General features: G+C 43.7%; 1 protein-coding gene across 1 annotated transcript; it reads right to left on the reverse strand.

The window, feature by feature from the left end:
- Window positions 1–14,055: 14,055 nt before the first annotated feature.
- On the reverse strand, window positions 14,056–60,300 carry abch1 (ATP-binding cassette, sub-family H, member 1). Its single transcript, XM_056292291.1, has 20 exons — window positions 60,274–60,300; window positions 58,342–58,490; window positions 54,184–54,343; window positions 50,102–50,256; window positions 46,693–46,800; window positions 45,702–45,795; window positions 39,021–39,095; window positions 34,367–34,550; window positions 33,090–33,186; window positions 30,682–30,850; window positions 28,936–29,036; window positions 24,325–24,395; window positions 22,271–22,320; window positions 21,628–21,684; window positions 21,242–21,312; window positions 20,406–20,494; window positions 19,009–19,112; window positions 17,237–17,396; window positions 15,671–15,775; window positions 14,056–14,162 (listed from the first exon to the last, which is right to left on the reverse strand). Exons 1-20 carry the CDS (start codon window positions 60,283–60,285, stop codon window positions 14,056–14,058), a joined length of 2,118 nt encoding a protein of 705 aa, XP_056148266.1. The 5' UTR covers window positions 60,286–60,300.
- Window positions 60,301–60,948: the final 648 nt, after the last annotated feature.

Consider the following 60,948-nt stretch of genomic DNA (forward strand, 5'->3'; position numbering starts at 1 on the left):
AAGCAGACATAAGACACTATAAATGTCCTGCAGTGTCACACATGACATGAAATAACACAGTGTAGACTATGAAATATTATTTTTCTTTTACCAGCAGTTGTAGGACAAACTTGAGTAGGACTTGGGTCAGGGTCCCATTGAGTAGAAGGACCTGGGTCAGGGTCCTTTTGATTAGAAGGACCTGGCTCAGGGTCCCTTTGAGTAGAAGGACCTGGCTCAGGGTCCCCTTGAGTAGAAGGATGTGGGTCAGGGTCCCTTTGAGTAGAAGGACCTTCAAGCAGACATACAGTATGAGATAATATATAATTACAGTTGTCACATTAGCTGGGGATGGGGGCCCACTAAGAAATTTCAACAACACTCCAACAGGAATACAGAAGCCAGGGTTAAAAATGAACCCTATTTACTTGCCAGTGGCAGGTAAATTTAGTCATTGGCGAGTAAATTGAAGCACTAGGTAACATTTTTATCTTAAAATAACAGCTTCGAAATTATTTTGATGGAACACTGCCTTGTAATAGGGAGAATCGAGCCCCTTTCCTTCCCACTCACTATCCCCAATGCCTGGTTCTAGGACTACAGTATGTAACTTTCAGTCAATGTTCGCGAGTGAATGGAAGTCAATGGAATGTAGTTTCACAAGCATCCACTGAGTGGCGCCAGTCCCCCAAAAACTAGCTGTTCTGTAGCGCTGTTTTAAGACCACCCGGGGCCCTAGGCGACTGCCCATTTCGCGTATAGGACGGGCCGGCTATGCAGACAGAAGTACTAACCCTAACATGCATGTCTTTTTGATGGTGGGGGAAAGCGGAGCACCCGGAGAAAACCTACGCAGACACGGGGAGCACATGCAAACTCCACACAGAGCATGACCTGGGATGACCCCCAAGGTTGGACGACCCCGGGATTCGAACTCAGGACCTTCTTGCTGTGAGGTGACAGTGCTAACTACTGCACCACCGTGCCACCCAATAGCTAATAGCTATTAGCCTATACATCCTTCATCCACCCCTAATGACAAGATGAACATAGCAATTATCTTTCTTGCTAGTCAGGATATTGTCCACTTAACATCTTATCAACAACTTTTACACTTTGTCATCCACTAAAATTGCCAGACTTTTATTATCCTGTTTGTACCAATTATGTCAAACTAAACTCTGGTTTGCTTTGATTTTGGGCTATTTCTTATCCAGAAAATCCTTTTAATTGCAGCGGAGATGGAAATTCCCATTATCAAGTTTCATGGTGGAATCGTTGGACTGTAAATGCATTTGAGATTGGGTGGTTGTCTTGTGTATTTAAGTTTAGATTCATAAAGATGAAAAATTAAACCGTTTATCTATATCATTATCTGTCTTGGCTAAGCAGTTTCCATCAGAGACATGTCTGTGAATGTTCTCATTCATCCAGGTCATGGTTATCCAAAGGAATTGAATCGAGTGCAACTGGACTTGGTATAGATCCGTGAAAATTAGAGACCTCCATTAGAGACCTTTATCATTCCAGTGCTTTCTGTGAACAAAAAATTGGATCCGGTTTGAATGGTACCGGGAAGCCAGGCTGAAACCCACACTGTGATCCCTTCAGGACATGTGCCTTGCCTTGCTTGTGACCCACTGCACATATTCTCTCTATCATTTTTTTTTGGTCAAAGTTCATTTAATTGCACTGATGCCTATTTGTGATAGTGTGGACAGTTTCAAATGAACCATTTGGTGGCTTTCTTGGAAGCAGAGGAAGCTAAATTTAAACATGTATGAGCGTTAAGAGATATAAAACTTGTTTTTTTTATCTGCTCACAATAAGTGAATTTTTTTAATGAAAATATCTGCTAGTACTGCAAGTCCAGTAAGTTTTAATAATGGTAAATCTGTCATTTTGATATTGTTGCATTCTACTTTGTATTGAAAGGATGTTAAGGAAAACTACCTGACCAGATATAAGCTGCCAGATTTTTTTTTTGCACAAAATTACTTGGGTTTGAGGGCGTCCGGGTAGTGTAGTGGTCTATTCCATTGCCTACCAATATGGGATCGCCGGTTCAAATCCCCGTGTTACCTCCGGCTTGGTCGTGCGTCCCTACAGACACAATTGGCCGTGTCTACGGGTGGGAAGCTGGATGTGGGTATGTGTTCTGGTTGCTGCACTACCGCCTCCCCTGGTTGGTTGGGGCGCCTGTTCAGGGGGGGAGGGGGAACTGGGGGGAAATAGTGTGATTCTCCTACACGCTGCGTCCCCCCTGGTGAATCTCCTCACTGTCAGGTGAAAAGAAGTGGCTGGCGACTCCACATGTATTGGAGGAGGCATGTGGTAGTTTGCAGCCCTCCCCGGATCAGCAGAGACGGTGGAGCAGATATCGGGATGGCTCGGAAGAGAAGGGTAATTGGCCAAGGTGTTACTGACAATGTGTTTGTCTGTTCTGGTGGTTTACATCCATATAGGACTATGGCCCACTTGCTGAGTGATTGCAAGACATGGGGCTGCTGGACCATCGAAATAACCATTTAGCTTTCTGATGGTTCTCAGTGGAAGTTAATCTTCCTCCAGGAGAAAGGGATAATATATACCTATACAATTTAAAGCAGAGGACTAAGACATTTACTGGTGAAAAGGAAGAATTAAATTAAGTTACAAGTAAATTAAGAATAGAAAAAAGGCTGTGTTGTAGTTCAGAGCAGTTGAGCACATGCATGGATGTGTATGTATGTGTGTGTACATAGAGGGGAGCTAAGCCATGAGTTTGTCTTTAAGGGCCATTAGTGTAGAGAAGGAATCTTTCCAATTTCAAATAATACTGTTCTGCCCTGCCCAGCAGAGAGAAGGATACCCTTTCATATGCCACCACCCTAGCAAGGAGATTAATGACTAATGGTGCATGGACTGACTTCCATTGTGGGATGAGCAGTCTCCTACCAAACATGATAACAGCATGGATCCATTTAGTATGGATAGAAGGAATTGTGCCTTTCAGGATGGATGGGTCTCCCAACAGGGACAGGTGAATGCAGAAGGGGAGCTCCTGACTGATAATTTCTCCAGACATTATTTGTGAGGATGGAGAATTCTTTGAAGTTAATTCCATTTTTCAGGCCCACATGATCATGTAAAAAACATTGGTTCCCTGCAGGGTGTCTGATGGTGCGTACATGTACGCAACTATGCATTCACAGACACACAAATACGTGACAGCGAGGGATGTGGTAGTGTGTGTGTGTGTGTGTGTGTGTGTGTGTGTGTGTGTGTGCGCGCGCGCACGTGTTTAGTAGAGAAATAGAGTTTGCTTCAGAAGCTAGAGAAAAAGTTCTGTTGACTGCGAACAACATGTGACACTAGAGCTCTCCACTGAGAGCAATACTGCTAGCCACAGGCACTTTGGTTGACGCTGCAGACAAGTTTAATTCTGATGAAGATAAAGATTTAACAGTCTTAACAAGTTTCAAAGAGATAAGGCTTTTTACCCAAATACTTTGTGACAGTGATGGCCTATCACTCTCTCTCTCTCGCTCGCTCTCTCTCTCTCTCTCTCTCTCTCTCTCTCTCTCTCTCTCTCTCTCTCTCTCTCTCTCTCTCTCTCTCTCTCTCTCTCTCTCTCTCTCTCTCTCTTCTCTCTCTCTCTCTCTCTCTCTCTCTCTCTCTCTCTCTCTCTCTCTCTCTCTCTCTATATATATATATATAACATCCAGCCAAGGGCAGGAATGTGGAAGGACAGATGGTGGTGGAGGATTTTGTGATGTATAAGAGTGGAGGAAGGTGCACACAGGTGGACTATATCTTATGCAGAAGGTGTGATCTGAAAGAGATTGGCGACTTCAAGGTGTTGACAGGGGAGAACATAGCAAGACAACATCAGATGGTGACTTTGGAGATCAAGAAGAGGAAGAGAGTGAGGGCAGAGCCAAGGCCAAATGGTGGAAGTTGAAGAAGGAAGGCTGTTGTGTGGAGTTCAGAGAGGAGTTATGACAGGCACTGGGTGGTAGTGAAGAGTTGACAGATGGCAGGGTAACTACTGCAGAAATAGTGCCTTTTTGCTGTGAGGCGACCGCGCTAACCACTGCGCCACCATGCTGCCATATGTATGTGTGTGTGTGTGTGTGTGTGTGTGTGTGTATAGTATATATATATAAGCAGTGGTTAGCGCGGTCGCCTCACACAAGGTCCTGGGTTCGAGCCCCGGGGTAGTCCAACCTTGGTGGGTTGTCCTCTCTGTAGAGTTTGCATGTTCTCCCTGTGTCTGCATAGGCTTCCTCCGGGGCTGCAGTTTCCTCCACAGTTCAAAGATGTGGTTAGGTGAATTGGCCATACTAAATTGTCCCTTGGTATGAATGGGTTGTGTGTGTGTGGGGGGGGGGGGCTGTGATGGCCTGGCAGCCTGTCCAGGGTGTCTCCCTGCCTGCCGTCCAATGACTGCTGGAATAGGCTCCAGCATCCCCACGACCCTGAGAGCAGGATAAGCTGTTCAGATAACGGATGGATGGATGGATGGATGGATATATATACATATATAACCGTCAATGGTGTTGATAAAAGTGCTCAACAGATGTCTTGTAACTTCTTTATGAGACAGTGCAAGCCTGTTTCATGCCATAAGCAATCACACACACACACACACACACACATATATATATATATATATATATATATATATATATATACGTATATACACTATGACAAATATTTTTCACCATCAAACTATGTAAAAAGAGGGAAAGTCAAAAAGAGATATGGACACAGTCACAAAGACAGTGACATTGGCACATGGATGGGAGCAAGAGTTGATAAGAGTGTATGGTGTATCAAAATGGAGTGTGAGCAGACGTCTAATCCCTTTCAGCATCCACTTTTCTTCCCTCACAGGCTGTATAAGAGAAGATGTGTGTGTCTACGCATGTGTGTGTGTGTGTGCGCGCGCGCGCGTGTGTGTGTGCGTGTGTGAATATTTCAATGTGTCTGTGAGTGTCTGTGTCACCTCTGTTATCATTTTGCACAAGATCATGAGAAGGGTGATAACATACCTTCCCTTAAATGAGCACCCCCCCTACACGCACACACACATGCTGGCACACCTGTATATGAACTAGCTGACTTATTCAGTCTATATTTAGGGAGTGTTCCATTGGTGTCAGAGCACACACCAGGAGGGTTGATTTATCTGCCCCCACCACGTCCTTTGACACAAGACTGACAAATCACACCACGGAAGAGAGAGCGAGAGAGACACCGAGAGAGAGAAAAGATAGAGGGAGAGGTTGTGCACAGGCTTGGTGCCTAACCTAATGGAAACCTTCACATAGTAGAACCAGTAGAAAATCATCTCATGTTGATATGAACCATCAAATGAATGGTGATTTTGCTGTATTTATTTTGTGGTTGGTTTCCTCTTTTTCATACCCATGGTGACATCTCACAATCGGTTCTTTTGAGAGTAGTTTAAAGGACAGGATTACTGTTGGGCAAAGGGGAAGGCATGCCCAGAGACAGCAAGAGAGGAGGAAGGGTAGAAGTGTGGAGGTGAGAGTCAGAACTTTGAATGTTGGCACTATGACCAGTAAAGGGAGAGAGCTGGCTGATATGATGGAAAGAAGAAAGGTAGGAATACTGTGTGTGCAAGAGCCCATGTGGAAAGGGAGTAAGGCCAGGTGCATCGGAGGTGGGTTCAAACTCTTCTACCATGGTGTGGATAGGAGGAGAAATGGAGTAAGGGTAATTCTGAAGGAAGAGTATGTCAAGAGTGTTTTGGAGGTGAGAGTGTCAGACAGAGTGATAAGTATGAAGCTGGACATCGAAGGTGTGATAATGAATGTTATCAGCACATATGCCCCGCAAATTGAGTGTGAGATGGAAGGAAAAAAAATAATTCTGGAGTGAGTTGGATGAAGTGGTGGAGTGGGTACCCAAAAGGAGGAGAGAGTGGTGATTGGAGCAGACTTCAATGGGCATGTTGGTGAAGGGAACAGAGGTGATGAGGAAGTGATGGGTAGGTATGGTGCCAAGGGGAGGAATGTGGAAGGACAGATGGTGGTGGTGGATTTTGTGAAATGGATGGAAATGGCTGTGGTGAATACATATTTCAAGAAGAGGGAGGAACACAGAGTGATGTATAAGAGTGGAGGAAGGTGCACACAGGTGGACTATATCTTATGCAGGAGGTGTGATCTGAAAGAGATTGGCGACTTCAAGGTGTTGACAGGGGAGAACATAGCTAGACAACATCAGATGTTGACTTTGGAGATCAAGAAGAGGAAGAGAGTGAGGGCAGAGCCAAGGCCAAATGGTGGAAGTTGAAGAAGGAAGGCTGTTGTGTGGAGTTCAGAGAGGAGTTATGACAGGCACTGGGTGGTAGTGAAGAGTTGACAGATGGCTGGGTAACTACTGCAGAAATAGTGAGGGAGACAGCTAAGAAGGTACTTGGTATGTCATCAGGACAGAGGAAGGAAGACAAGGATACGTTTTGGTGGAATGAGGAAGTACAGGAAAGTATACAGAGGAAGAGTTTAGCAAAAAAAGAAGAAGGAAGAAGTGGGATTGTCAGAGAGATCAAGAAAGTAGACATGAGTACAAAGGAGATGCAGTGTAAAGTGAAGAGAGAGGTGGCAAAGGCAAAGGAAAAGGCGTATGGTGAGTTGTATGAGAGGTTGGACACTAAGGAAAGAGAAAAGAACTTGTACCGATTGGTTAGACAGAGGGACCCGAGCTGGGAAGGATGTGCAGCAGGTTAGGGTAATGAAGGATAGAGATGGAAATGTGCTGACAAATGTGTTGACAAGGTGGAAGGAGTACTTTGAGGGGCTGATGAATGAAGAAAAGGAGAGAAAAAGAAGGTAGTATGATGTGGGGGATAGTGAATCAGGATATACGGTGAATTAGCAAGGAGGAAATGAAGGCATCTATGAAGAGGAGGAAAAGTTGAAAGATGGTTGGTCCTGAGGACATACCTGTGGACGCATGGAGATGTTTAGGAGAGGTGGCAGTGGAGTTTTTAACTAGATTGTTTAACACAATCTTGGAAAGTGAGAAAATGCCAGAGGAGTTGAGAAGAAGCATACTGGTACCGATTGTCAAGAATAAGGGTGATGTGCAGCGCTGTAGTAACTACAGCGGTATAAAGTTGATCAGCCACAGCATGAAGATATGTGAAAGAGTAGTGGAAGCTAGGTTAAGAGGAGAGGTGATGATTAGCGAGGAGCAGTATGTTTTCATGCCAGGAAAGAGCACCACAGATGTGATGTTTGCTTTAAGAATGTTGATTAAGTATAGAGAAAGTCAGAAGGAGTTACACTGTGTCTTCGTGGATTTAGAGGAAGCATATGACAGAGTGCCAAGAGAGAAGGTGTGGTATGAGGAAGTCAGGAGTGCCTGATTAGTATTTAAGAGTGGTGCAGGATATGTATGAGGGCAATGTGACAGTGGTGAGGTGTCTGGTCAGAATGGCAGATGGGTTCAAGGTAGAGGTGGGATTATATCAAATATTGGCTCTGAGCTCTTTCTTGTTTGCAATGGTGAAAGACAGACAGGTTGATGGACGAGATCAGGCAGGAGTCTCCGTGGACTAGGATATTCGCGGATGACATTGTGATCTGTAGCGAGAGTAAGGAGCACTGGAGAGAAGAGGAATGAAAGTCAGTAGGAGCAAGACGGAATACATATGCATGAATGAGAGGGAGGACAGCAGAATGGTGATGATGCAAGCAGTAGAGGTGGCGAAGGTGGATGAGTTTAAATACTTGGGGTCAACTGTTCAAAGTAATGGGGAGTGTAGAAGAGAGGTGAAGAAGAGAGGGTGGACTGGGTGGAGAAGAGTGTCAGGAATGATTTGTGATAGAAGCATTAAATGGGAGGTTTACAAGATGGTAGTGAGACCAGCTATGTTATATGGTTTGGAGACAGTAGCACTGACCCAAAGACAGGAGGTGGAGCTGGAGGTGGCAGAGTTGAAGATAAGATGCTAAGATTTTCATTGGGAATGACAAAGAAGGATGGGATTAGGAATGAGTATATTAGAACAACAGCTCAGGTTGGATGGTTTGGAGACAAATCAAGAGAGGCAAGTTGAGATGGTTTGGACATGTGCGGAGGAGACATGCTGGATATATTGGGAGAAGGACGCTGAATATGTTGCTGCCAGGCAAGAGGAAAAGAGGAAGACCAAAGAGGAGGTTTATGGCTGTGGTGAGGGAGAACATGCAGGTGGTTAGCATGACAGAGGACAGGAAGAGATGGAAATGGATGATCTGCTGTTGCGACCCCTAATGGGAGCAGCCGGAAGTAGTAGTAGTAGTAGTAGTAGTAGTGGTGGTTAAAGGACAGGATTACTGATACTGTAAGAGAATAGCTGGATATCTGCCATTTTATGTAAAGCCATCTTTTAATTAATTCATTAAGTTTTCTTTATTAATCCCCTTGGGGAAATTCAGTTACTGCAAATTAATCCATCCTAGCTGTGATCTGTGTAGCTTGGAGCAGTGGGCTGCCGCCTTCATGCTGCACTTGGGGACCAACTCCAGTTCTTTTCCAATTGCCTTGGTCAGGGGCACAGACATGCGTATAAACCCTAACATGCATGTTTCTTTTGATGGTGGGGGAGACTGGAGCACCTGGAGAAAACCCACTGCAGACACAGGGAGAACATACAAACTTCACACAGAGGACGACCTGGGATGACCCCCAAGGTTGGACAACCCCAAGGTTCGAACCCAGGACCTTCTTGCTGTGAGGTGACAGAGCTAACCACTGGGCCACTGTGCTGCCCATCTTAGTGACTTTTCTCCATAAAATCAAAAGAGTCAAAATTTGACTAAAAGCTATATGGGTTTGCCAGAGCAGAGAGTGATTGAAAATCTGAATAGACTGAAGCAAAGATGGCAGCATCACAAGCAGTTCAGGAATTGAGTTCCTAAACTTTTAAAATAGTTTTTTCAAAAGAAGTCAAACATGTCAATAGATAGAACATCGGTTCTCAGGCAGATGGTCTTTAGCCTGGTGTTCACAGAGAGGTCCTCTCATTTTCTCAGGGGACTGGAAATAAAAACCTGCTTCCCCAAACCTCTTTATTGCCACTGATAAATCAATAAAATCTTTAAAATCTTATTTGATATATTCTTCACTTGTGCCGGATATCATTTGAGCCTACATCAATGACAAGGTTTTGTTTTTGGGAACTGCCTGTCGAGGATTGATGAATGTACTGTAAACATTTTCAGGCTAACCATCTCGTGGTAAACAAATGCAAAGCTGCAGAAATTTGTGAGCGATCATGTTTTCAAATGTGGTTCAATTTTGCATGATTGTGAGGTTGCCAAAATATATATTCATTCCTTTGCTGAATTAAAACGCCTTTGAATTGCTTTATGTAAAGCTTCATGTACTCACCTGACGAATTCTTATGGGTGAAGCATAAAAAATGTAAATGCCCAGGTGAGTGTGTACCCATGCATATGAGCATGGGACACGTGTAAGAATACCTCCAACACAATCTCATCCAACATTACTACTCTGTCATCTGCTGGCCCTGCTGCCACACTACAACAGATGAATCCCCAGGCTGAGATTTATAAATGGGTTTTATAGTTATGTTGTGATTATTATGATTATTATTTACATTTTTACTAACATTTTTTGATGCAATGAGCTTGTCCTACTGCACATGTTAAACAATGCATTTACCTATGGCAAAGATTAAGAATTGATGGCCTGTTTTGAACTCGCTAGTTAAAACAACTGGATCTAAATGCACTGTTTGAAGGCTGGTTTATATTAGTAGTAGTAGGAGGAGTAATAGTATAACAGTAATAGGAGTAGTAATAGTACCAGTATTTGCTGCTCCTGCATCTCTCCTCTCCTCTTCTCACATCCTTTGGGTCAATTGTTTGACATTTGTCTAAAACAAAGAATAGGGCTTCTTGTCGTAAAAGTATGCTCCTTAATTCCTCTCATCAATTTTTGATATGTACTTAAATCTGGCACTGTACTAAAAAAAAGAAAGAAAAAAAAGAAGACACAAATCAAGCCAAAAGGCACTTTTACCAACAAGGTTTATTGCCTCAAAAGATAGTACTTCATCAAAGTATATATATGCCATCTCGGTGCATACATATCACAACACAGGAGTGTATATGCTCTACACATGCCCTTTGGGGAGAAAACAGGAGGTAGTCGAGTGGTGTTCGAAACCTGGAAGTTGAGAGGCGATGAAACATCCCGGTTACACAGGCCTTCCCAACACTCTCATTACAATATCATAATACATTCATAACAAAGGGGTTTCCATCCAAAGCAGGTGATGCCCACCTTTTGTGAAAAAGTAACCACTTTATCTCTTACATAGTGGCTGGTAGCACAAACTTGAAACAAATAACAGTACTAATCCTAGCACTACATAGGGACAATAAATAGATTTCCTCCTTGGTTGGCAAAAAGTGGTGATTTCATTTACTAGATAAGATTCTTGAGATGTATTTAGATGACCAACACCAGAAAATGATCATTCTCTCAAAATGGATAAATAGCATATAAAGAGCAAAACTTTGTGTGAAATTATGTAATCCTACACTGTTTCTGACAATAGGATTAAAGGCTATCCAGAAACTCCACAAAACCAAAGTCTTTCCTACACTATTTACCGATTACAGACAACTGTCCATCCTGTTCAGGAGCTGTTATCTTCTTTGTCATCCACCATTTAAAACGTGTAACAGTTGGTACAGTTGAACCAATAATGTCCTTTAAAGTTGATGGAGGAAACAAATCTACTTCCAACAGGATGTGGATATTTATTCCAGCTGTTTATCAACCTCAGAGTGCAGGAGACACAGAGGGGCAAATTGTGTGACGCTTCAGTGATAAAGTAAAGATTGTGAAGGGCAGCCCGTTAGCATTCGCAATCATCTGCTGCAATGCTGTTTCTATAGGGAACTGGCCATGTGTGTCCAACTCCAGGATTATGTACTGTAGCACTTATAGGAATCTTATGTGTATCCAGTTAGTGCCAAGTCCTCCCCCGGAGCAATCACATTTCTCCCAGGTTTAGAAAACCTTCTCAAGTATGTGCGATAGGAATGACAACAATTGGTACAACAGCAACACAGGATACATCATAGGGAACTCTGCTGGAATAAATTAACTCCCAAAGCTAGAGTAATACCCAACATTTCAAACCATACTAGTAATAAGAATGCATAATGCTCATTTGGGGTATTACTTTTTCTCATGGCATATGTTCACACAACAAGTATTGTCTCTATAAAAGCTCAGTGGCTACGTTTATAGGTCTATCTAGCAAGGGGAGTTCCCCTTGTTAGATAGTACCTACTTGGGTCTCGGGATTCTGCTGTTTCTGAGATGCTTGAAGCAAGCCACCTGGCACTAACATTCATACTGCATTCAGAGTTGTTGAGATCAAGTATAGCGTCTGGCCTATTTCGATATTTGGTTGAACAGCTACTGAATCAGTGGCTGCTGAATGTAAGTTGCGTTAAAAAAAAAAGTAGGTGTGTTGTCCCAAAATAGGCAAAACAGTGAGTTGAAACTGACGTTTTCTGTGCATATGCCACCATTCTGATCTAACCCAATCAACTCGTGTTGATTATGCACCCATCCTTTAAACTGTGACATAACTGCCTCGTCAAACAAACACTCCATTACACAGACACCGCCAAAAGAGTTACCTCTTACAATGTGTAGCATCAATGTAGGTACCACACAGCACAAAAGGAGTAATTGTCAAAATAATCCCCAAGTGTCTTCCATTTAACCCACCATGTGCTGGTATATGGATAAGATCTGCTGCTAAAAAAAATCTGTTCTTCTCGATATTGAACATGTTTTCCTGTAAACATTACTCAGTTTTGTTGTAACTGAATGGCACCATGTAACATATAAACAGGTTCTAAGTCATATATCCTGTACATGCTAAAATACTGGTGAGCTTGAGAATTTGTTTGACTTAAGAGCTCACTTGGTTGGACATAAATATATCGCGCCTTTGCTAGAAATCCACCTCACTGTACCATTAGACTGCCATAAAAGAAAAGTCAAAGTAACTCTTCCCGTTAAGAAAGTGGGTTTATAAAATAAAATAAAACAAAACAAAAAACAAATGCCAACAACAACAAAATAAACCTATGACATTTTCTGAAGTGATAGGTCTTTTGACTTCTCAGGCCATGTCGTAGGTCGTGGGCTTCCTGTATGCTATCAGCTGCCAAACATCCCTATAGGCACAATCAAACCCTGACACCAGGGCAGTCTGTCCAAGATGAATAGTTTCCCACTCCCCCATGAGTTCTGTGAGAATCTGGCTTTTCGACCATTCTTATCTTTTCCTCCAAGATGGACAAGAGGCACCTCTCCAATCACATGTTGAAGCCAAAGGCAATATTACTCCTCCATACTCCCCCCCCCCTTTTTTGGTGGTACTACTGTTGAAAGGGTCTTTTTGAACAATGTAACATGGTAGGAGGAGTTTTTCAGAAATGACAGTTGATAGGGGCTTATTTAAGCAGCGTAAGACTGCAGTAGGAGTTTTTCAGAAACCAGTGCATGTCAATACAGCCGTTTGGGGATAACACCATGTCGGGTAACATTACACTATGGATCCGCCCCATGAATGTCCACAGAGACCCCACTTTGTCCAGCAAAGCGGGTTGATGAAGTAAACAAAAACAAAATCAACTTCCTTCGGAAACACAGTCGCTGACAACAAATACAACCCATTGCAGATAATGATGCCATGCAACCTCTCTCAACCGAGTCAAAAATCTCCCTTTTTTTCTTCTTTTTTCCCCCATGGGACTTGCAGGCACAGGCACAGGCACACAAACACCAATAATAGAGAATACCAGCGACAAGAAGGAACAGCTAATATGGTTGGATTAGAGCACATGGTGACCCAGTATGACACAGATATCACGCCCTGCGATACAGGAAACAGGAAGTGACGTTACACATGTACTATAACGAGCAAGCAACTAGAAAAAGTAACATGTAGGCACTGCTGCTGTGAGGAGCCAGAGGTGGTGTGATAGGCTCGCATGCACACACATTCACTCGCACGCACACACATTAAGAATATTTCCACAGTCTGGTTCATTAAAAAAAACAAAAAAAAAACATCGTTCAGCATTTTAACACCTTTGCTGAGTTCCCACAATTCTCCGGTGACCACAGTGTCAGCTCATTGTTTTCTTCTTCTGGTAAAACATTAGGACTAGGCGCATATTGAAAAGCTTTCAATTTTCTCACCAACGGAAACACATTTTGTGCTGATATACTTAGACTCTTGACTTTGAAACTTTTACATGAATTTCACAGTTGGGGAAAAAATATATTTACTTCATGCTTTCTATAATGTCAATATATGTAAGGTAAAAAAACAAATAAGACGTTACTCACAAAACCATAGTGCCAATATCCGACACAATAATTACCATCAGTATTGTATATTCAGTATATTTGCCTCAAGTTGTTGGTATATTTGCCACAAGTTCTTTCTTTTGTTTTCAAAATGGAGAAAAAAAGGTTAAAAGTATCACAGAGAACCGTCTCTGCCACCTTGACTGTAGAGAAACTGATCGGGAGAGCGACCCTGAGTTGGTGTTAGGCCCATTCAGAGGGTCAAACATTTTAAAACACTGCAGATAGAAAAGGAAGCTGCTCGACGATCAGACAAGATTTCTTCAATATTCAGTGTTAGAGCAATAGTTTCCAGGGATATAAGTGTGTTTTCTATCCTGTGTACTCTATGTGCAACGTTTTTGATAGCAAAGCCACACTGAATAGGCCAACGCAACTGTCAGAGTTACATAGCCGGGGGATGGGAGGACTGTGTGTGTGCATGTGTGTGTGTGTGTGTGTGTGTGTGTGCATGTTAACGTGTAAAAGATAATTCTATGGAGAGAATCTGACACATCAGTCTATACTCTCGTTAAAATACAGTGCCCCCCTCCCCATTTCCACAGCACATTTAAAGACAAAAGGCCCAGGTCAGTCCATGGATGGGCCAAGGCCCGACCTGGCGGCGCTCCCTCAGTTTCAAGCGTCTCCTATGGTGTGAATTTCTCACGTCCTTAGCTTCAGGATGACAGTAGCAAGGATGAGGAAGAAGGTGTTCCAGCCAAGGGTGACAGCAAAGCCTCGCCACACCATCATACGAGACAGATCCCAACCTGTCAAATTCAGATTCACATTTACATTTCGGCCTTTTGTAACGATGGAATCATGTGATCCTTAATGGATCCATGTCCGTTTTTTTTCCCCTTTTCTCTCTTTTCTCATGCCAGGTACGACTTTGGATGATGAAAATGAAATAGGTCTGTCAACAAGTTGTATTTTTTTATTTTTTTTTTACGTGAGAAAATGAGGTGGTGATAATTTGATAAAAATTCTTTTCTCCCCTTTTTTCTCCCCAATTGTACTTGGCCAATTACCCCACTCTTCCAATCCGTCCCGGTCGCTGCTCCACCTCCTCTGCCGATCCAGGGAGGGCTGCAGACTACCACATGCTTCCTCCGATACATGTGGAGTCGCCAGCCGCCTCTTTTCACCTGACAGTGAGGAGTTTCACCAGGGGGATGTAGCACATGGGAGGATCACGCTATTCCCCCTAGTTCCCCCTCCCACCCGAACAGACACCCCAACCAACCAGAGGAGGTGCTACTGCAGCGACCAGGACACATATCCACATCTGGCTTCCCACCCGCAGACACGGACAATTGTGCCTGTAGGCACGCTCAACCAAGCCGGCGGTAACACAGAGATTCGAACGGGGATCCCCATGTTGGTAGACAATGGACTATGCTGCTGCGCTACCCAGATGCCCATCTTTTATCATCTTTCAGTGGTATTGGATCAGGAGGAAATTCAGACATTGTCATATCTTGATCGAGATACACAGTTTTGTTGTCTCAGTTAATGATAACGAGAATATTTTACCTTAAATTTCAGAAAGAATGGGGTCTGAAATATTTGAGGGCAGTATTATTTGAAAACTGGGTCTGGTCTGATATTATACTTCACATTACCAAACAGTTCCATGTGATGAGCCCCACTTGGCTTCTTAGGTGTTTTGGCATATATAAGTAGATATTGCGATAGAAAGGGGTCAAGTGTCAAGTCTATATAAGTGTGAATCTATATTTCCTTAAGCATACGTTTCTTGACAAAAATATCTCGTCTCATCCATGAGACACTGCATACAGCCAAACTGTCTCATCTTCAACTGTGCCTCTGCAGGACTTCCTGTCTTAAACATCCATCCATCTATCCATTGATTATCCAAACCGCTTATCCTGCTCTCAGGGTCACGGGGATGCTGGAGCCTATCCCAGCAGTCACTGGGCGGCAGGTAGGGAGACACCCTGGACAGACCACCAGGCCATCACAGGGACGTTTTCCTGTCTTAAATATGTATCACCTAACATGGGTTGAGCTTAGGCTCTGTGTGTGTGTGTGTGTGTGTGTGTGTGTGTGTGTGTGTGTGTCCAGGTTTACTCACTGATTTGGCCCCATGGGTTTCAGAGAGTGGGCTGTCTACAGAATATGTATAGTTGTGCACGAGCGCCCATGCAAGTGTGTGTTCATGCGACATGTGTGTTATTTCAGCACACACTGACTGCAGCCAAGACAGAATATACAATCTATTTGTGTTGTGTAACATGGCAGGGGTGTGTGTTACCTCTGTACATGATGCAGCGCAGGGCGTCTGAGGCGTATGTCTGAGGAAGCACCAGGCTGAGGTAGCGTAGAGGATAGGGAATACACTCCACAGGCCATATGATGCCTAACGGAGGGAAGAAGATACTACATCATTATCGCAAGAAGTTATTGAGTGTATTCAAAGCCCCACGCAGCCAATGTTGGGGGTTTCGAGTCCTGCCTAAACAGAACTGTGTTAAGGATCCCGGAACCGGGGGTTTGATTCCCACTGAAGAAGAACTGGGTTCATGTCCCAGGGGTAGTAGAATCACTGACTCCATATGAGCCAATGACCTACTAAGAGCACCTTGCTTGGCCATATGTTTTAACAACTTCTATGTGTTTTCTACTTTTTATCATTATCTTCTTTTTATCCATGCACTTTCATGTAAAGAGCACTACATTGTATTTCAATGTAAGAAATGTGCTGTATCAAAGAAAGAAAGTTGAATCAGTTCATCTGGACACATCGTTTATTGAGAGAAATTTGTCATCACTCATCTAAGCGACTTCTTCAGTCTAAACTGACTGCATCTATCCCCACTCTTATAAACAATACAGTGGCATAACGAGCAAAAGCAACCATCTGTTTCATATGCAAATTGCCGTGACTATTAATTAGAGTTTCAATGGCCATGTGTACTATTCACAGAGGATTGGGGAACTGTTGCAATCACAGTATTGTAAGATGGTGACAGATGACTCCTAGTTTGTGCTCCAGTGGATGATGAGAGTCAAACCTTAAGTACTGATCAGTATGTGTTGGTTTATGGTTAACATCAACAATCATATGTCCCCCATCACCAGTTGCAATTTCACAGTCTAAGAAGGCTAACCTGTCATTTCTCACATCCTCTCTGGTGAACTTGATGTGGTTGTTCACAGAGTTAATGTGGTCGGTGAAATGTGGTACATCCTGAGATTAAATTTTAACCCAGGTGTTGTCCACAAATCTGAACCAATGGCTAGGTGGTGCCCCTGGATAAGACATCAGAGTCCTCTTTTCCACTTCCTCTACATATGAACGGGAAGTTAAAGAGGCCATGTATGTGAAGAGGGAGCGACCATCCCTGAACTGAGAGGGGGCTAAGAGTACATCTGTCACCATCTTACAATGCTGTGACTGCAACTATTCCCCAATCCTCTGTGAATAGTACACATGGCTATTGAAACTCTAGTTAATGGCCACGGTAATTTGCATATGAAACTGATTGTTTTCCGTCGTTATGCCACTGTATTGTTTATAAGGGTGGGGATACCTGCAGTCAGCTGAGATTGAAGAGGTCACTTAGTTGAGTGACGAAAAGTTTGTCTCAATAAAGGTTGTGTCCAGATGAGCTGATTCAACCTTCTTTGATTTTCTTACAGGGATTATCGAGCATGCATAAAGACAGAATGTGCTGTATACATTAATTTTGATCAGTTGACTGATTGAACAGCACATGAAAGAGCTTGCGAGTCTCTTTGCCAGCAATGCAAGGATTGTAGTACAGATAGTATTGACTGACAAACATTTGCACACACACACAGACACACAGGGGCGTACCACTAATGATGAGGTTGGGGTAAAAGATTCCTAGAGCAGCTTGGTTGGCGTTCTGTTCGTCGTCGATAGCAGCAGAAATGACCAGGCCGAAGGAGATGCCCGTCACGCCCTGCAGCACGATCAGAGCTATGACCAATAGGAGGGATCCCTCATTAGGGATCTAGAGAGAGAGAGAGGGTGAGGGAGAGATATACAATGAGTGGGACGGAGAAGGGAGTACAAATGAGAAGAGAATCAAAGAGATGGTGATAACGGACTGAGAAATATGACAGCTTAATATGATGTGTAACAATCTGTTTCGACTATTTCCGTACTTAAAACTGCAGCAGCTCTTATAGCACCAGAGCAACATGTGCTAGTATAGAAGAAGTAGGACTAAATAGGACCAACAGAATCCATATGAAAAATACCAAATTGTGTTTATTGTTCATGGAAGTTTGTAAATACACTCCAGAAGCAAGATGTGTGAACCATTAACGCAGGATCCTATATGCTGTAATGTGATTTGAAAATGATAAAATAATGTCATATAACTGTTAGCATTATGCATAAATCTGAGCATTGGTCTGTGTTTGCTTGTAGCCATTTTTTCAAGTGTGATTTCTCAGCCTTTTGATTGCATTGCTAACATCTATCACTGTATCTAGACAGTCTGTCTTGCTTGACAATGTGCAAAACGTAAACATGCATTAAAAAGCCAATTCATTATAAATATAAGACATCGAGATTTTATGCTTTCATTCAGTGATACTGAAGGGTTTCAATTATATTTTCAATGCACCTAAAAGCCCTCATGTGTTCCCCTCCTTTTTCTCCTCAATTGTATCAGGCCAATTATCCCACTCTTCTGAGCCATCCCGGTCGCTGCTCCACTCCCTCTGCCGAGCTGGGGAGGGCTGCAGACTACCATATTCCTCCTCCAATACATGTGGTAGACTGCAGCCTCCATCTCCTCCGATACCCGCTTCTTTTCACCTGAAAGTGAGGAGTTTCACCAGGGGGACGTAGTGTGTGGGAGGATCACGCTTTTCACCCCAGTTCTCCCTCCCCCCCGAGCAGGCGCCCCAACCAACTGGAGGAGGTGCTAGTGCAGCGACCAGGAAAAATATCCACATCCTGCTTTCCACTCGCAGACATGGCCAATTGTGTCGGTAGGGATGCCCGACCAAGCTGGAGGTAACACGGGGATTCGAACTGGCGATCCTTGTAGTGGTAGGCAGCGAAATAGACCGCTACGCTACCCGGACCAGATTATAATTTTTGACAATCCTGCAGCTCTAGAAGTCATTTCTTATTTAGTTGCCAAAGTCATAAAGGGTTGTTGCCATTGCAATCTTAAAATGATCCTTGGATATGATCAAATCAGGAAATGGTTTCTGGAGCAGTGGTCTCTTAACTTTGTCACCTTAATAAAGGTACATACAAAAAATACACACACTCACACACAAACAGAACCAGAACAAAAACCATACTCATACAGACATGTAATATCCATACAGCCGCACTTTGAGTGAGGCCAATTTTTGTTTTCTTGATGTGTGTAAAAGAATTCAAAGGGGAACGATTCTTTGTTTTTGTTTTTCTGTTAGTCTGTCCACCTTGCCCGTCTGTGTTGTGGTCTGGATGGCTGGCTGCTTACGTTTTTAAAGTCTATTATTCACTGTTTGTTAATGGTCACAGCTATATTTGTCAATGCCATCTTGACATAGGTCCTCTTCCTAACATGCACAAAAAAGAAGAAGATTTGAATTGATAAGTGAGTCAAGTCACACCTTAAACACAAGCAGTATAAAGATGAGCAGCAGGATGATCTGAACGCTGATGACAAACAGCTGAGAGAAGAGATGAGCCAACATGGTCTCTAGAGAGCTCACACCTGACATACGGAGAGACGGGGGGGGGGGGGATACAGAGAGGGAAAGAGAGAGAGGAGGTTAAGAGAGAGAGAAACAGTCCGTGAAAAATCGAGAGACACAGAGACAGAGAGGGGAAAAGAGAAAGAGAGGAGGTTAAGAGACAGAGGGAGACATAGCGACAGAGAGGGAAAAGAGAGAAAGGGAGGGGACGGGGGTAAAGAGACAGAGAGGGAACAAGAGAGACAGAGGAGGATGAGAGAGAGAGAGCGAGAGAGAGAGAGATAGCAACAGAGAAGGAAAAAGGGGGGTGACGAGACAGAGAGGGAAAGAGAGAGAGGAGGTTAAGAGACAGAGAGAAACAGTCCGTGAAAAACCGAGAGAGAGAACGAGAGAGATGGGGGGAGGGGCAGGGAGTTTCAGGGACAGAAAGAGAGAGACAGGCAGAACGGGAGAGATAAAGGGACATTGCGGCGAGAGGGAGATAAAGAGACAGAAGAACAGAGACAGTGACATGGGGAGTTGAGGCATAAAGACACAGAGCAAAAGACAGAACAATTGTGAAAGACAGGTAGGGGAGGCAGAGAGACAGACAGAGACAGTGAGAGATGGACAGGAAATAAAAAAGGGTGAGATGGGGAGAAGGAGGGAGGTGAAGAGAGAGACAAGAGGTAGGAGATTAGGCATGATTGTATTCAAAACATAAGACTTACAACACACTGAAAGAACTGAAGCTCACAAGGAAACCCGTTTTACAAATTTTAAATTCAAAATGGACTTTCTTAATTCAATAGCTAAAAATACCATGTATTTCTAAACCTTCTACTATGTAACATATCATTTTCAAGCTTCAAGTACAAAAATCCATTAGTTATCAGTATTCAGCTTCTCGTTTGTTTTTGTTTTTTTCGTTAATGATAAAAGATTTTTGTGATGAGAGCACTGATTCATTTATAACAGACGTCTAATTTTTTGTTGTAGGTACTTTTTGAATGTAATGATGGTCTGTGAGACTACCCAAAGTTACGCTATAAAAATATGGCGAATTTTGAAGAATATCTGCAAGGTTCATTGGAAATAAATAATATAGGCTGTTTTTAAGCCACTGAGATAAACTATTGCTGGATCAAAGATGATCTGTCTTTAAAAGGAAAAAAAGGCCATGATGGGTTTCAGATTCCTTATCAACAAAAATCACATCCACAAATATCATTTGAATAATATCCCAGCCATTCTAGTACAGATAACAATTTTGTTCTACTCGTAACTGTATTTGTTGGAACAAAATTGGAGCAGTCTGAACTTTGACCTCTAACCTGCGACCCAACACCTGTCCAAAAGGCCCTCCTTCCTCTCCAGGACAAAGGATAAGGCCGTCAGACCCACAGCCAGGTAGAAGGTGATACTGAAGATGTTGTAGTTGATGTAAGAGAAAAAGAGACAGAGAGAGAAACCATGATGTCATACATTCTCCAGTTTACTCGCCAGCATCAGATGCCCAATATTTCTTCAAACCACAACCATCACAAAATAGGCTATCCATAGAGAGGTTATGCTAAATGCAGCTTTTTTTTTGTGGATCCCCCCCTCTTTTTCTCCCCAGTTGTATCCAGCCGATTACCCCACTCTTCTGAGCTGTCCCAGTTGCCGCTCCACCCCCTCTGCCGATCCGGGGAGGGCTGCAGACTACTACATGCCTCCTCCGATACATGTGGAGATGCCAGCCGCTTCTTTTTACCTGACAGTGAGGAGTTTTACACGGGGACGTAGCGCGTGGGAGGATCACACTATTCCCCCCAGTTACCCCTCCCCCTCAAACAGGCTGACCAGAGGAGGTGCTAGTGTGGCAACCAGGACACATACCCACATCTGACTTCCCACCTGCAGACACGGCCAATTGTGTCTGTAGGGACACCTGACCAAGCTGGCGGTAACATGGGGATTTGAACCGGCGATCCCCGTGTTGGTAGGCAACGGAATAGACTGCTACACTACCCAGGTGCCCCTAAATGCAGCCTTTTAATGAGTAGCCAATACGTATATAAAAATATTGACGAGTTGGAGGAAATGTCTTTATGGGAGTTAAACATATTTTTCAGATCTGGCTGGTCAACCTTGAACAGCAGGTCTCCAACCAAACACCAATACTGACCTGAGGACAGCTCCTGGTGTGACAAATGTGGTGAAGTCTGTGTTTTGGCTGCCATATATTGGCTCTTCAAACTGAAAGACAAAAGTAGTGATATGAACTGACCTCATACTATATATTGCAGTATGTTGCATTATCAAGATCATGCCAAGATTACAAACAGTAAATAATCTTGCCACTTTTATTGTTAAATTAGCTCTTTTTTTATTATTCTTGACCGTCTGAAAGCTTTCAGTGCTACATTTTCAAGAAAATAATTCCATCATTTTAATATTCAACCTTTAAATTAATATATAATAAATTAATTCTGTTGGTACAAAATATTGTAAATTAGTTTTGTTTTGTTTTTTTATCAGTGTAGTAGTGTGTGAAAATGTATTTTCTATTACCTTTATAGGCATAGCAACGAGGTAGGACAAACTTCCCAACTTGTTCTCCACAAAAGCCTGAATACAGAGGACAGAGTTTCAGAAATACCACAGCTGCTGCTTTCTATTATTGCTGTTTTCTGTTGGATTACGCAGTACAGTCTGGTGTACAGTACATTACACGTCATCATAGCATAAACAAGCTGCAATCCAATGTAGCATGTTTGCAGCTTGGTTATGCCAGCTGTTTATTAGCTGAAAGGTTGCTTGTTCAATCCCTATTATATATGGTGCCTAATGCAGTTGAAATGCACCCGAGCAAGGGCACGTAACTTTCATGAAGACTGGTATCACTTTGTTGTGAAGATTTTATCCAAGTGAGAAATAACGATCTAAACATAAACATAATAAAAGCCTGTCTGAGATGTGTTGTAATGTGCAATGTGGCATAATTTTCCAGTGTCAGACTGAGGCCCTGTTACCCTGCTTCCCTGTGCCTCTCTATCTAATGGGCGGCTCGGTACATTGTCAATATGCCTCCCTAACAATGCACCATCACAACTTTATGTTTATTTATTAAACTATGAATAAACCATAAATTCATGCCACTCTGGTCCTCAACGTGTGAGTTTACACGGCACACTGTAGAGAACACCGTACTTACCTGAAAGGCCTCATGGAGTTTTTTCTGAAGCATCATAGCGATTTGACGATCTGATGAGAACAATATGAGTAATCACTGACAACTTCTGTTCGAAAATTAAGCTCATCCAAACATGACATTTTAACAAATTCCCATTTATTAAAAACATTTCAAAGCAAAGCCACCTGCAATGTTATATACAAGGTGTGGTACATACTTTATTTTGGAAAGGAACTCTTTATGTGCCATATCTAAGATGTAAGGTACTTCTTGTAATGCAAGTTGGGTACAGTAGTGGCACTCGTTTGCTGTGAGTGCCACTTCCTTGGTGCTTTCAAAATTGTGAGGCTGCAGTGGCAAATAGTACTGAAGGCTATGGGCCAAAAAGTATTTTTAAATTTTTTTTTTTTTATCTACAGCCATGTATAAATCTAAACTAATGAAGACATATTAGTGATTGTGCTTCCTTAGTGTGCTAAAGCCTCAGGTGTCTCTCATCAGACCACTTGAGGCTTTAGCAGCAAAGCTACTTGGTGCATTTAATTGCCAATGAGTGCAATTAGGGAACACTTAATAAAAAAGGAATTGCATAGTGTAGTTTTAAACATATAGTACTTCTTGAATTATTACAAAACGTTTTACTGTCAAGAAAGTAATACTCATCCCAAAATACCTACAACCTATTTAGAAACTTTTCTGGATGAAATGGTAATTGCTTTTGGAAGTAATTACAAAAGATGGGAAAATTTTGCTGATGGTTTTGTGCAAGAGCAATCAGTAATGATGAGTAAGTGTAGTTGATTGAAGCAATTAAGTTCTCACTGTGTTGTCTGTCACTATACTGACGGGAGAAATCTTTGCTGTCCTGCTCACAGTCGTTCCCATAGCTCCTACATGTACCAGAATGCTTTGCATGCAAGCTTCTGTATCATTGTCAATAAAATCCTCTGGTGTTGTGAGATATCATTTCCACCATTGGAAACATAGCTTAGAAAATGAGGATGTGTTTTTTTAATGGCGCCTTTAGAGTAGATTAGGAACCTTGCTAGGTTGTAGCTTTTCCATCCACTATGTGAGGCCATGATACGACACTTGGCAGACAGAAAAAAAACTCAAGTCTCACTGCTGCTTTAGCGATGCAGAGACAATCTGTAACAACTGCAGGATTTTTTTCATGTGTAGTGACTGTTCCTGTTGCAGATAGACAAAGAGAAGGTTGAAAATTGGTGAATTTTCCCTTTAAGGGACAGAACCACCTGAACTGCTGATATATTCAGCAATGTAGTAACAAGTTTTATTCAAATATCGTGTGCACATCTAAAATAATAATGATAATAACACATGAAATTTGTACTTTTTAAAATTTGAACAAGGTTTATTTTCAAAAGTTTTTTGATGTTTTCAAATACAAACGATACAATCCCTGGAGTCAATAATGAACTCACAACTCCAACACCCCTACCACTCCCTACCCACCCTCCCGACAAACCCATCCAAAGTCCTCCATCATATTCCCACTCCGTTGGGCATGCTATTAGAGATAATGTCAATTAGGTTAAATTGAATCAAACCATAACAGACATTAATTAAGTAATTAGGTAATAAGTGTAAATTAAATGGATGAAAGAATGGGGGGGAAATAAATAAAGAAAAAAGAGGGTAGAAGAGAGAAGACTGAGATCTAAAGAAATTTGTACTTGTTTTGAATGTGATGTAGTGGGACAGGTTGTCAGGTAGGACTGGAGCCAGGAGAGTGTGGTGCCCCAAACATCCAGATATGAGATTCTAGTGAGAAGCATCACTCTTTCAAAGGCGGTGCTCACGTCTCGTAGGATAAGGATGTTGAGGGCACCAAATTCAAAAGAGATGAGAGGATCTCTGAAAATTAATAGTGAAGACCTCTTTAAAACCATGCAGGGGCTGGAGGCCAGATTGGGCATATTCTGTCTACACTGTGCACTCCTGGAGAGTTTCACAGCTAGGCTAGGTGAATGAATTTAGGCATCACACAAGGGAACATATGGAAAGATAAGGAGGGGTTTGAAATTTGAAACTGAACCAGGTCCATTACTTACTGGTCAGATCCAGCCAGACGTGTACAGACCCCCCATCAACCACTTCTCTGGGAACCTGACGCTGAAGCATCCTGTGCAATGAAAACCACAATTAGGACGGCTAGGCAAAATTACAAATAAAGATTACAAATATTCTTTGATGTGTGCTTTCAGTGAGGTGTGGCTTCATGTGATCGATAACTGCTGTTTATTTGTTTACTCCCTCTTCTCCTTTATATTCTGCTCTAACCACTTCATTTGTCCTACTGAATTCGCTATTTCCTGTGCTTAGTTCACTTATTGCTAGATCCGCTAGTTTTCTTTCTCAAACGACTCTTGTGTTAGTGGGCAGCATTTTGTTCCTAGTCTGTTTACTAGCTTCGAGTTTAGCCTAGCTTAGCAGTTAGCTTTATTGCATTTGCAGTCAAAGCAGCCCCATTAAAATGATGGTGTATGGTGACTGTTCTGCAGTTACAGATATGTTATCTCTACTAGAGAGATGTGTCCGTGAGTTAAGAGCATCTTCTTTCAGCTATGATTACATTAGATGTGATGGGCACTCCAGATAGTCCCGGGGCTAACAGCAGACCTGCTATTGTTAGAACTAGCTCAGCCTCATCGGCATATGCGGCAGAGTTTGTCTCTGTTTGTCAGTGTGGGAAGGCTCGCAAGAGCAAGCCACCAGTTGTATGCCCTGGTCTGCAGTCATCTCTCCCGACTGCAAACCAGCTTTCGCCTCTCATGAGGCCTGTTGGTAGTCCTACTGGCCAGCATACCTCTCCCGTGCCTGTCAACAGGGTAAAGCACCTCCCACTACCAGAACAGCTAGGTGACTAAAGAGGCCTACACCCTGGTTTAACAACGAGACATGTGCTCCTAGCGCAGTGTTTCCCAACCCAGTCCTCAAGGAACCCCTATCCTGCAGATTTTCTTTGCAACCCTGACTAGGTACCTGTTTGTAGTTATTCAACCAATCAGCAATGAATTATGTCAGATGTTGCACACCTTGCATAATTAAGTGCTGTGAGATGATTGGTTGAGTAAGTACAGGCAGGGCTACCTATGCAGGGTTACAATGAAAATCTGCAGGATGGGGTTCCTTGAGGACTGGGTTGGGAAATGCTGTCTTAGTGGGCCTGCGGGAGACTGAAACATCAATGGCTAAAATCAGAATTGGAAGTTTTTTACCTATCTTGCTTGGCATGAGTGATTACTGAAATACAAGTGTGCTTTATTTGCTGCAAAATCAGCATATAAACATAATCCCAGATTTCTCTTTGACACTGTAGCTAAATTTACTAAAAATCAGCCATCTATTAGTTGCTCACCATTCACAGCCCATGAGTTTCTAGACTTTTTCTGCGATAAGGTTGCTGGAGATCAACTCCCATAAATGAAATGATTCCTACTACCAATCACCTAACACAGGCATGCGCCTATGTTATGGTGAAATGCAAAACCAAACGATGAGTTTTATTTCCAATTTTCATGCTGTAATAGGGAGCTTTGACGAAGAAAATGAACATTTAATTTGTGAAAATGAATTACTACTACATTCATTGCCATTGCTGGTAGTCCATCAAGTCCAATGATGGCATCCCTCCTCATTAATGGTTTCTTCTTTGATGACTGTAGAGTCCAATTCTTGATCCACAAGTTTTATAGCACGTTGGGCATATTAAGTCTGAATTAGTGGGGGCAGGCAGGGTTGTGTGTCTCCTTTGTCTTTTCTGTTGTTCCACATTCCTCTCAATTTCCAGCTGTTCTATACCTTTGTGGCAGATGTCCCGCCAGTTGGAATGGTTGGTGGCAGCTTGCTCCAGTCTCAAGCGGTCGATACAACACTTACTCAGCAATGTTTTTAGCTGGTCTTTGTATCGCTTCTTCAGACCACCTGCGGCCCAGATGAAGCTGTCCAAACAGGATTTGACGTGGCAGGCGTACTTGAGGCATCCCGATGACATGTCCAAGCCAGCGCAGTTGGTGTTCAGTGACCATGGCTTCTATGCTCTTGCAGTTTGTCCTAGCAAGAATCTTGGCATGGGGAACACAGTCACACCACATGATCCCCATGATTTGCTGCATATACCTTATGTGGAACCGCTCCAGCAACCTTAGGTGGCGGCTGTATGTGACCCAGGCTTCACATCTGTATAGGAGAGTTGTGATCCAGATGGCTTTGTAAATGGCAATTCTGGTGTGCAGGTGGAGGTGTTTGTGTGTTTGTTTTGGAAGACCTTACATCACAGTTTGCCAAAGGCTACAGAGGCTTGTTTGATTCTACTGTGAATTTGATCAGTGTTGTAGCCCTCATAAAGGATGCTGCCCAGGTATTTGAGAGATGGAACAACTGAGAGTGGCTGGTATTCTATAGTGAAGATAGGTAGGGGGGGCTGAACCTCCATTGGCATTACTAAGATAAGAGAGACATAATCTCATTTCTATATTGTGATGTTGTTTATTAAGTCCCATAGAGCAACTTACAACCCCCTTAAATGATCTTGCAAACCCTGTGGGAGTACTAAGCCTACACTGAGAACCACTGTTTAAGAGTGCTAACAAGTTTAGGAGGAACACTGAATGTACAATGTGAATTTGACAGCTGACTATTACCCCAACCTTGAATCACACTGACATCAAATTCATACAAGCCAACTCTTTCATTGGCTGCTGCTCTGCACAGACGACTGAAAATAGGCACAATTCTACCACAGAGAGACCTCATTACAATAAAACAACTTGGTGCACTACACAGGGTCGCAGGAATGCTGGAACCTATCCCAGCAGTCATTGGGCAGCAGGTGGGGAGACATCCTGGACAGGCCGCCAATCCATCACAGGGGCTGACACACACTCACATTCACACCTAGGGACAATTTAGTATGGCCAATTTACCTGACCTACATGTATTTGGACTGTGGGAGGAAACCCACGTAGACACGGGGAGAACATGCAAACTCCACACAAAGTACGACCCGGGATGACCCCTAAGGTTGGACTACCCCGGGGCTCGAACCCAGGACCTTCTTGCTGTGAGGCGACTGCACTACCAACTACACCAATGTGCTGCCCTATATGAGACATTGTGAGTTAATGATAACTTCTGCATCTGTATGAAACATGGGGGATTAACCATTACCTAACTTGAACACTAACATTAACCTTCACTTAACCTGTATGATACTGGTATTTTGTATGTCACTGGTATTATGAAATCACAGTGGAAGTTTCACAATGGAGTCTAAGAAACACCCGCCAGCTCTCTATGCAGATGCCAAAGGGTACCTTCAGTGTCAACATGGTAATGCTTAGTCAATAGCATCAATAAAGGACACAATGGAATGAGAATATGCATTGGTAGGATGTCACAAAGGGAGTCAAATACACACAGAATAAGCATGTGACTGGTTGGCGTGCGTCAAGATATTACCTGCCAAGGTGAGTTAGGGACAGGCAGGACCAGACATTCTACTCTAGTATGAAACATACACATTCACACAGACACACACAGACACACACACACACACTCATATAGTTGTGATTCACATCAGATCGAAGCAACATAACAACTGCCCTTTAAACTGACTCATCATCACATGATGGTGTCATAATGGTTTTCTTTGTGTGGATGCAGTTGTGAGAGGGAAGAAAGAGAAGATGACATTTGTGTAGTGCGCGAGAGAGAACACACAAAAAACATACAAAAACATTTATGATTCACAACAGCTCAAGGCTACAACAACTGCTTTACCCTCCGAAACTGACTCATCATCACATGATGATAACCTTGTGCTTTGCGCCGATGTTTGTGCGGGCACACACACACGCACACACACACACACACACAAACACACACACAGTTTTTTGTGTGTGTTTGAGAGCGACAGCGATCATGGGTTTGTACATGGGTTTGTGTGTGTGTTTCTTATGTGTCTTTGTGGGCGTCTGCCTGTTTCTCTGAAACTGTGTGCATGAATGGTCCGGAATGCACTCAGTGTGTGTTACAATGGCATTTTGGGGCTAGTTTCTCCATTATGGCTCAGGTTTAACTAGAGAAAATCCCCTCTTTGCAAAACCTGCTCCCAGACAAACAAACACACACAATTAACCGCACTTGCATTCCAGGAACATAAAAAGCATCAGTCTGTTTAAAAAGTACACTGGTATCTCACACACACACACACACACACACACACACACACACACACACACACACACACACACTGATTCAATTGAGGAAACAAAATATTACACCTGGAAAGAGTAGGAAAATAACACTGTTAGGGAAGAGTGTCAGCAGTGCAGTGGACAGGAGAGAATGGTAGAGGAGAAAATAGAGGACGACAGTAATCACTGGGAACCAGCAAAGGCAAGTAACGACAAGTGAAGACATGTCAGGTTGTGAATTTGACAGCCTATAGTTGCAATCACTCAGCCTTTTCAATGCAACTTTCTATCATTACATTTTTTTACATTCAAATTTATGAGGTTGTCTCACGGCGTGTCCATACTTAGCCTGTTATTCATTTATGAAACTGGTTTTGTGTGTCCAGATCTGACAATGGATGCCTCCTAACATAGCAGGACGACAAATAAGCCATTGAAATGGCACCAGTTCAGAGCTTCTCTCACCTCTTAGTCAGGTAGCTGGTGAAGTTCTTGCCAAACCCGATGACACCCCAGTACTCTCCGTTATAGATCCCAGTGAATGCCTCTGCGTGAGTCAAGGGTACCTGTAATTGAAATTGACAGATAATTTTTTCCCTTGAATATGTTTATTTGAAAATTCAACCATATTTTATCTGAGCAAAACTGACAGAACACATGTGATCTCTCAACAGCAACTAGGTTGGCTTTATTTTGTGGCAGGGTGCTGCAGTGAGTAGAAGAAGACTGTCGATTAATCAGAAAGCCCAGATTCAGATCTTGTGACCGTGAACATTAATCCCTACTGAGATAAGTGTCCTTTGGCAAGACATTGAATGTCCAGTGGCACTAAGGTTGTTGCTCGGCTGGTTGATCTAGGTGACAACAAAAAGTCTTTTTTTCAGGGGCGAGAAGAGCACTAACCCTTCCTGGGACTTGCCCATTAAAGTAATGATGTAGTTTCTGTGCCATTTTCTGTTGCAAAGAAACACTGTTCACTAAAACTAACACACATATGCCAGATTTCATGTCATGTATTTCTTTGAAAGATTTTTTTTTTTAAGAAGAAGAGGCTGTATTTTCATGTTGTCACAAGAACGAAGTAAAACCCTCTGGCTAATGGTGAACAGGGTAAGTTGCATTTCTGAGACAGCGAGCCTAATCACTCAGCAAGAATCATTCTGAGTGGTATTCGAACCTTTTTCTAGCTCAAACCCAATGCTGTTCAGCTAGATTGAGTGTTGATTTAACAGTCATGCACATATAAGATCAGTGATGTCAATATCAATCAACAAGTGTTCATGAAACAGAACAATGAACATCTGAAGACAACGTTTAGTGGGAGAAACATTTCATCACTCACCTAAGTGACTTTACCAGTCTCAGCTGACTACAGGTATCCCCACCCTTATAAACAATACAGTTGCGTAACGACCGAAGCCGGCACAGTTGCATCACAACTGAAACCAGCAATCGGTTTCGTATGCAAATTGCCGTGACCATTAACTAGAGTTACAATGCATGGCCATGTGTACAATTCCCAGAGGATTGGGGAATGATTGCAATCACAGCATTGTAAGATGGTGACAGATGTACTCTTAGGTCCTGCCCTCGGTTCATGGATGGTCGTTCCCTCTTCACATAGATGGCCTCTTTGACTGCCCATTCAAACCAGTGCTCCTCCCTATCAAGGATGTGCACATCCTCATCCCAGAAAGAGTGGCCACAGGCCTGTAGGTGGGAGTAGGTGGGAGTCGTGGCCTGATGCGTTAGCTCTCCTATGTTGTGCCATCCTCTTGGGCACAACACAGGAGAGTCTGTTTGGTTTCCCTGATGTACAAGTCACGGCAATCCTTCTGGCTCTTAACAGCGGAGGATCATGCTATTCCCCCCAGTTCCCCCTCTCCCCTGAACAGGCACCCAGACCGACCAGAGGAGGTGCTAGTGCAGCAACCAGGACACATACCCACATCTGGCTTCCCACCCGCAGACACAGCCAATTGTGTCTGTAGGGACGCCCGACCAAGCCGGAGGTAACACGGGGATTTAAACCAGCGGTCCCCGTGTTGGTAAGCAATGGAATAGACCGCCATGCTACCCGGATGCCCTTCCTTGACATTTTAAGACCTTCAATTCAGATTGTATAATCTAAAATAATTTTAGACTTCTAAACAAAATAAAGAAACTGATAACCACACATATTACAGCTGCAATGCCTGAACCAATTAATACCTGCTCCACACTGGAGTTGTCCAAGAAGGAGAGCAGGGTTTGGCTGTAGGAGGAGGAAGAGGTCTCGTTGTTCACCACAGCAACCTGGATCCCCTTGGGGTCTCCCCCAATACACAGACACATCAGAGAGATCTGGATGACTGGCAGCAAGAACTGGAAACACAAGGATCTGCAAATATCGTTTGAAGGACAGAGGCAAACTGAATCAAACACACTTTGAAGTTGTCTTTGAAGTGAGTGAACATTCTGTGAAATTCTTAGTGTGATTTATCTTCTAATTTGTAGCAAGAAAGACAAAAAACAAATACACATTAAGGACACATTCCATTTGTGTTGAGTTCATGCTAGCCCATTCGGCCCTTGTTATATCTTTTATCTTCCATAGCCACCATTTTAAAACGGGAATCTCTGACTGTGGGCATGAGAGGATTTCTCCTTAATGATTATTATTAATGCCATTATGCACCCTGACCAATTTACCCACAAAATATTTGTACCATTTTAGAAAATGCATAAATTACAAGTTCTATTTAGATGCAAAGCAACTCATGGATATGGAAAGGAACTCACAATAAGCTAATCCATCTCTGCTGGGGTGGGGGGGGGGCAAAATTCATAGGAAGACTCTTAAAAATATGTTATACAACACTTGAGAGGCTTGAAATTAGAAACCATAAAATGACAAAAATCAAATTCAAGTAGGTCGGTCAGAGAAAAACTCGCCCCCTGCAAGTCCCCCTCAGATGGATCATACCATTTGTCCTTCCAACATGAGCAGCTGGCGAGTTACGACTCTTGAAATATGCCACTGTAAACCTTATGCATACTGAACACATGTAAAATGAGGCTGTGAACACCAGAGGCCTCTTCTAAACAAACATTGCTGACACTGGTGCTGAAGCTGACCACTTGGATACCACTGTAAAAAAAAAAAAAGCAGACCTGCTGATTCCTGGGAAGTCTCACGATGCCAGACCTAAATAAGACCAGTCTTGTGTAGGTCAGGGGAAATTTAACTCCCAAAGGTTGGATAACCAGATGCTTCAGAGCCAGAAACATGCATTTTATTTGCTATAAGTTTGAAGAAAACATACATGCTCCCTGCACCCGCCCCTAGGGACACAACCTTGGTTTGGTTTACGTTCTGCATAGAAACAACTCATTATTTAGTGTAGCAACAGAGCTAGCAACTTTGCCTCATAGAGTCACAAATGCTCAACAGAGGCTAAACCGGTGCAAGACAATGGAAATGGTGTAATCATCTACCTCATTATTTTATACAGCTGTGGTATATTGGTATGGATAAAGCAACTTCCCAGAAAGACAAAACAAGTGTCCACCAGCACCATGATCTGATTGGGCGTAACTTGATTGGTTTCAAATAGGAAAACAGCTCACAGCTTTTCTGCCGGTTCCTAAATAACTTCTTGCTTTGGAGCTTTCCAGACCTCAAATCTGCAATGCGATTTCTGGTCTGGTCCCACCCCTACTTCTTTTTTTTCTTTGGGCGGGCCCCTTTTTCTCCCCAATTGTACCCAGCCAATTACCCACTCTTCTGAGCCATCCCGGTCACTGCTCCACCCTCTCTGCTGATCCGGAGAGGGCTGCAGACTACAAAATACATGCTCTTGTTACTAAATGTCAAATATTTGTCAAACAACTGAATTACCCTTCTGGGATAAATGAAGTTGTCTGAATCTGAATATTTGCTCTATTTTCTTTTTTCTTTTTTTTAAATGCATTTAGTATTTTGACAAATTTATCCCGTACATTTTGTGGTTTGGGGACAAATGATGTTAGGGATTCCCATATATATATATATATATATATATATATATATATATATATATATATATATATATATATATATTTTTTATGTTCCCCTTTTTTCTCCCCAACTGTATCTGGCCAATTACCTCACTCTTCTGAGCTGTCCAGGTTGCTGCTCCACCCCCTCTGCCGATCCAGGGTGGGCTGCAGACTACCACATGCCTCCTCCAATACATGTGGAGTCGCCAGCCGCTTCTTTACACTTGACAGTGAGGAGTTTCACCAGGGGGACGTAGCACGTGGGAGGATCACACTATTCCCCCCAGCTACCCCTCCCCCCCAAACAGACACCCTGACTAACCAGAGCAGGCGCTAGTGCAGTGACCAGAACACATAACCACATCTGGCTTCCACCCGCAGACGCGGCCAATTGTGTCTGTAGGTACGCCCGACCAAGCCGGAGGTAACACGGGGGTTCGTACCGGCGATCCCCATGTTGGTAGGCAACGGAATTAGACCACCACACCACCCGGATGCCCAGGAGTCCCAGATATTTGAGAATGTGAATAAACTTTTAATTTATTGTCATGGTGGTTAGTCTTTATCAGTGTTGACAACACTACCATCATCATCCTCACCCTGGCATTCTCTTCATCCGTACCATGGTTTTGATCATAAGGGCTGCAATGTTCCGCCATTTTGGCAACATATGTCTGGCTCGAACCTTCCAGTCCACTGTACACACAAATAAACACAACAAGATAACATATTTATACACTCCAAAGGACATCAGTTAATGTATATTCCACACAAGTAAATTAATTACAGTGGCTGTGATGCTGCAATTAAAGGGTAATTGAAAGACTGCTCATCTCTCTCCGGGGTATCTAAAAGTGTGCAATGAACTGTATAATGAGCTTCAGTCTTCTGGTCCATGTTGCCACAGAGGGCCCAGAAGATGGCTCAAATGTGACCATTGTCACTGCAAACAATGAATCAGAGAGAACACATTACAAATCAAAGGAAATCCAGTAACTGGGTGCTCCTGCCCTAATTACTGCACTGCTTCTGCGTGTGCAAAGTTTCCAATCAAAAGGTGAAGTATATTCACAAATAACTGGACAATATAATGGTAACAGTGTGTTAAGCATTTGTTAATGATAATTTAACAACATTTCATTAGATTTATCTAATCACATATTATGATCAAAGGAAATCCAGTAACTGGGTGCTCCTGCCCTAATTACTGAGAATGTGTCCCAAATTTAGTCTGTCTTCAGTGGCAAAATTCCCAGTGTTACCTCGAATTGGGATCTAAGATTTTTGTCTTTTACATTATGCCCGTCATTTAGAATAGAATAAAAAAGAGTACCATTCATTTAAACACGCAAGTTATAGTACAGCTTTAAAACGATGGGAAAACCAACCACCGAAGGCAGAATTTTTCATACTTGTTATTTCCACTAGGATATTTGTTTTGCTTTTTTTTTTTAAACAAACATGATTGTATATACGATTCAATATACATTCCCCACGACTCTGAGAGCAGGATAAGCGGTTCGGATAATGGATGTATGGATGGACATATTCATCCATTACCCAAACCACTTATCCTGCTCAGGGTCGCAGGATACAGGAGCCTATCCCAGCAGTCATTGGGCAGCAGGCCAGGAGATACCCTGGACAGGTCACCGGTCCACCACAGGGGCCATATATATATATATATATATATATATATATACATAATGCATAGAGGGTGTCATCCATTGTCATTTACTGTATCGACCTGTTTCTCTCTGTGGAGCCGTAAAACCCTCTGAGACTGTAACTGTGATGGAGGGCTATGCAGGTAAACATACACTGACTTTTCTGTTTGATTACAGTACAACCCCAAAACCATCTTTCAGAGCAATACCTGTATGTTTGATTGGTGGATCCTCAGCAGCTCCTGCTACAATCCCAAGCATTGGCCGACTCTCGTCCCGCCCACTCTCAAATGACTGGCTGCCCTCTAAGACCACACCTTGCGGACTAGAGCCCTGTTGTGAACCAACCTGGTCTGATGTCTCACACAGCTGCAGGAAGGCATGCTCCAAGGTCTGCAATGGCAAACCAGACAACCCATTACAGGTGACCAAGTGAATGTTGTTGACAGTGAGCAACGCATTCATTGCACTTGCATCCACAGTGCTGCACTACTTTTTCTCCCCAATTGTACCTGGCCAATCATCCTGCTCTCTACAACAAATTATGAAATGAAGTGGCCGTGTTAACGTCAGCCAATGCTTTTTTACTTCTAAAATATTAATAGACGTCTTCCTGCAACCAGTTTTTGGAGTTACTTGTGAGGTGAATCAGGGCTCCAGACTAACTTTTTCCACTAGGTGCACTGGTGTTCCAGTAACATTCTGATATGCTATTCAGCATAACCTTTGTACCTTACAGCTTGCCATAGAATAGTGACATCAGCAAGTCCCACGAGATTGGAGCAGTCATGTTTGTGATCCAAGGTGGTGGAATGAATAAACACACAGTGCTGAGCTGGAATATGCATTAATTATTGTATTAAGTTTATAATTGTGCCACAGGTCAAATACTACATGGTGTCAGAAGTGGGATTTGTCAGGGTTTAGCCTCACCCCTCTCTCCCTTGTGCGTTTCAACATAGCCCTGAGGCGCCGGTCATGTTCCTGTTCGGTTTTGCAAAACACCAGTATGTCATCGACCATGGCTGCTACGCCATCAAGGCCTTCATATGTTTCATCCACGTGCCTCTGGGAGTCGTCTTGAGCCGAAATAATGCCAAATGGCAGTCTGAGAAAGCGGTATCTGCCGGACACTGTGTTGAATGTGGTCAACAGCGATGAATCAGCGCTTAATTTTATGGCCCAATAGCCTGACCTAGCATCTCAGACACTAAAAAATTGTGCTCCAGCAAGCTTAGTGGTGACATCCTCTAAAGTAGGAAGGGGGTAGTGAGGTCTTTGTATCGCCTTGTTAAGGGATCTGGGTTCTTGTGTTTTCCTGTCTTGGGCTTTTCAACTACAAGTGCGTTCACCCATTCTGTGGGTTCGGTGACCTTGCAGATTTATGTTATTTTTCTCCATGCTGTCGAGCTCGGAAATTTTTAGGAGCACCAGTACAAAATTTAGGAGCACGACACGCAATGCAACACATTGATATTGTTTCTGTCTTAACTGTATTACTTGTAATACAGTTAAGATACAGCTTTGGTCCGACTATGGCTGGACTCGATGAAGCAGCAATCATTGGCAACGCTGTCTTCGGGAGGGGGGCGGAGTCGGCTTGTATTCGTCACGTGAATGCGTCTCTGTGTGTGTCGGAAAAAACAGTGGTTCGGTCTGGAGTCGCCTTGTCACGAAAGTGGGGAGGCGGTCTCCTTCGAGACTGCCGGCTGGAGAGATGCAGTTGGCGAACGCATGCAGTACGAGGGTGGGTGTTTGAATTAAAATAGGGATCGATTGGCCACTAAATTGGGAGAAAAAAAGGGAAAAATCAGAAATACATTTATAAAAAAAAAAGATACAGCTTTGGTAATAAATAGACCACATACAGGAATAACAATATGCTGTTTTATTTTAAATGTCACAAAGTGAGGTAGTGCATAAGAGCAAAAAACAATAAGTAAAAAAAATTTAAACTTAAAAGTGCCTTTTGTAAACATAGGCATCAAATAATGCATTTCTAAATGTAAACATAAGGTATGTGGTCAGTAACATTACTGTCATTACAGCACAAGAACCACAACAAAACAAGTAAACACTGAACTCATACAGTGCGCCTCTCCTACCCTTCCCTTTAGTTTAGCGCACATCCCCCTGAGGGCCACTAGGAGGCTCTAAGGGCCAACCCTTGTAAGTGGGCCTTCTAGCTCTTTTACCCTGACTGAACCACATCTGTACATCCTCCTTGGCATCAAGCTCACTGTGGCACTGCAATAACCCTGGAACAATACAATACTCACTGTACCTAAAAATAAATATTTTAGTAATAAAGTGCAATAAATGTCACTGACATATCTGAACAAGCTGTATTATACTCTACATAACCATCTACAAACTATAAAGTAACACTTTTTTACATTATTTATTATCACTCCTTTGCACTATATCCTGTATACATGCCACATAAACGGTTTCACCTGTATATAGTCATTCCTAGTGTACATTTCTGAAGATTATGTGTTCTGTGTGCGAGAACAATGAACCAAACCGGAGTCAAATTCCTTACATACCTTGAGCATTTGCATGCTGGACTTCCACGTGGCCAATCAAAACATTCACTTGCCTCCCTTGCTGCAGGATCCGTGCATACACAATCTCGCATTCCTCGGTTGACACACCCGTGTCGCCATCAGTCATGAATGAGAGATACATGGAGTCCGCTATTTTTTGCCTGTCTTCTTTTTACGTGTATCCGCTATCACTCCAATAAACTGGGCCGTGCCGTTGCTGTACGTGGGGTTAACTTCAACTCTTCAACTCAATAAGTCTATGTGACCCTTGAATTTTGTGAATGGTAGCTCTTCTTTGGCGATGTAGTACGCTGTATTGAATTTGATTTCCATTTCGGCCTCTTCTGCAGAACGATTTGCAGACGCCTGCCTTTCAAATGCCGTTTACAGAGACGCTGAACTTCCAGCCGCGCACCTGTCCCCGCATAGTTTATGCTTCAGGCTGTTGTTGTGCTTAATTCAATTCAATTCAATTCAATTTATTGTCATTAAAAACAATGTGCAGGCACATGTTAAAAATGAAATGGGGGGGGGTACAAAGAATTGTCTTCTTCGAGCTGGTAAAGATGGTGTTGTGCTTGAACATAGCGGTGCTGGTCGAGGGGTCGGCAAACTTGGTTTTCCCCGCAAAGGTTGGCCCACACCAAGACCAATACATGCAGTACATGGTGCCTTTTTCTTTGCTAAATCGCAGCCATGGATATTGCACAAGCCATTCCTGTCGGAAGGAATGCGTCTTTGCCTTGTTAACATGACCTGTTGCTCCCTCGTCTGAGCTGTCATCAGTCTGGGTCGGTGGAACAGGAGGAGGGTCTGAAGGAGGGTCTTTTCTTTTAAAAAACGAATCAGTAGTTCGTTTCATTGTTAATTTCACAGCGAGAGCAAGTCCTACTGAGTGGCTACTGACATCCTGTGTGTGACCCCCCCCCCCCCCCCAAATGCTGCTTTGTTTTGGTCACGTCACGAGAGCCTCACAGTAATGCCTCTCTCTCACACACGTGTACACACACACGTGTACACACACACACACACACACACACACACATACGCCAAGCCCACTCATTCACACACAAGTTCTCGCTCTTACTGGTTTTCACATAATTAAAAAAAAACATGGTTGTATAGCAAGTCGCACCAGTGTGCCTAGGTTTAAAATTTAGTTGCACTGAAGCCAAAATTAGGCACAAAATGCGACTAAATGGTCGCAGTCTGGAGCCCTGTGAATACCAACACTGAAAACATTCAGAACTGCCACAAGTCAATAGTTGGTGGTAAATAGTTGGATAATGAACCCTATCGATTTTGTGACAGCCTACAAATACAAAACGCAGCTCAAAGCAGTCTGTTAGTTACAACAATTGATAATTATACCGATGCTTACATTCGACATTTTGAAGGATCAATAGCGAGGGATGTAAAGAGGGAACACGGGTAATTCTAGGCCCCCTGAAAACATGTGATACGGCATCTGTAGCAAGCATCTAACTCATTGCAGAGTCACTCTGGCATTGTTTACTGCCATCTCTTTTAAGATGACCAACTACCCATTCCTAACCATCGCCTAGTTGCACTGCTTCTGCGTGTGCAAAGTTTCCAATCAAAAGGTGAAGTATATTCACAAATAACTGGACAATATAATGGTAACAGTGTGTTAAGTATTTGTTAATGATAATTTAACAACATTTCATTAGATTTATCTAATCACAAATTATGATCAAAACGTCCTCCATGAACATTGTCAAATTTTCTTTCAGTATGACTCTTTTTTTTGGATTCCCCCCCCCTTTTCTCCCCACTTGTATCTGCTCAATTATCCCACTCTTCCGAGCCGTCCCGGTCGCTGCTCCTCCCCCTCTGCTGATCCGGGGAGGGCTGCAGACTACCACATGTGTCCTCCGATACATGTGGAGCAGCCAGCCGCTTCTTTTCACCTGACAGTGAGGAGTTTCGCCAGGGGGATGTAGCGTGTGGGAGGATCATGCTATTCCCCCCAGTTCCCCTCCCCCCCTGAACAGGCACCCCGACCGACCAGAGGAGGTGCTAGTGCAGCAACCAGGACACATACCCACACCCGGCTTCCCACCCCAGACACAGCCAATTGTGTCTGTAGGGATGCCTGACCAAGCCGGCGGTAACATGGGGATTCGAACCGGTGATCCCCGTGTTGGTAAGCAATGGAATAGACCACTATGCTACCCGGACGCCCCCTGTGTGACTCTTTTTTTAATTTCATGAAGAGACATTGCATATGAGGTTCCCACACCGACTTCTCTCGGCATGATAACCTACCAAAAGAGAGGATAGATTCACTCACCGATGAGCTGTGTTGCTTCATCACCGCCTCAGGAGGTCCCTCTGCCAGCAGATGGCCATTCCGCATTAGACCAACCTAGAGAGAAGAGGGCTGTTAATGCTGCTTTTGGGAAACCAAAGTCTCAAACACCCCAAGGTCAAGCAATAATCACAAAATAAATTGTAAGTGTTTCTTTTAAACGGGTGGCAGTGTGGCGCAGTGGTTAGCGCAGTCGCCTCACAGCAAGAAGGTCCTGGGTCCGAACCCCAGGGTTGTCCAACCTCGAGGGTCATCCCAGGTCGTCCTCTGTGTGGAGTTTGCATATTCTCCATGTGTCTGCGTGGGTTTCCTCCAGGTTCTCTGGTTTCCTCCCACAGTCCAAAGACATGTAGGTCGAATCGGCCATACTAAATTGTCGCTAGGTGTGAATGTGTTGGCCCTCAGCTGGACTGGCGGTCTGTCCAGGTGTCTCCCTGACTGCCGCTCAATGACTGCTGGGATAGGCTCCAGCATCCTGTGACCCCGGTTGGGATAAACGGCTTGGATAATGGATGGATGGATGCTTCTTTAAACCTCTTTGGAAGACCAGACGGGTGGGTCTCATGGCTGCAGGACAACTCAGATAATGCCAGATACAGCAAGTTGTTTTATGGTGAAAAATTATACCGAGTAATATTATCCTATGTAGTAAATCTATCCTTTCTGGCACCTAAATAGGCTAAACAAACTACAAAAGGTATGTGCAGACACAATCTGAACCAGGTCTTTATACTGTACAGCAGAGCCAGGTCAAAAACAACAAGAGGGCCGAGAGACGTCAGTCGGCATATGTACACACAGTCATCTGTCAACAACCATTCCTAGGCAATGGAGTAATGCGTTGTTGTACCCCTCACTCACAGAGCTGAGATATGTAGTTTCATCAAGTTTGGTTTGTGGCTATGCTAGCTTTGTGGCTAAGCTCTTCTCCTTTCACTGTAGCATTTTCCCATGTGTATCCTCTATTTGGGACATCATTAAAGCCAGCTGACTCGTGAGAATCTTGTATGACAAGTTTTGGAGTGATGTAAGCTATGTATGTCTGGCTCACACAATATCTGTAAGTGTAAGGACAAATGGGACCTTTGACCTTGTTTCGTATACTTTCAGACAATGCAGCAAGTTATTCTGAGCACAACACACACATACCAATTCACATAAAATTAGCTAATTATAATTAGCTAATTTTTGGGAGTGATTTGCAACCGAAGGGTACCAGCAAGAGTTAAAGGGAAGGTTTACAAGATGGTTGTGAGACCAGCTATGTTATATGGTTTGGAGACAGTGGCACTGACCAAAAGACAAGAGGCGGCGCTGGAGGTGGCAGAGATGAAGATGCTAAGATTTTCACTGGGAGTAACGAAGAAGAACAGGATTAGGAACAATTATATTAGAGGGACCACTCAGGTTGGATGGTTTGGAGACAAAGCAAGAGAGGCAAGATTGAGATGGCTTGGACATGTGTGGAGGAGAGATGCTGGGTATATTGGGAGAAGGATACTGGATATGGAGCTGCCAGGAAAGAGGAAAAGAGGAAGGCCAAAGAGGAGGTTTATGGATGTGGTGAGGGAAGACATGCAGGTGGCTGGTGTGACAAGAGGAAGACACAGAAGACAGGAAGAAATGGAAACGGATGATCCGCTGTGGTGACCCCTAACGGAAGCAGCCGAAAGTAGTAGTAGTAGTAGTAGTAGTAGTATAATTAGTTAATTTTTGACAGATAATTCTGTGATTCTATGACTTCATGAAGTCAAAGGTTGAGAAATCTCTAGAAAATGATAAATATGAACAAACACATGCAGAGGCATATGCGCAAAAATACACACACACACACACACACACACACACACACACACACACACACACACACACACACACACACACACACACACACACACACACCTAAACAGAAAATAGAAGTAAACAATAAGGATAAGTAATGGGCATGAAATATAAGAACAAAAAACTATAGCCCATACAGTATTACTTTCATCCTCACCGTCACGACAAGCAAGTAAGTGCCCCATATGAGCAGCCCACTGGGTCAAATGCCCGCTATGTCAAAACTCACATGGCAAAAAAAACATTCTTTAATAAAGATATTGTAACGTGCATGGATAAGAAGACACGCTGGCCGCTGGCTAGCGGGTCTGACCCTTTAGTCTAGCGGTTAGCGATGTCTCCTGCGGTGCGGGCGATACAGGTTCGCTTCCCGGCCGCGGCAGTTCCTGTGGTTGCGTTGTCCCCCAAATTCACTACATTGGTGTCAGAAGTGGGATGGAGCGACCGTAAGGCCATCGGAAGAGTATGCGCCCTGAGGCGCGAAGGAGCTGATATGTTTAAGCGCGGGGACGCGCTTCCCGAGGGAGGGGGGTAGTGTAGCGTGCATGGATAAGAAGACACGCTGGCCGGGAAGCGAACCTGTAAAACTCCACTGCCATCTCTCCTAAACATCTCCATGCCTCCACAGGTATGTCATCAGGACCAACTGCCTTTCCACTCTTCATCCTCTTCATAGCTGCCCTCACTTCCTCCTTGCTAATCCGCTGAACTTCCTGATTCACTATCCCTACATCATCCAACCTTCTCTCTCTCTCATTTTCTTCATTCATCAGCCCCTCAAAGTATTCCTTCCACCTTCTTAGCACACTCTCCTCGCTTGTCAGCACATTTCCATCTCTATCCTTGATCGCCCTAACTTGCTGCACATCCTTTGCAGCTTGGTCCCTCTGTCTAGCCAATTGGTACAAGTCCTTTTCTCCTTCCTTAGTGTCTAATCTGTCATACAACTCACCATACGCCTTTTCCTTTGCCTTTGCCACCTCTCTCTTTGCTTTACGCTGCATCTCCTTGTACTCCTGTCTACTTTCTTCATCTCTCTTACTATCCCACTTCTTCTTTGCCAACCTTTTCCTCTGTATAATTTGCTGTACTTCCTCATTCCACCACCAAGTCTCCTTGTCTTCCTTCCTCTGTCCTGATGACACACCAAGTACCTTCCTAGCTGTCTCCCTCACTATTTCTGCAGTGGTTGTCCAGCCATCTGGCAACTCTTGACTACCACCCAGTGCCTGTCTTAACTCCTGCCTGAACTCCACACAACAGTCTTCCTTCTTCAACTTCCACCATTTGATCTTCGGCTGTGTCTTCACTCGCTTCCTCTTCTTGGTCTCCAAAGTCATCCTACAGACCACCATCCGATGCTGCCTAGCTACGTTCTCCCCTGTCACCACCTTGCAGTCTCCAATCCCTTTTAGATGGCGCCTTCTACACAAGATATAGTCCACCTGTGTGCACTTTCCTCCACTCTTGTATGTCACCCTGTGTTCCTCCCTCTTCTTGAAATATGTATTCACCACAGCCATTTCCATCCTTTTCGCAAAATCGACCACCATGTGTCCTTCCACATTTCTCTTCTTGACTCCATACCTTCCCATCACCTCCTCATCACCTCTGTTCCCTTCACCAACATGTCCATTGAAGTCCGCTCCAATCACCTCTCTCCTCCTTGGGTACCCTCTCCGCCAAGTCGTCCAACTCACTCCAGAATTCCACTGTCTTTCCTGTGACTATCTATTAAAAAAGGGCGGAAAATGCCAAAAAAAAAAAAATCTTGAATACATAACGTAAGTCTGTTACATGTTGCTTCCTTTTTTGTTATTTCTGAAGTGCCGCGGCCAGGAAGCAACTAATGGGTCTGACCCTTCAGTCGAGCGGTTAGCGATGTCTCCTGCGGTGCGGGCGATACGGGTTCGCTTCCCGGCCGCGGCAGTTCCTGTGGTTGCGTTGTCCCCCGAATTTGCTACAATATGATATATGTAAAACAACCTCATATGTGCACGGCATACAAATGCAGCTGCAAAACCTGCACACTTAAAAAATAGCAAAAAAGGAAGCAACATGTAACAGACTTACGTTATGTATTCAAGATTTATTTTTTTTGGCATTTTCCGCCCTTTTTTAATAGATAGTCACAGGAAAGACAGAAGGGATGGCATGCAGCAAACAGCCCAGGCTGGATTTGAACCCACGTCACTGCATAAGGACTCAGCTTTATGTGGTACACACTCTGCCAGGTGAGCCACCAGGGCGCCCCCTATGTTAGGTACACTCAAGTATCCCAGATTGTGTGTACCAGGAAATTCCGCTTCAGTCTCACAGACGCCATCATTACTAACACAATATTCCAGAGCCCTAAAATGACCATGTGAGATAGATGTGCCCTAAATAGACACACAGGAAACAATTGCGAAGGAAAGAGGTAAAAACATTTGTTTTTTTTGTCACAACAGGTTCATTGGAGCGAGCAAATGAGGAACAAGGCATGCTGCCTTTGACCACACTTTCAGTTCTTGCTTAGATTTACTCGATGACGGGGGGAAAGGGGAGAGGGTGTTGTGTGAGAAAGAGAAACGAAACGTCGGCCTATGCCGCGCACATGACATCTGGCTCTCATGTCCACCAGTTTTAAGCATGTTCCCTTGCAAACCTTACATAAAAAAAACAAAAAACAAAAAACAATCCTATCATCCAGTGAAGGAACACAAACGTTTGAAAAAAAAAAAACAAATGCAATGAAAATAAATGTACAAATCTCTCTAAAGAAACATAAATCGTTGCCAAATAATTTTAAAAAACCGCCAAGTGTGACCTCTGGTCGCATAATCTGCAAACTCAGAGCATTCACAAGTGTTTGTTTTGGATTATAACCATGACACACTAAAATACTATACAAAGTAGGTTACTGCTTTATGAATGGGATCTTTACTGGAAGCTAATAAATGACTGGAATAATGCTGAGCTGGCTACGAGAATTGAGTCTATTCAGTGTTGAATGTGTAATGTAATTATGTACCGTAGGGTGATGTGTATGGTCAGCTACCCCGGGCATCTCCTTTGCAGGTGGTTTGCAGTTTGTTTTCTACCATGTACTGTGCCTTTAAGGTCTTTAAGTTTTGGGGAGGGGGGGGTCCCCCTTTTTCTCCCCAGTTGTATCTGGCCAATTACCCCACTCTTCCAAGCCATCCCGGTCGCTGCTCCACCCCTGCTGCCGATCCGAGGAGAGATGCAGACTACCACATGCCTCCTTCGATACACATGGAGTCGCCAGCCGCTTCTTTTCACCTGACAGTGAGGAGTTTCGCCCGGGGGACGTAGCGCGTGGGAGGATCACGCTATTCCGCCCAGTTCCCCCCCTCCAAACCAAACAGGTGCCCCGACTGACAAGAGGGGGTGCTAATGCAGCAACCAGGAAACACACCCACATCTGGCTTCCCACCCGCAGACACGGCCAATTGTGTCCGTAGGGATGCCCGACCAAGCCGGAGGCAACACAGGGATTCGAACTGGCAATCCCCATGTTAGTAGGCAACGGAATAGATTGCCATGCCACCTGGATGCCCCCTAGGGTCTTTAAGTTCTTAATAATTTAAGTGACTCTGACATGATTCAGATTCTAATATTTAGCCTTTAAGTGGCTGTTATGCATCCCCTTTGCTTGTACGTATCTAATTAAATTAAATTACTGTCTGCATAATTTCCTGCAGCCTTCCTCCATGTATTGACGTTGTGTAGGGTATATGCAGTTGTTGTGGATGCATTTCTTAGACATTGGATTGGAAGTGTACTTGGTAAGTGGACTGCTTTTAAACATGGTAGATTACAAAGCATGCTTATCCACTCCGATATGTGTTTTAAAGGATCCCATAGTGCTGTGGCTACGAAAAAGAGTTTTATGCATCCATACCTGTCACCTGGAGCACCCTGGTGAGACTGAACAGTAAATGTTGCACTGAAATCTATGTAACTGATAAAAATTGTTTTTGCACAAAATCAATGCCACCAAACACATTGTAATCAACATCTTGTTGTTGTTTTTTTTTTTGCGGGGGGGGTTCCCCCTTTTTCTCCCCAATTGTATCTGGCCAATTACCCCACTCTTCCGAGCCGTCCCGGTCGCTGCTCCACCCCCTCTGCCGATCCGGGGAGGGCTGCAGACTACCACATGCCTCCTCCGATACATGTGGAGTCGCCAGCCGCTTCTTTTCACCTGACAGTGAGGAGTTTCGCCCGGGGGACGTAGCGCGTGGGAGGATCATGCTATTCCGCCCAGTTCCCCCTCCAAACCAAACAGGTGCCCCGACCGACCAGAGGGGGTGCTAATGCAGCAACCAGGAAACACACCCACATCCGGCTACCCACCCGCAGACACGGCCAATTGTGTCCGTAGGGATGCCCGACCAAGCCGGAGGCAACACGGGGATTCAAACTGGCAAGACTGCTACGCTAAACCCAGACGCCCCCCAACATCTTGTTTTTATTTTATTGGTGCAACTAAAACTGAAATAACACAGTTAGCGGCTTCCAAAGACAACTCCAACAATACTCGAGTTGGACAATTCCTTTCTCACTTTCACAATGGCTTTGCCCCAACTGTCAAAACCATGAGAGAATAATCTCCCTGTGACACACTGATGTGGTGCAGGCATCAGAGGACGCACTGTTCCTCTATGAGGGGTCCTCAAACTACCCATTTAGAAAGAAAGACCTCTATGGACATGACATATAGGTTTGTTGACTTACTCTCTAGGAGAAACTGGGTTCCTGCTTGTGTGTGTGTGTGTGTGTGTGTGTGTGGTGGGAAGTTGGCACAAGTCGTCTTACCATATTGGCTTGCCTGGCCTCTTCTATGTAGTGTGTGGTGATAATGACAGACACTTTCCCCGTCTTTACAATTTCCACCAGATGCTGCCAAATCCTGCGAAGACGTAGAAACCAAAGACATTACCTAACTCTTGACCGCTTTTACTGAAAGACTTCACCAGCAAAGCCAGTGCCTGTAAAAGCTGTGGTAATGACTGTTCACTGCTCGCCAAGTGGCTGATTTGACAGGGCTTTGTAGCAACAGGTCGCTATTACACAATGAGATTTGAACAAAATGTGGCTACAAGGCAACAACAATGCACTGGAACTTGCTTTTTCCTGGAAAGACCTAAAAAAAAAACCCACACATGATTATCGTGCTTGTTCAAGGTTCAAGTATGTGTGTGTGTGTTTGAATCGGGCCAAAATCGGGAACATTTTTTTCCAAAATACACACTAGTTGATTTGGGATGGCTTTTCTAACAGGAAAATAAAAAACCCACTGCCTCCTAGAGGAGGAGGAGCTGGTGGGTTAGGGTTGTGTTTCAAAATATTAGAGCCAAAGAGGATAAACGAAAAATGAAGGGGCGCTGGGTTGTTGAACAGTGTGCCTCCCAAGGACGTAGCTGAGACACTTCAAGTGCACTTGTAGCACAAAGTGGCGCTTGATCTTAAAATGCAACAAGCTGGTAACTGGATATGTAATATAACATGTACATGTGTACATGTGATGGGATTAATGGTGTTTGGGAAGAGGAGTCTATATTTGTGATTGTGTATTTATACATACTTTTCTTTGGCACTGAGTTGTGTGTGCATGCCTGAGTGTGTGTGTGTGTGGGTGTGTGTGTGTGTGTGTGTGTGTGTGTGTGTGTGTGTGTGTGTGTATACATACTTTCTCAAAGAACAAGGTCTCATGTGTGTGTGTGTGTGTGTGTGTGTGTGTGTGTGTGTGTGTGTGTGTGTGTGTGTGTGTGTGTGTGTGTGTGTGTGTGTGTGTGTGTGTACAAACTTTGCTCTGAGAACAGGATCCACTCCCACGGTAGGCTCATCCAATATCAGCAGCTCGGGATTTTGAAGCAGAGCCGCTCCAAGAGATACCCTTCGTCTCTGACCCCCGCTGCAACACATACACACACATGTAACACACACACACACACACACACACACACACACACACACACACACACACACAAACCAGAGGAAGAAAGAGAACGTTTGGGGAGGAATCTTGCTTTTCTTATTATTTCTAATCTCGTCCTCCACCCCCCACCCCTCCGCCCATCTCTTTATTTTTCTCTCCCAATGTGCTTCTCGTTCTTGAGCAATGTGGTGGGGGAAATAACAGACAGAACCTGCAAGCTGAACCTGCCTGACAACACTGAGAAAAACAACAGGACACAAGCAAGGAAGAGAGAGGGAGAGGTGAAGGGTCATTTTAGAATGATCGAAACAAAAAACTGACCTGATTTTAAGTTTTGATCAGGCGACCATTAAGTGGATTTTTGTGATAGTTTGATTTACTGAGATGGAGAGACAGAGTGTGACAGGCAGCGAGAAAGAGGTAGGGAGCGAAACAGAAAGAGGGGACATGTAGACGAGTCAGGTTATGCATTTATTCATTCCAGGAATATTTTCCGTATTATGAGAGTTGAACAGCTCGTTGCACCTCTAAGGTTACCGCTTTGAGCTCTGCCATCAAGTCTTGAGTAATGGATCTGTGGCCAGCACAAATACATAGAGGACGATGAGGCATGTGCTCTGCCAGCTAGCATAACAATGTACCATTTGTTGAATTCTAACGGCTAACCATGAGGCAGGCTTTTCAGGTACAAATGTGCTGAAGACTTTTATCCTGTCATTTTTTTCCTTTATTAATTTAATTCACTGTTTCAAAGCCATGCCACCAAAAAAAAAAAAAAAAAAAAAAACAATCCACAAAGCTGACCTAGGGGTTGTCGCCTGGGAACAGAGGGGCCTTTGTGACGTGCTGGGATCTTCTGAGGGACGTTCTATAGGAGCCTCAACAGTGGCTTATACAGAACGGCTGCTTACTATTCCCTACATATTAGGCAAGATCAACATTTTGTTTTGCAAATAAGGTACTTGAGTTTGATGGCTAAGACTTGTGGTTCAGCCGGTAGCCGTGATGGACGACGACAAGCAGCGCCTGACTCCGTTCACATTCCTATCGATGTCTCCAGGTCTGTGGTCCCACAGCCCGACAGAGACAAACAACCGCTCACATGCGCTGGGAGGATCAAACCTGTTTAACACTAGAAAGACCGGGATTTCACGCCTACCTAAAATGACCATGGGTGGTCAAAATGACTGCCGGTTTTTAAACTCCGTATTCTGTCAAGATAAACACCCAGTTGAGATATTAATGCATTGCATGTGTTGGTAGGTCTGTTAGGAAACGACTGACACCAAAATTAACATTTTAACAACTATAACCATTTTTAAACAATTTAAACTTCAGAGAGACATGGTCGAACTTGAATAGCAAAATTGAAAAAGTGAAAATATTACTTGAAAAACACAACAGAAAACACATATTGCTAATCTAACAAATGTAACAAGGCATATAAAACATAAAATGTAAATAAAGAACTGAAAATAAATATTGAAACAGCCCCAAACAACGACGGAACACTGTTTTTAAACTCTATATTCTGTCAAGATAAGTACTCAATTATGTTAGTATGTCTGTTAACAAATGACTGACACCAAAATGAACAACTTTAATACTATTTTTCAAACAACTTCAAATCGCCACTGTCCAACGCCTGTAAATACTGCAATGCCTTGGTGGTAGTCATGGTGCGTCTGAAACAACAGCTGTACCCAAAAATCATCTCATCATCTCATCATCAGCCGCTCCTCTGGGGTCAGGTCACGGTGGCAGCAAGCTAAGTAGGGCACACCAGACGTCACTCTCCCCAGCAACGCCCTCCAGCTCCTCCTGGGAGATCCCAAGATGTTCCCAGGCCAGATTGGACATGTAGTCTCTCCAGTGAGTTCTGGGTCTACGTCGGGGTCTCCTCCCAGTTGGACATGCCCGGGAAACCTCCAAAGGATGTCGCCCAGGAGGTATCCTAATCAGATGCCTGAACCACTCAACTGGCTCCTTTCGATGTGAAGGAGCAGCGGCTCTACTCCGACCTCCCTCTGGATGTCCGCGCTCCTCACCCTATCTCTAAGGCTGAGCCCAGACATCCTACAGAGGACACAATGTGTTTCCTCCATATTTCCAACATGTACCCAGACATGTTGGAAATCATCAAACATCAAGTTTAGACTATTTCTCTGCACTGGAGAACACTAGTGTGTTTCTAGGACAGAGCAATGAATGTTGCGAAGGAACTGATGTGACCAACACACGTCATAGTGACATGACATGCACGATGACGTGCAAATTACACGTGGTCATTTTGACCGCTCATGGTTTTAGGTAGATCTTATAACTTTTTTTTTGCAATTGATCTAAAACTAATTTTAATGCAAATATATGCAATTTTAGGACCATTCAGGGAGTGGCAGGTCTGTATCTTTTTTTCACAAAGTTATTAAACTTTGAAAACCCAAACCAGTCAAAATGACGCCTGCCATTGACTTCTATTAGTTGAAAAGTGTTTCCGACTTAATAGAAGGTGTTCTTTTTGATTTCTCGTTTTACACACCCATGCAAACCCAACCTCTGTAGACTTGTCACAGATGGCTGAGACGGCACATATGCAGAAAATGTGTCAGTGGGGAATTTCAGTTCTTTAAATAAGAAATAGACTTCGGAAGTGCTGTTTAGTTGATACCGGTGTCTTCATTCTTTATCTTTTTTATTTAATGAAAAAATAACTTTCTGAGTAAAGTTTTAGAGATTAGATGAAAATCTAGCTCCTGAATTCCCTAAGGTCGACTTACTTAAATAAAAGCAACATTTTCGTTGTCTAGCAAACAGTGTAATGATGACAACTTAACACTTCCTCAACCGCCTTATTAAAATACCACTACGATTGATGGTGTGAGACTAAGTCGTTTCCTTGGCTTACATTTCAAGAAATGTGCATGCTGGAATAAAAAAGATCTACAATTTTAGACAGATATATATATATATATATATATATATATATATATATATATATATATATATATATATATATATATATATATATATTATTTGTAGTCCAAATCCACTACAATGCTCTATAAATTCTGAGTTGGCAAAATCCAAAGATGTATGGCTTCAGTTCAGAGCAACTCTGGTGACTCCATCCTGAGCCCCATAATGGGCCACTGCCCATGTATTGTACGAAAATTGTGTCTTGTACATAATGAACTCCAAATGAATTGCACACAAACCCCCTATGTCACTCCAGTATTCATTGAAGGTACATATGTGATTTTGAATTTGGTTTTATCACCTGAGATTTCGGACCAGGCTGTGCTTCTGAGGTAAATCCAGGAAGTCGATGAGGAAATCCATGCGTGCCCGGGTGTCCTTGGGTGACAGGCCATGAATACGGCCAAAGAAAGTCAGGGTGTCGCTGATGGTGAATTCGTTGTATAGCGCCAGATCCTATGCAACACAATAGCAACCGAAATTTATTCAACTGTGCTGAAAAGCATGGATGTTTGTCTATATGATGGCGTCATTAAATTTCATATCAATATAAATACTGTCAGTAAAGACAAATGTATACTGAGCAAAAAATAAAACGCAACACTTGATTATTTCAAAGATTTGATGAAATCGAAGTTCATAAATGGAAACACATCAGCTGAAAACAATTTATTAGGCACTCATCTATCAATTTCACTTACTTCGGCCACAAATATACCTCGCTTGGTCACAGATACCCCCCAAAATGCAAAGTGGGGTCATGGAACAGAATTACGGAGTCAGTATCTGGTGTGACCACCATTTGCCTCATACAGCACAAAACATCTCCTTCACATAGAGTTGATCACATCGTGTTTTGTGGCCTGTGGAATGTTGTCCCACTCTTCTTCAATCGCTGTGCCAAGTTGTTTGATATTGGTGGGAACTGGTACACGCTGTCGTATGCACCGGTCCAGGACATCCAAAACATGCTCAATGAGTGACATGTCTGGTGCATATTCAGGCCACGGAAGAACTGGGACATTTTCGGCTGCCAGATATTCAGTATAGATCCTTGCAACGAGTGGCCATGTGCCATCATGCTGAAACATGAGTCGATGGTGGCAGATGAATGGCACAACAATGGGCCTCAGGATCTCCTCCTGCTATCGCTGCATTCAGTTTGCTGTTGATGAGTTGCACCCGTGTTCTTTGTCTCTACAATATGCCTGCCCATGGGCCACTCTTTCAACAACAATGGCATCAGCAAACCACTCATGCCACAGCACCATACACACCACCTTCCATCCACCTGATACATAAAGTGGCATTCATCGCTCAAGAGGACCCTTCTACAGCATGCCAGGGACCATCTCCAGAACCTTTGCCTACTTGGGATGGTTCAGGTGCCGTACAGCATTGTGGGGTAGACTCTGGTAAGGATGCCAAGCATGCAGAAGAACCTTTCAAACAGTTTTTGACAGTTTGATCAGAAATCCTTCAGTTGTGCAAACCAACGGTTTCATCAGCTGTCTGTGCAGCAGGTCTCAGATGATCCCGTGGGTGCAGAAGCCAGATGAAGTGGTCCTAGGCTGGCGTAGTCACATGTGTTTACAGTTGTGAGGCCAGTTGGCCATACTTTCAAAAGCTTTGAAATTACCCTTGAGGTGGCTTATGGTAGAGAAATGGACATTCAATATTCTGGCGACATCTCTAGTGGACATTCCTGCAATCAGCATTCCAATTGCATGATCTCTCAACATGTGTAGCATCTGTGGCATGATGGTGTGCAGCAAAAACTGCACATTTAGTATTCTCCCCATCTTTTTTGGGGGGATTTTTTTCTACCTTTTCCTCCCTAATTGTATCCTGCCAATTACCTCACTCTTCCGAGCTGTCCAGGTCGCTGCTCCACCCCGTCTGCAGATCCAGGGAGGGCTGCAGACAACCACATGACTCTTCCGATGCATGTGGAGTCGCCAGCCGCTTCTTTTCACCTGACAGTGAGGAGTTTCACCAGGGGGACATAGTGCGTGGGAGGATCACACTATTCCCCCCAGTTCCCCCTCCCCCCTGAACAGGTGCCTCAACTGACCAGAGGAGACGCTAGTGCAGCGACCAGGACACATACCTACATCTGGCTTCCCACCTGCAGACATGGCCAATTGCCATGCTACCTGGATGCCCTACTCTCCCCATCTTAATGAACACCTGTGTGATGATCATGCTGTTTAATCAGCATGTCGATGTCACACCTGTCAGATAGGTGAGTTATGTTGGTGACAGATGAAACATGATGAAATAAGGTGAAATGTGTACAAATATGTGTGTAAATTTTGAGAATTAAGCTCATAGAGTGCATAGAAAAATGTGGGACCACTTCAACTCGTGAAAAATGGGGGAAAAACAAAAATGTGTTTACATTTTTGCTCAGTGTAATATAAATGTGAAATTCTGTGATGAGCTGATGCCTAACATACTTCATATGCCTATGGGAAAAAAAGCATTGCCTCTTTAATTGATTGACTCCCTGCCATTCTGGGAAACACAAAATTGTTGTAACCAGCTCTGACAGGAAAAGAGGGAGATTCAAAAACGTACGTCTTACAAGATTTACATGGTTTTGGGTGCAGATCCTGTTAATTTGTTTTTGAATTTCCCCCCCCTTTTTCTCCTCAATTATACTTGGCCAATTACCCCACTCTTCTGGGCCATCCTGGTTACTGCTCCATCCCCCTCTGCAGATCTGGGGAGGGCTGCAGACTACCACATGCCTCCTCCGATACATGTGGAGTCGCCAGCTGCTTCTTTCCACCTGACAGTGAGGAATTTCACCAGGCGGACATAGCGCCTGGGAGGATCACACTATTCCCCCCCAGTTCCCCCTCTCCCCTGAACAGGTGCCCCAACTGACCAGAGAAGGCGCTAGTGCAGCGACCAGGACACATACCCACATCCGGCTTCCCACCCACAGACATGGCCAATTGTGTCTGTAGGGGTGCCCGACCAAGCCACAGGCCACACGGGGATTCAAACCTCCGATCCCCATGTTGGTAGGCAATGGAATAGACTGCTACGCTACCGGGATGCCCCCTATAAATGTGGTGAAATTCTATGATGAGCTGATATGTTAACAAGAGCTCAAGCTTGTTCCTTTCCTCTTTTGTGCCTTACATACTACTTTCATATGCCTATGGGAAAAAAAAACTATCGCCTCTTTAAGTGATTGAATCCCTACCGTTCTGGGACACACAGCATTGTTGTAACCAGCTCTGATAGGAAGAGAGGAAGATTCAAAAAGGTACATCTAACAATATTTACATGGTTTTGGATGCTGATCCTGATAATTTGGTTTTGATTTATGTTCTTTAAATGCTCATACACAAATTTTTGACTTTCTACTTTGCCTTTAAAAAAAAAATCATTAGTGTTTGTCATCCAAATCTTACTTTTGTCATTATGTGGCTTCCTTGTCCAGTTCCCTCTTGAAGAGGCATGTTTAATCCCTATGGGATTAACTGTTTAAATAACTTAAAAGTCGTTAAAGGAAGCCTCATTAAAAAAATGTACTGCAGTAAGGTGTGACATCCAAGAAAACAATCTTGATGTAATTATTAACAGTTAAGTGGCTCAGACAAGAAAAGCTAGGAGGGTCTTGGCTGCGTGTTAATGTCACTCAGGGAACATGTGAAGCATCACATTACTGCCCTTGTCCTCTCCAAGTGACGGACCCTTTCCTCCCTGGCCTAGTAATGTGATAGCTGGGATTTCATATGGGAGACAAGCCGTGTCTGTTATCAGCCTCATCTGATACCCAATCAGACAGTAAAGAAAAGACTCGAGGGCAGTGAGAAACACTGGTACAGGTCACTGACCTCAAGACAGGTTAAATTTTTAGGAGCCCATGAGCAAACCACTAGCAGACTATCACAAATTGCATCTGCCCGCTCCCTGTGGAAAGGAAGTACACATCTCTTGAATTTGCATGGATTTGAATAAAGGGTGCATCGGCGGCGGAACTTCCCAAAATATGTAAATGTCGAATATAGTATTGAGCTTTGAAGCAGCGAGAGCTTGCGCTAGCTAAGAGAGGTGAGGCGTTTAAGGCATACGCATGATTTGGAAAGAACAGAATTTTATTTTAAACACAACAAGGAGATGACTAAATATAAGGTTGTGATATGGACAAATCAACGCTGTCCAGTCTATACAGCACAACAACAACAACTATCCACTATGAATCTGTACAAAGAATGATCTTGAAAGTTACAAAGCGACCCAGGAATTTAAAGCAACTACAATAGCTTAATAAAACATCTAGCTAAAACAATAAAAGTTCCAGACTTAGGAAAACAATTAAAAAAAAATCTGTAATTATATAAAAACAAAAAATGTGTTGTTCACCTGTGGCATGTATCCCACCATCTTCCCCGGGACCTCATGACCAGGGAATGCAGGAGGCTTCCCCAACACAGTGATGTGACCACGCGAGATCTTCAGAGTTCCCACAATGCATTTCAACAGTGTGGTTTTCCCACATCCACTAGGCCCCAACAGGCCATAACTGCCAAGACAGAATTGAAAGCATTTGATTTAAAGGGGAAAATAATTTAGAAAATAAATAACCACCAGCTCTTCCAACGACCTGTCAAATTTTGCATAAACATTTTATACATACATTTTGCATTTTATAAATACATTTTGCAGTTATAGTTAACATTGCAAATAGTGACGTTTTGGTGGCTCCAGATGGTGTAGTACATTAAAGCTATGGTTCTGAAGACTTAGATGCAACAAATGTGGTTCTTGATGCTTTCTGTCACTGATAAAATTAGGACACAATAAGTAATCCAAAAATATCCAAATGACGAGTTAATTAATGGTTGCAGCTGGGTAAGCCTTTCTTGGGAAAAATTATCTGATGCATAGCATCTTACATTTTCACCACAGCAGCGAAATGTGGAAGAAGAAGAAGAAGGCAGCAGCGAGTTTGAAGAAGTAAAGTTGTCATGGCTAACAAGGAGCAATGGCGGCCAAAGCTAGTGGAAGACTCACAAACATAATGCAGCAACAGTTGCTTTAACCTCTAAAACCAAAGCTAAAACAAATACTCAACCATGTTTTTCTTTTTGATAGGAGGTAGGTGAGGTGCAGACAGAACAGCACCGGTGACGCGCTTCCTTTTGAACGGATCTTTTGGATTTTGATCGCTCAAACACCGATGCAGTTACTAACACCACCATAGGTGTCAGTAAGCTAAGCACAGGAAGAATCCAAGAATCTTCAGGGTTATACATTCTTTCTTTTTTTTACCTCTTTTTCTTCCAATTTTACTTGGCCAATTACCCCACTCTTCTGAGCTGTCCCTGCTCCACCCCCTCTGCCGATCCGGGGAGGACTGCAGACTACCACGTGCCTCCTCCAATACATGTGGAGACGCCAGTCGCTTCTTTTCCCCTGACAGGAAGAACTTTCACCAGGAGGATGTAGCGCGTGGGAGGATCACGCTGTTCCCCCCCGACATGAGCTCTGACCAACCAGAGGAGGCGCTAGTGCAGCGACCAGGACACGTACCCACATCCAGCTTCCCACCTGCAGACACGGCCAATTGTGTCCGTAGGGAGGCCCAAGCAAGCCGGAGGTAACACAGGGATTCAAACCCACAATCCCCGTGTTGGCAGGCAACGGGATAGACTGCCACGCCACCCAGACACCCCCAAGGTTACACTTTCTGATATATGGGTGTCTAGGAAAGTGCTGTATAAATGCAATGATTATTATTATTATTACATAATATAATAAATCCACAATTCTTTACAGTTAGATTTTAGTTCAGCCCAAAACTGGTTTCATAACAACAAAGTCGTACTGAATAAGGAGAAGTCCTGCAGTATGGTGTTTGGCATGCGTCCATTTCCCTTTTATTTGCGTATTTGTTCTGACGATGGAAAGTTGATGCATTCAAATATCTTGGATTGACCTCTAATGCTCCTTTAAGCCCCACGTTGATTTTATATTTTATATGTATTATAAAAAGGATATATGGTTGCCTGAGTTCACTTTATTACTCAATTAATTGTTTTACATTTCGATCAGAAAAAGAATAATTTCTAAGTTGATACTACCTATTACAGGTTATGCTGACATTGTCTATCAGAGCACCTTTGACACTCATCTTCACACTTATCTAACTTACGAGGACGGGGGGTGTGGATGGGAGAGGGTGAGTGAGTTGTCTGTATTTGTGTTATTTGCAGCGTATGTTTGTTATGTAACATGTGGGGCAGCATGGCTCAGGAGGTAGAGTGGGTCGTCTAGTAATCGGAAGGTCGCTGGTTCGAACCCCGGCTCCTCCAGAGAGCGTGTCAAAGTGTCCTTGAGCAAGTCACTGAACCTCTAACTGCTCCTGATGAGCAGGTTGGTGCCTTGCATGGCAGCCCCCACTATCAGTGCGTGAATGGGTGAATGTGAGGCATGCACTTTGGGTGGACGGTAGACTAGAAAAGTGCTAAATAAATGCAGTCCAATTTACCATTTCATTTTGTCTATAGAACCCCCTTGAAAATGAGATGCTACATCTCACTGCGGCTCTCCAACAAATTCCCTCAAATTCCTTCGAGGATTGTAGCTGTAACACTCAAAGTCAGGTGGTATGGCTCTGCAACTGTGAGTAAATTGGCTGCTCAAAAACATCAGTGTGGATTTATCATAAAAAGTCTTTTTTTTTCTAAAAGTCTTAAAGTTACAGTCCTGAAAAATGAAGAGATATAGCTGTATTTTCCTTTTAATACATGCATTGAGACGCTACGAGATACAGTCTATCCATTAGGCATGTTTTCTACCCAGTGGGTTAAGGTGCTTTTGAGGAAAAAGTTAAAATTGCGAGAAAACCTAGCATCGTATATACGTATATGTTAGGCAAGTGATGAGTACTGTTAAGGTGAACTCGCGTCATACTGGTCGAGGATGTGTACCACTAACTTTGCTGTGTGCTCTGTCAATTTGATGTAATGACGATAGGTGTCAATAAAGTAGAGAAATTCAGTCCTCAGTGTGTCTTGATGCATGCTCAATAATCCAGGTAAGAAAATCAAAGAAGGTTGAATCAGTTCATCTGGACATGACGTTTATTGTCAGATACGTTTCATCACTCGTCTAAGTGACCTCTTCAGTCTAAACTGACTGCAGATATCCCCCACCCTTATAAACAATACAGTGATTAGGGACAGGATTTGGGATTTGGGACAGGATTTGGGAATGTTTGCAATCACAGCATATAAAACGGCGACAGATGTAGGGGGTCTAAGAGCATGGCTAAGCATGCATCAAGACATTCCCAGATCCTCTGTGAATAGTACACATGGTCATTGAAACTCTAGTTAATGGTCACACCACATTTGCATTGGTTTCAGTCATTATGCAACTGTATTGTTTGTAAGGGTGAGGATACCTGCAGTCAGTTGAACTGATTCAACCTTCTTTGATCAATATTCGATTTTTTTTTTCTCAAAGTATTATTTCAACCTCATTTTTGGAAAAATTGACTCTAATCTTGAAATTCGTTAGTTTTTTTTCCCCTCATAACTCACCTCACAAGCTTCCATAGAAATGCAAAATGTCGAATCGCATATATTTCACCATGCACTTTTCACTAAAACCTTTCAGCGTTGCACAGACAGTAGTTGTCCCGTCTTTGGAAACCTGAGGTACCAGTCCAAACCATCTGGATTAACAACAGCTCGGCCCAGTATGACCATAAGGACGACCAGATCAGGTAGCCATTTGAAACTTCAGGGGATGGGAAATCTTTGCCCTAATACCGCAGATGGAGGTGTCAGGATTGACCTACACCAACAAACCACGACCCTGTTGTATTTTAAGATGTTTAAAACAACCTACTTATCATTAGAATAGATTATTAGCACGTTATGTAGCAAAGTGGGAGAGACAGAGAATGAAACTTAACTTTCATGCATTAATGCTTATTGTGTGTTGGTGATTTAAGGAATCTCCCCGTCTCCATTAGTTTGTGTCCCTCTCAGCTTAGACCCACTTTTCATCCTCTATTCTGAGAGTTGGGCTCAGCATGTTTGACAAAACTGATTCTGAGAGTCCCAACTTGACACAAGTCCTCTCTGAGTGAGCTACACAGCATAACTGAGCAGAGCTCAAGTTCCAGCCGTAGAAGGAACTGAAAGGAGAGCCGAGCACCATGTGAAAAACGTAATGTGGAAGCTTTCGTCAGAGAATTTACGTTAAAAGCAGATCCAGTACAGTCAAACCAGTACAGTTCTGCACGAGACCCGAGCATTTGATCAGGTAGTAATTGCATGACAAAGGGGACGAGAGAAGAATGACTAATGAAAACAGGACCATTTGAAACCAGAATGCTGCTGCTGTCACTTGAGAATGCCAGATATGTTTGCATATACTCAAAAACATTCTCCCTCACCACAGATGAGGAAGAGAACAATGCCATGGCACTAGCTGGATGGATATTCAGACGGACAGACAGACAGACAGGCAGACAGACAGACAGACAGATAGACAGATAATACTTACATGTGTCCCTGTGGGACAGTCAGGTTGAGATTGCTGAGGACCTTCAGTTTCCCATAGGATCGGCACACGTCCCTACACCGGATTGCTGATCCCTCCAGTCCGGGGGATGGGGGAGCCTCCAAATCAACCTTCACATTTTCTTCCTTCATCTGGAAGCAAAAAAAAAAGAGAGAGAGAGAGAAAAAAGAAAATGTGTTTTGCCACAGTAGTAAATAAAAATAATCACTGTAATGCGAAGGACAATAAAAGAATAGTAATTGGAGACTGGTGGAGAGAAATACCTACCACTTAAGAGTCCCACTGTGCACCTGACAAGGTCCAAAGAACACAAACACACACACACACACACACACACACACACACACACACACACACACACACACACACACACACACACACACACACACACACACACACACACGACAACTGCTCTCACTGATGCTTGTGCTCACGACAGTCTGTGCACAACTTTGTCCAAGTATTTGGGTCGTAAAAACAATCCTTTGCTTTGTAATAACATCTAATGCCGGCCTTCTTTCACGGGTCTCCCTGTTCTCCCTCTGCGACTCGCACCCTTAATCCAACATCTCTCCTTTCCCAGTCGGGGGAGATTAAGCCCCCTTCCACCTCTGTGCCACCACATTTTACTAATGGCATCTTACTTCATCACCAAAGTAGCTCTCTCTGCATTCAGTGTGACGTCGTCCTATACCCGTACACACCTGGGAGAGGGACGATAACCGTGTTATCGACCTACTTACTCAGCTATTATCTCGATTTGTAACATCCTCCACTTCAAACAACAAGTGCTACAACAATCTCATCACAGGTAAGGCTTCAGATGATAATCTGGAGTTTGGTGGGTAAACCCTCCAAAATATCAAGGAGCGGGGGGGGGGGACGTTGATTGACACAAAAGCCAGTTGATGAAGACGGAACCGGGTCAAGAAGAGGAAAAACTCACCGCAGAAGGGGCTTTAGTCGTCCTCAAGCGTCGAACGGTTTTAAGTGACTGCGTGCGTGAGTGGTCCGCATGTGAGCATCAGCTGACAACACCACTTCAACAAAGTGGAGAAACAGGTTCAATCCCAATCGGCATTATTCTGCACTTGGAAAGAAGGGCCTCTCTCGTGAGCTGCCTATGCACGTGTCCGCAGAGACGCCGCGCCTCTTCTGCTTCGGCACGCGCTCACGTCAAATCGGGACGACTGTCCGCACCTTACACCGTGCGTGCGCATCACCGACTATAACACTGTTATTATGGTGTTTGATATCATCGGAATGACCAAATCCGCTCCTTCCATTCACACTGCCATGCCCAGAGCGAGGAATTCCTCCCCCCTTCCCATGCCAAGTTGCGGACCGGCGTCACCGTCCCCACACCGACTAGTGTGAAATGGGCTTTGCTCGGCCGACAGATGCACACGGTCTCGACACACACGCACGCACACAGTGCAAGTCACACACATGCCTGGGCGCAAAATACGATGACGTTCTGTGTCGCCGGTACTGCGAGCTATTTATAAACTGCGCCTCGGCGCAGCCCTCGCTGTGCTGTCCGCCGACCAGCTGCTGCACTTTCACTTCTCCCCTGTCCGATCGACGCGTCACCAACCAACGTTACCGCCGCTGCACGGAGAAACGCTCCCTCGCCCCCTGCTGTTAGCTAAACAAACAACAAAATGTAAACGCGGTCGTTTGGCCACTGTCAACCAAAATAACGCCTGGTTGTTATGGTAAATACATTGAACATGATTAAATATTCGCCACATCTCTCATTGCTGCTGCTGCTGCATGCGGCGGCGCTCGGCGTGCAACGTGCAGAGCTTCCCTGTTTGCATGAGCCGCTGGCTGCTGCTGCAGCATCGCCAGGCCTGTTTCAGGAAAGACCAAAAAAATCCATATGTTTAAAAGCCTCCGGATTCATCTTACCCGTTCCTCCATCTCGGTGCTTTCGGGAGGTCCTGAGGTTGCATCTTGACCCGCTGCCTCCGCGGCCATGGCTGACGGAGCGGGGAGGGCGCGGGGGGGGGTGTTCTCCTCTTTTTAGTGCCGTACAGAGAGATGTGCTTTAACACTGAGAACACTGAAGTCTGGCAATCTCTCCGCTCTGTCTAATCCACTGGAAATGATGGGTACGTAAATGACTCTGGGGATCATTTGTAAAACCTTCGCAATTTGTTGTCATGTATAGCTATACAATAAACCATAATGCAGGGACTGATTTACATATATATATTTTAGCCCGTGTATTATGTGTCTGTTTCCGAGGTTTACGTTTGGTTGCAGTGTCCTCCTCCGTAATAATCCATTACCAGCAGTTGGTAACGTTACAGTATAATAGCCTACGCCACGTTGGTGTATGGAGACGTATGTATAGGCCGCTATGTGTAACGTTGCTTCATATTGAAAACTTCTGAGGCACGCGCAGCACGCTCGATCACCTTTTATAACAACGAATACAAGCTGCAGAAATATATGTCTTTACACGTCACTCCAGGACCTGTTCACCAAAATCCTATTCTTAATGAGCATTTTGAATTCAATTGTGTTATAATTATACCTTGGTACATCAGGAAATTCAGCCCAGTGCCGTTTCGACTAACG

The sequence above is a fragment of the Lampris incognitus genome, chromosome 13 (genome assembly GCF_029633865.1).
Source record: "Lampris incognitus isolate fLamInc1 chromosome 13, fLamInc1.hap2, whole genome shotgun sequence".
Lineage (NCBI taxonomy): Eukaryota > Metazoa > Chordata > Actinopteri > Lampriformes > Lampridae > Lampris > Lampris incognitus.

Excerpts from the sequence above, each read along its gene's own strand:
- abch1 (XM_056292291.1), bottom strand. Across the intron at positions 45,796-46,692 it reads GATCCTGTTCTCAGAGCAAA|GATTTGGCAGCATCTGGTGG; the intron begins GTTTGTACACAC and ends ACGTCTTCGCAG. Across the intron at positions 24,396-28,935 it reads ACCAGCTACCTGACTAAGAG|GATGCTTCAGCGTCAGGTTC; the intron begins GTGAGAGAAGCT and ends TTCATTGCACAG.